We start from the raw sequence: 66,330 nt of genomic DNA on the forward strand, positions 1-66,330 counted from the left end.
GCAGATCTCCTGCAGATCAACATGAAGATAAACTTTCATGAATTAATGCTGTTTAGATGGATTGACGATTTTATAGAATTCCTGATTTGATTCAAATAATTTTAGGAAGAAAATTTTAAGAGATGATTTTAGTTGTTTTTCCAGAAAGATATAATAAAGTTAGGCTCAAGAATAGAATGTGCCTACTCATCATAGAATAGTAAGTAAAGACTGCATAATAGGGAATACGATGAGCTGTCACAATTACATTAAAAAGAAACATAGGGTTGGGACAAACTTGTGATAAAAAAAAATTCATGGGGAGAATAAAATCTGGAGCATAAAATAAATAAATAAATAAATAAAAGATTAAGTTAAAAAAATTATTCTAGATCCAAGGATGAAACTACAGATGTGTACTGTGATAAAGCAAGGCCATGTGAAACTGTTGCTTTGAACTTATACTGAGCTTATAGAATGAAGCACTGCTTTGAACTCACTATCAGCACTCTCTAACCCCCTTTTATGTAATAGTCACCTCTATGAGGTAATTTTCTAAAGAACTTTTGTCTATGAAGGTATAAAACGGCCAGGGAGGAGAAGAAATAAACTGGTGGCTTGGGGGTTTTTGCCCCATCCACCCAAATGTAAATATATATGTGTCGGTTTGTCTATATGTATGTGACTTAGTCAGGGTTTCTATTCCTGCACAAACATCATGACCAAGAAGCAAATTGGGGAGGAAAGGGTTTATTCAGCTTATACTTCCATACTGCTGTTCATCACCAAAGAAGTCAGGACTGGAACTCAACAGGTCAGAAAGCAGGAGCTGATGCAGAGGCCATGGAGGGATGTTCTTTACTGGCTTGCCTCCCCTGGTTGCTCAGCCTGCTCTCTTATAGAACCCAAGACTGCCAGCCCAGAGATGGTCCCACCCACAAGGGGCCTTTCCCCTTGATCACTATTTGAGAAAATACCCCACAGCTGGATCTCATGCAGGCACTTCCCCAACTGAAGCTCTTTCTCTGTGATAACCCCAGCCTGTGTCAAGTTGACACATAAAACCAGCCAGTACAGTATGTATATACATATGTGAGTAGATATATGTGTACATATGTAAGTATGCATGAACACATGTGGAGCTGATGAGACAGGTGATCAGGCTGGACCACGATGTGTTTGTGTATGAATGTATGAGTGTGTGTACATCTTGTGCATGTTGTCTGCGTAAATTAATTTTCTTTTTTTCTTTTCCTTTCTCTCTGGTTCATGAAGAGTTAACAAGTCCAAGTCTCTAGCCTGGCCAGCAAGAGTTCCTTAAGCATCAGAAAAAAAGAAACCAGCTTTAATTAGCACAAAATAGTAAGAGAGAGAGAGTAACAGAGAAAAGAAACCAGCACTTATTGGAACAGAACAGTAAGAAAGAGTTAAGTTTTGAGAGGCCATCAACTCCTGGTCCCCAAAACAATAAGAGAGAGTAACAATATCATCAGTTTTTGGCCTTTGTCCAACTCTGTGTCCTACCTCAGCACTTGTGATGCCAGGAAGGTCTCCTGCAAGAACTTGGTCTTGGGGGTCCCAAGCCAATACTTTCCCTTGCAGTGTGAGTCTCTGGACCACCACTTCAGATGTTGTGGATTGGTATCTAGAAGGCATCCTGCCAAGTTCCCACGCGCCCCCCCCCCTTGGTTATTTGAGACAGGGTTTCTTTGTGCAGCCCTGGCTGTCCTGGAACTTACTCTGTAGACCAGGTTGGCCTCGAACTCAGAAATCCTCCTACGTCTGCCTCCCAAGTGCTGGGATTAAAGGCATGTGTCACCACCACTGCCCACCCCCCAAGTTCCCACGTTCTTGTGTCTTAGAAGAACAACAACAGATAGAGCAGTGACACATGCATAATGGTAAAAAGGAGATAGTTTATTTTATGAAATTAAAACATTTTATTTATAGGTTAAGTATATGTCTACAAGTGTATATTCAGACATGTGTGCGGGTGCCCATAGAGGCCAGAAGAGGGCATCAGATCCCTCTGGAGCAGGAGTCAGAGGCAGTTTTGGGCCCCCGGATGTAGATGATGGGAACTGAACGCTGGTTCTCTGTAAGACCAACAAGTGCTTTTAACCAAGCCTCCATCCCAGCCCTGAGATCCTTTATCAGAGAAGAGGAAGACACTCTCAAGTGTGGAAGGGGCACAGAGTCATAGGAAAGGTTAGGGGTTCAAAAAGAGCACTGGTCCACTAGGGTCATGACTAGAGGTCACTTTCATAGCTCCCACTTTCTCCAGATGGAATTCCAGGTGGTTTGTTCGTTTTGTTTTGTGTCTCACATATGCTCTGTGTATTGTGGGAAGACAGTTTCTGATTTTTTTGTGTCACTCATAATCTTTCTACCTCCCTTTTTCCCTCTCCTCCTCCCTTCTCTCTCCTCCCTCTTTTCCCTCTCTGTCTCCCTCCCCCTCTCATGTTCTCCCCCTCCCTCTTTCTCTCTCCCCTTCCCTCCTTTCTGCCTTCCCATTCTGCTCCCCCTTCCTGCTCTTCTTGCTCTGTTTTCCTGCCACACAGATGTTCTACACAACAGACAATCTTTTCCTTTTTTTCACCTATCATGTTATGGAAATGAGAAATCTACATTTTTCCCTTTAGAAAAGCTTTTATGGGTGCACACTGCTCTTGGTGAACAAAAAGTGCTCAGCTTTTCTGATCTGCCCCAGAGAAAGGCTATGAAAATAGTGCCACAGATTCCAGAGAAATTAAGATACTTATACACACACTTGGACCACCGTTTTGAAATCTAGAAATAATGGATAATTTCCTGCCAAACCCATCTCAAAATCAACCTCAGAAATGAAACACTTGAAGAGCAGATTAAAGCGAGGAAAGAAGAAAGTTCTCAAGAGCCACTGCTCAGCAAGTAGCAGATGCCATCAGAGCTTAGACTCACTGAACATCCAGACCCCAGGAGAACAGCAATCTTCTGCTAGGTGGGTGCTTACTCTGATGGGCTCTCCACTCAATGGAAACCTTGATACATGGGGATCCCTTGAAACAGGCTGACCTGGAGATTAGCCCACATCTAATCCATCCAGAGCTTCTCAGGGGGAGGACAGCAGGATTCAGGAGAGGGAAGATTTGACTCTTTGGACACAGATCTGCCATCTTCACAAAGCTGGATTAGACCCTTCCAGGTCATACAAATGACACAGAAGGGCTGGGCTTTTTCATCCTTACTTCTCTGAGCCAACAGATGTTGTCTGTCCTGAGAAGGGGCACAGCTGTGTGCATGCCATGCCAATTCACTAAGAGGTGTTACACTGAGTGCCCTCCCCAGCCAGCCTCTCAGGAGCAGCAGAAGCGTCTGGGAACCATATTGTGCTATCTCTTGCAGGAGGGTTGTGTTCCTCTATGCTCTCTATTTCTGACACCTTTCTTGTTGCTGCAACAAAATTCCTGGAGACTCAAGGAAGCAATTTATGGAAAGGGTGGTTTTGCCTCATGCTGTACAGCTACAGTCCATCATGGTGGAGAAGACTTGGCAGCAGGAGCATGAGACAGCTGCTTACACAATCATCCATAGTGAGGATGCTGTGCTCAGCTTTCTTTCTCCTTTTTATGCAGTTCAGGACCCCAGGTCATTGGAGAGTGCTACCCTCAGATAGAGTGGGTCTTCCCAGTTCAACTAACTCGGTGAAGAAACCCCTTCCCTTGTAGAGCTGCCTAGAGATACATTTTCATGGTAAGTCTAAATCCTGTCAAGGTGATGATCAACAACAACCATCAGCATTTCCAGAGTCTATGACCTGTTGTTAGAATATCACAAGGGGCAGCAGATCTGCGAATGGTGGGGTTGACCCTCCCTACAACAGCAGCCAAAAGGCAACTTCCCACTTCCTCCTGTTCTTCCTGTCCAACACGTGGGGAGCATGACAGGCCTGAGTAGGCAGAGATAAGAGGAAGAGTGTCTCTAAAGAAGGACTGTTTGTGCAGGCAGCAAGTTCCTCCCACATTCTACTGTGTCACTCTCCTTGCCACTGGGTGCCTGGAGGGGAAATTACTGTGTGAGTTGAAGTCTTTAGAGAAAAACCCCAAAACCCAAAAAAACCAAAACCCTGCAAGCCTCTGGCACTGATCCTACAAGGCTGATTGGCTGCTTTCCTTGTTTTGTCCGATTTTGTGTGTTTTATTTTATCTTTATCCCTTAGATGCCTGTTTGTGTTCTAATGAGATGGAAAAGGAGGGGATCCTGATGGGAGAGAAGGCAGTTGCTTGTGAAGGGTTTAGAATACATCAAATCAAACCCTGTTATCTTGGATTATCTTTAGTCCTCCCTGATACTTGACCTAGTATCCTGTGACTCTCTAATGTGAAATCTTTTAACAGACCACTAGATTCTACTAAAAGTTACAGATAAGTCATCAGGCAGAACCTGAACCCTATTTGAGAGATTTCTTCTTTAGTATACCTACTTACAGGATGTTCCCACCATGCATTTAAAAAGTGTCTTGATTTATCGAACCTCTTTGTTCTGTTACTACGGAAGAAAAAAGTATGAAATTGTTACCATTGGAACATGACATTTGGAGTAACCTGAATCTGTGTTCCTGAGCCCTGGGCCCTCATATTTGACTCAAGAATAAAACCCCCTCTCAAAGCTGTATTTTTACATTGACACCTGTGTCTGTTTCCCTGACCACAACCCTGGGAGTGGTCTGATCAGAGCAGTCAATGAAGGGAAAATAGCAGATGAACCTCTCCTCCTGAGACCCCTTCCTCCACACCCCTTCTTCTCCAGACCATCTTTCTCCCTTGTCCATGAAAAACTTTGTATGTTTTTTTTTTTCTGTTGCTATAACAGAATGCCTGAGGCCGAGAAATGCATAAAGAAAGGTTTGTGTATCTCACAGTTGTAGAGTCTGGGAAGTCCAAATTGAGTACACACAACCCATGAAGGTTCATACTGTACCAACTGGCAGAAAGCAGAAGGGAAATAGAGTGCATCTGGGGGATGGGGTGCAGAGAGACAGATGTCTCTACATTTCATAACCAGCTGTTTCCAGAATAACTAATCTAGAACTTGCTCTCTGAAGGATCATTAACCCCTTTGATTGTTTTGGTGTCATCATTTTTTATTTGAATATTTTGGTTCTTGTTTTGAGACCTGTCAACTTCTGAGCCTTTTCTCTCCTCCTTCCCAACGTTAGGATTGCAGGTGTACACTCCACACTGTGCTGGGGGTGGAGTGTGCATGTTAACCTGTCTATGCCCTCCAACCTCACTAGTCCTGCTTAGCTTAATCACCTCTGAAAGGCTCCACCTCTCCATACTGATACAGTGACTGCGATCATCAACAGTAGTTTCTGAGGAGAAAAACTCTAGCCAACCATAGTCGTTGTGTACCCATTGTGACAGTGCAGCAGAGAACACAGAATTATAAGGCCAATAGCCCCGATGGAAGCAGAAGTGGGTTAGAGCTGAACTGGAGGCAGAAAGGAGAAAGCACTCCCTTTGGGAGTCCCCAGAAAGGCTCTTTGGCTGTGAGTTCCAGCCCTGGGCTGGGTCCTGCGGGGAACAGAGGGTGTAAGCAAGTGAGCTCCAGTGGCCTGGGTGTCCTTCCTTCACGATGACGTTCAGTGTGAGTCACTTGTTTATGCAAAGCCCCTGCCTTACACATGAACAGTTCTGGGAAGTGTTTGTTCAGCCTGAAGTGCTCACAGATCACAGTGATTTGCGTCCTTTGGAACTCAAATGTACTCATGAGGTTGAAGTATGGAGGCTCTTTGTTCAAGCAAAGGGAGTTGTCTAGAAAGGTAACTGACCACCCTATTTCTATGGAAATAGATGTGTTCAGCGGAGTACCGTGGTGTGGAGGAGTAATGGCATCTGCCACACACAGGCCTGCCCGACAGTCCTGATTGCACGGCTTCCCTGAGCTTAGAAGGAACATGTGAAGAAGATAGAAGGAGATGTCCTACAGATGTCCAGGGAGCTCAGCCTGGGTTTCAAGGTTTGAAGAGGACACAAAAACAGACAAGTCAAGGACAAAATGCTGTGGCGTGTTCTGGGGCAGGGAGAGCTGTGTTTGCAAATTTTACAGCAGTGAATGAGCTAATGTTTGGTAAGGAAAAGTCAAGGACAAAAGAAAATTAATATTTTCCTATTATATATGAAGCCAGCAAAATCCAGAAGTGGATAGTTTTTAAGAGTGGCTATGGGTCTCTTCCACAGGTGACTGTTTCTCCAGTCTATGGAGCAAGGAAGTGTATGGCAGATGAGCTGTAATCAGAACATAGAACACAGAGGGGCCACACAGCCCCAAGGGAGGTAGATGATAGGAAGACCCATAGGTGAGCCTTCCCTGTAGGACATGTCTGTGGCTGTCATCATTGCTAACATGACAGCCTGTGTTTTTATCTGGAGTGTCAGCTCCAAGTATGAAAATAACTCATTCACATGACCTCAAAGAGTCTGGTATGGCACCCCCAAGGGCAATCAAAAAGGAACTTGTCTCGACCTGGGAGGGTCTCTAGTGGTTGGCATAAGCATTGGGTTGAACCAGGCTTTATGTGATTCAATATGGGGCTGAAGCTCTTCCTTCTGAAAGAAAACCTTCCCATTTGAAGAAGGTGGGAGGCCACAACACCCGGGAAGGAAATAATACAAGCTCAGCAAGCTCCTAAAAATTACAGGACTCACGAGGCCCTGCCCAGGATTAGATGGACTGTAACAATGAGGAGAGGAGATTTGTTGGCTGGCAAAGCTGCCCCTAACTCATGCAGGGAATTCTGGGATGCAGCTTTTGTGAGTCATCACCCATGTTGCAGTAGGCTTTTTGGGATGGAGCTGCAACTGATTCACTCATGCTCTTGTCAGTGACCCCTGACTCATAGTCTTATAACCAAACAAAACAACAAAGCAAAACAAAACAAAACACAAGAGCAAAAACAAAAGCAAAACCCCACTTGTTTGTCCAGCTAGGCTTAGTGAGAAACCTCTAATTGGTCTCTCACTAATGCCCTCTCTGAGGTCACTTGTCCCAAAAAAGTCACACAACCAGGGCAGGTTTCACCTATTTTCACTTGAATGAGCTTTTTATACTTAGATATTGGCTTGATCAGTATAACAGGAGCGGGAAATCAAAAGAAAACAAAAAAATCAGGCTGAGACTCTAGCTCAATAGAACATGTGTTTAGCCTGTGGGAAGCCCTGAGTTTGATCCCTGTCAGTGCTGAACAAAATCAGTTAACTTGATGTATCTTTTCAGCTTCTCCACCTGTAAAGTGGGAGAACATATTTATTTTTTTCTAGAAAATCATTCAGGCACATATACATATACAAACTGTATATGTACACATGTATATGATATGAAAGTGTGCATGTTTGAATCTGTGTATACAGAGATGGACTTTTGTGTATGTATGTATGTATGTATGTATGTATGTATGTATGTATGTATTAAGTATGTATGTGTGTGTGTGTGTGTTCAGGTGCACATACAAGTGTGCATGTGCATGTGGAGGCCAGAAGCCAACCTCAGATATCTTTCCTCAGGATTCCATCCATGGTAGCCTTTTTTTTGTAAGTGAGACAGAGTCTCTCACTTTTACTTCTAACTTTCCAAGTAAGCTAGGCTGGCTGGCCAGGGAGCCCCAAGGATATATTGTCTCTGACTCTACAGCATGAGGATTAGAAGATGCATGGATTCTGGGGCTTGAACTCAGAGCCTTATGTTTTCATGGGAAGCACTTCACTGAGTGAGAACCAGCCCTAGGCATACAATTTGATATCTGTAAAATAAAGCATTTGAATGTGTGTGTATGTGTGTACGTGTGTGCACCTTTCCATGGTGCCAGATGCCTTTAATGCAAATATTCAGGAGGCCAAGGTAGGCAGATTTCTGTGATTTTGACTCTAGTCTGATCTACAGAGAGGATTTCAGGGTAGCCAGGGCTATCTAGAGAGACCTGGTCTTTCTATATAGTATATGCTTATAGATGTGATATATACATGGTATATACTCACACACGGCATCTACATATATACACATGATATCTATATATACATAAACAATATGCTGGCAGGCATGTTGGTGTCCCAGGTACCGAATCAATGACTCTTGGTGGTGGCTGTTTATCTGGGGTCAGCATCATCTCTCCCTTCAGGAAGTAGAGGCAGGAACTTATGTCAAGGGTGGGTGATGGTGGCGCCCAGGGCAACAATGTATGCAAATGTCAAGGACTTTATAAAAAGGGAAAATTTAAGGTTGAAGTCAGTCTAAAAGGAACTTATAAATCCTGAGCAGACTGGCTAAATGAGAATGGATTGCCTTGATGTGGCCAGAGGGAAATTTAGGAGTTAGTGAGGCAATTACAGCACTGCCAGAGTTATAGGGTGCACCAGAGAGTCTTTAGGCAAGCCCTGTAGTAAGAAGAGTAATTCACCAGGCTTGGCTGTACGTCTAAAGAGAAGACTGGTTCGAGACCAAGCAGGTTTATTTTTACCTCCCAAATTAAAAAGCAATTTATGTTCTTAAATCACAAGCAACTATGTTCTCTCTCACACTATGCAAACCTTACTCTAGAAGCAGTCTAACTGAGACAACAGTAAAAGGATCAAAAAGAAATCAGGCTGGAGAGATGCCTGAGTAAGTTAAAGCATTGTAAAGACTCTAAGGAAGAGCCTGGAAAGTTAGGGGAAGCTGGGGAATTCTAGAAATATATCTAGATGACCTATCAGCTGGCGATGACTCTCTTCATTGTGTGAGCAGCTAGCCTGCTTCTCAGCTTGCCTTGGCTCTGCTAGATAAAGGCTAGTGTGCTGGTTACTTTTAATGGTCAACTTTACATGACAGAATCACCTAGGAAGAGACTTTCAATGGTATAGATATTTGGCCTGTCGTTATGTCTGTGGGGGGTTGTCTTGACTGTTAATTGATGTTGGAAGTCCCAGCCCATTGTGAGAAGCACCATTCCCTAGGCAAGGATCCTTAGCATGTAAGAGAGTTTAGCTGAGAGCAAGCAGGCAATAGCCTATATGTATTTATCTCTGCTCTTGAGTGGGGATGTGCCATGACCAGCTGCTTGAGTTCCTGCCTTGGCTCCACTCAATGATCGGCTATAACCAGATCTTAAGAGCCAAGTAAACTCTTTCCCACCTAAGCTGCTTGTCATCACAGGGTGTTTATCACAGAAACAGAAAGGAAACTAAGACTAAGACCTACTGACTAAGACAACAGGGCCGCTGAGAGAGCCATGTGTCACAGGCATTGCCTTTGGCCTCCAGGCTATGTTATCAGTAAAACTCTTCTTTAGAGAGCCTAACTGTTTGTTACAGAAAACACATAGTTGGCTTGTTCTTGTCCACAAGCTACCTGTAGGTAATCATAAAGCTAAAGAAAGGCTTGGATAACCGAATCATGGGCCGGGAAAGATGGCACCGTCTGTGAAATGCCTGCCTTGCAATCATTAGCATCTATGTTTGATTCCTAAAACCCATGTTTAAAAGAAAAGAAGCAGGGCTCGAGAGATGGCTCAGCAGTTAAGAACACTGACCCCTCCATCAGAGGTCCTGAGTTCAATTCCCAGCAATCATATAGTGGCTCACAACCATTTGTTATGGGCTCTGATGCCCTCTTTTGGTGTGTCTGAAGACAGCGACAGTGTATTCACATACATAAAATCTTAAAAAAAAGTCCAAGCTGGCTATAGTGATGTACACTTAGTCTCAGTGCTGAGGAGGTTGCTTTTTACGGCTCACCGGCCAGCTGGATTAGCCTAGTTGGTCAGTCGCAGTCCAGGGAGAGACCCTGTCTCAAAAAGTAAGGAGGATGGTTCCTTTGAAATAACAGTTGTCCCCAGGTCTCTACATGCACATGCAGATGCGTGTTTCCTTGTCTGACGATTCTCAGTCTCCTTTCTTATCTTAATTCAGCCTGGGATTCCAACCCAGGGTATGGTGCCACCCACATTTAGGGTGAGTCTTCCCAGCTTAGTTAAACCTTTCTGGAAAGACCTCAAGGGCACACACAGAGGTGCATTTCCATGGTGATTCTACACCCAATAAGGTGTACTTGTCTGCAAGTACAAAATGCAGGCAAATGGGAGTAAGAAATCTCTTTCCTGTCATGTTAAATTCACCACTTGTAATTTTGAAGCATAAACAAGATAGCCTAGGGATGTGTTCTGAACTACCAGGCTGCAATAGCCACAACCCTAGAATAAGATAGCTGTCGATGTAGCCTGCACCCTAGCCTTCATGGGAAAGATTGGTGTGTTTGAGCAAGGAGACTTTGTCCTCTGCGGTTTATTGTAGGAAGCTCCAGGGACCCTAGTATCCCAGCATCCATCAGTGACAAGAACACACATCAGTTGAAAAGGTTCACTACTGGAGACCCAAATGTGCTAAGGAGGTAGGCGTGGAATACTTAGAGGTTTCCTGCAAAGGAGGTGGGGGCATCATCTGGTGCCAGCAGCAGATAGCACATGGGTAACGGATGCCTGCTACCACCCTTCATCACCTTTGGGTGTCACAGTCTTGAGACCCACACAGAAGCCATGAGGGAAGCCAGTGCACAAACCCCACCACAGTGGCCTATGCTCAAGGAGCCGAGAACAAGTCCTCTGGCCAGCTAGTGTCAGTCTCCCAAAGTCAATGCTTAGAAGTTTCTGAAGGCCCAGGTTCCTGCTCTCTGGGGAAGGAAAAGGCATGTTGGGTAGTGGTTGCCACCCCTCCCCACACCCACATCTGGAGCAGGTTCATCAGCCCTGAACCTGAGGCCTGGAGCATCTATGATTCTCTTAGATCTTGTGAATGGGACAGAGGTGAGTTACGGCAAGGGGAGAAACACGGACAGCAGCCTATGCCAACTCAGGAGCCCTCTCTAAACATCTCCGTAAGTCCTGTGAGGTCTTGGGTACCAGATGGGACTTTGGAGAATTTCAGGAAGGAACCCAGGACCCAATCTAGACCTCAGGACCCTGCTCAGGCAGCTCTAGGAATCCAGGTCTGCTTCTGTGCTCCAGGCTGGGTTTCAGTTGGGAACACAGACCTGCTGTGGATGGTAATGGCTGGCTCTCTCAGGCGAGCCATGAACTGCACGTGTCTTCAAGCCTTAGCACTCTGTGCAAGGGCAAGGCTTCTAATCTTAGAGGTACATCAGGAAGGACTAGGAATATTCTTAGACCCATGCTGGGGCCTCTGTGCTCAGGAGTATGTCACAAAAGAACAGCAAGGTCTTGGGAGTCGGCAGTCAGAGTCCAAATCCTAATTCCTTCACTTCCAAGTTGTATGAGATCAAGCAAGTTCATTGGGTCCCCTCCGTCGTGCTCAGGCGTCACAGGCTGTCACAAGTGCAGCAAGTTCAGGCCGGCGCGCTTCTGCTCCTTATTGGCTGTGTGACCTTCTATAAGGTACCTGGCCTTTCTGAACCTTCTCTTCTCCAGCTTTAATAACAGAACAGCACCCTGTACCAGAGTGTGACGCTAAGACAGAAGCAAATGTGTTCAATGCACAGCACAGTGTTGAGGATGCTGCAAGGAATTAACATTTCCCCTACTTTTGTGATGAAATTGGTGCATTATGTCCCCCTCCCCTTCCTCCCTCCAAGCCCTGCTGCATGACTACCCCCGACTTGCTTTCAAGTTCAAGACATCTTTTTTATTAACTGTTGTTACATATATATGTGTGTGTGTGTGCCTGTGCATATGTGATGTATATACATATATATTCCTAAATGTAACCTGAACAGTCTGTATAATGCTACTTCTATGTATATTTTCAGGACTAGCCATCTAGTATTGGATAAGTACTTGGTGTGCTCTTCCCTGGCGAGGACGATTTATCCCACTGTAAATATCACTCAGACACCTTAGATTCCTCAGCGAGGGGTTGAGGCTCTATGTACCCCTCCCCCTGCCATCCCCTTTGGCATGTCTATTGTCTTCCTTGTTCAGGTCATGTTTAGGCATAGACACTTTTGTTTGTTTGTTTGTTTTGTTTTGTTTTTTGAGACAGGGTTTCTCTGTATAACCCTGGCTGTCCTGGAACTCACTTTGTAGATCAGGCTGACCTCAAACTCAGAAATCCACCTCCCAAGTGCTGGGATTAAAGGCATGTGCCACCACGCCTGGCCATAGACACTTTTTAAAATGTTTCATGTATCACAGGCTGGCCCCCACACTCCATAAACTCCATGTACAGATGTGAATGACCTTTAATTCCTCATCCTCCTGCCTCCACCTCCCTGGGATTAGAGGTGTGCTCCATCACACCAGGCTTATGTGGTCCTAGACATGGAACACGGGGCTTTGTGGCTGCTGGGCAAGCACTGTACCCACTGAACCCCAAATCTTAAACCAAATCTTGGAAACTTTTCCCTCCTTCCCTTCTTTAACTGGTCCTGGGAAAGGAACCAGGGCTTCAGGCGTGCTAGGCCAGCACTCCACTGACTGATCCACTTCCCCTGCCCGTACTGTAGAGGAATATTGTGTGTATGTACGTAGAAGGGGTGGGGGAGAAGGAAGGAGAGAGGAAGGGAGGGAGAGAGATACAGCAAGTGTAGAGGTGGGGGACAACTTGTGGGAGTTGGTCCTCTCTTTCTACTCTATGTGAGACCCAGGAACTAAACTCAGATCTCTCCCTCTCCCCCTCCCCCTCCCCCTTCCTCTCCCCCTCCTTCGCTCTCTCTCCCTCTCAGAGCAGCAGCTCAGAATTCTCCATCCAGCTTTTGGCCGTCTCCCTTGTGGCTGCCTGCCTTCTCTCCTGCCCTGACAGCTCACACTCATCAATCCTTCCCGACATAACTGCTCCAGTCATATTAATCTTCTATGTTCCTTCTCGTCTTGGAGCCTTTGCTCCTGTCAGGTGCAACTGAAGGGTTCCCCCTCCTTGCTGCCAAAGCAGGATGAGCACCCTCTTCACGAGCCTTTGTCAAATGAGAACGCTATTCTTCATGGTGAAAGGAAGCAGAAAGGAAAGCAAGGGACAAAGCCAGGGACGAGTTTACATATTCATATCCATGCCATCGGAAGATTGCTGGGGGTTGGGGAGGGGGTTCAGAAATTAGTAAAGAAGAAGAATAAGTCAATTTAGAATCAATTGGAAATTAATACAGCCCGGGACGGTGGGGGTGAGGGTTGGGGCAGTCAATAAACATATGAAAAGAGGCTCATTCCAGTTCACCAGAAGACACAACTCCATGGAGAGATGGAGAGATTCATTTTCCATACGTTTATTGGCAAAATAATGATGAGCGTGTTCAGTGTGGGTCAGGGGAGCGGGAGGAAACACTGTGGGGCGCTGTTAATGGGCTGTCAGTCAAGTGAGCCTCTCTGGTGGTGCACTGTGGCAATATTTACCAAATAGCACTTTATTTTTAGTTTGTTTTTTTTTTTTTAGATTTTATTTTGTTTATCTTTTGCAGTACTGGGAATTGAACACAAGGCTTTGCACAAGCTAAATAAGTCCCTTCCACTGGACTACATGCACAGCCAGCCTGCGGCCTTCATCCTTTTCTCTCTTTCTTTGTTTCCCTCTGTCTGTCTGCCTGCCTGCCTGTCTGTCTGTCTGTCTGTCTCTGTCTTTGTCCCTGTCTCTCTTTCTCTCTCTCAATGTGTGTGTGTGTGTGTGTTGAGACAGGTTCTCACTTGGTAGCCCAGGCTAGCCTGAAATTTAGGGTTCTTAGGTTGTTTCTGTCTCAGCCTCTGAGTGCTGGGATACAGCCTCATCACCACACCCTTTTCTGAGGTGTCCTGTTTCTGCCTCCACAGGGCTGAGATTAGAAACTCCTGCCACCAGCCAGGCTCATTTTTACAAGAACTCTGACTTTCATGCTTTTGAGGCAAACGCTTTACCAATTAAGCCATCTCCCAGCCCCCAAAGGCCTGCTCATTACTGATGGACAGTAAGTTTGCTGTGATACATCCATTGGCCGGAATGTCAGGTACAGGGGCATGCAGTCTATGCCTCTACCCTAGGCACTGTCCTAAGTGGTAAACTAGCTCTCTGAGGAAGAACTCTGAGCTGATGACCGTGTGGAAAGTTAGGTATCTGCGCCTTCATGTGAGCAGCACACAGCTGGAACGACTTATTGCAACTTTTGGTGGAGCCTGAACTCGTGAAAGGAGCCAGCGAGCAGGGCAAGGACAGCCATTCTCAGTACCTCTCAGTACAGCTTTTGTTCTCTCCCTGTGTGAGAATCACTTTTTCAGTATAGACACTTGGCCTTCTGAACCCTCCATGTGGCCCCTCTGTATTCACCGTTTGTCATATTGATGTGACAAAATCCCTGACAAAAGGCAACCTAAGGGGGTGCAGCTCATCCTGGTACCTCCTGGGTACCTTCACGGTGAGGAAGGGATGACCACAGGGGAAGAAGGCAGGTGATCACATGGCAGCCACAGTGGGTAAGCAGAGAGTAATGAATACTGGTGCCAGCTTGCTTTCTCCAGGACCCCAGCCGGTGGGATGGTGCTGCCCACCTTCAGGGAGAGTCTTCCCACCTTAGTTAACTTGATCTAGAGACTCTCCCACAGACGTGCCTGAAGATTCTGTCCCATCAGGTTGGTAATTAATCACAGCCACCACACCTAAAGACCCTGTTTAGATTCTCTTCTGCCTGCATCTCCCCTCTGAGGTGCCCAAGAGTTAGGTATCCACTCATCTGCTCAATAAACCCAGGCAGGCAGCAGTGATGGGCAGGTTCTAGGAGTCTCTGGAGTGCTGGAAAACACTTATTGAAGCCCATGTCTCTTACATCACACCCAGGCCTGTTCAACCCATAGTCATACACACCCCAGCGCATCTACGGATGTATCCCAATGCAAGGGGTTGCACTGAGGGCTCAGAAGGCAAAGTGCCTATACTGAAAAAGTGATTCTCACACAGGGAGAACACTGTACAATGGGATCTACTGAGAAAGGTTGACCTTGCCCTGCTCAATTGCTCATAACACATTATGAGATTTCTTCTTACAATCTGGTTTTGTAATCTGATTGCATGGTCCTTCAGTGAGACCCCTTCAGATGACAGTGTTAAACGGTCAATGTCCAAAGGTTAAACACACTTGGCTGAATCACCTGGTAACAGAGACTTAATCATCTAGATTTGGGTGTCCTGTCAGCTTGTCATGGTGGGATTGTCATGAATGTTAACTGAGGTAGGATGACACTCTGAGTGTGGAAGCCACCATTTCCTGGGCTGGGCCCTGGACTTCATGCGTTTAGAAATCTAGCTGGGTGCAGAGAATGGTGCGGGCAGGTGGCATGGGTTCATTTGCTTCTCTCTGCTGGTGACAGTGGCTCTAGTGTGAGCAGCTGTCTCAAGCAGCTGCCTCTGTGGCATCCCTGCAACCATGAACTGTAAGCCCCAAATCCTGTTCTTAAGTTGTATTTGGTCAGGGTGTTCTTGCCACAGCCACAGAAATGAAGCTATGACAGCCTTCAAAACGCAGGCTTTACTTAAGAAGAAAACAAGCTGTTTATTTTCCTTCCATCCTCTCTCTCCTGTCTTCCAGGGTAAACAAAGCCTGGGGGGAAACACCCACCCTCCCCTTGGCACCATCCCTGCTGGGCAACAGTGGGGATGGGGGGTTGGGGGGCAGGGGGTGGGGACAGTGAAAAGAGAGGGGCTGAACTAAGAGGAAGGAGCCAAAGTGGAAGCTGGGAGCAGGAAGCAAATGAAATCCTTCAAGGCAGGGTCAGGAAATCAAGGAGAAAGATCGTTTCAGAAGGCATTTCGAATTTGCTGGAGGTGGGGTTGGGGGAGATGGGGACTACAGTTGTTAAAGTGCATGCTGCACAGAGCACGAAGACCTGCCCATGTAAAAACAGCAGGCGTGGTGGCACATGCCTAAACGCCCTGTGCTGGGAAGTGAAGGCAGGTGGATCTTCGGGGCTAGCTGGCCAACTCTCCTATCAAATGTCAAGCTCCAGTTTCAGTGAGAGGCTCTGACTCAGAATCATTTTCTTTCAAAGCCCAGTCTAATGGCTTAGCGGGTAAAGGCACAAGTCTGATGAATGGGTTCAATGCCCCAAATCCATAGAAACCGGAAAGCAGAGAACAGACTCCTCAAAGTTGCCCTTTGACCCATATGCGCAGCGCATGGCCTGTGTACTCCCCTGCATCATAAACATGCATACATTAATAAATAGAATAAAGAAAGAAGCTGAGCTTGATTGAAGAAGCCTGATGGCAGCCTCTGGTTTTCACATACGTGTGTACACACATGCCACCTGTATTCACTATGCTGGTTAGCTTTTTTTGTTTTGTTTTGTTTTTTGTCAACTTGACATAAGCTAGAGTCATCTGGGAAGAAGGATCCTCAACTGAGAACATGACTCTATTAGATGGGGGTGCAGACAAGTCTGCAGTGCATTTTCTTGATTAATGACTAGTTGTGGGAAAGCCCCACCCACTGGGGGCATACCACTCTTGGGGCATGTTTTCCTGGGTTGTAAAGGAAAGCAATCAGAGTGAGCCATGGCGTTGGGAACGGGGAGAGGTTGGCTGGGTGGGGGGAGGGTAGGAGGGACAAGGCAATAAATGGTGTCTCTTCATGGTTCTTGCCTGCAGGCTCCTGTGGGGTAGGGTGGGAGGGTGGAGGGGGTAGGGGGTACAAGCCTGCCTGCCGGCTCTTTTGATCATAGTGTTTATCACAGCAGCAGAAAACAAACCAGGACGCCCAGGCACATATATGTGCACACATACCAACTCACAAACGCTCCTTGTGCTTTGAAAGGGGCAGCAGTCAAGTGTGTCAGTCACTTCCTCCGTGTTCCTCTCCATCCCCTTACTCACCTACCCATCAGTCTACAGACTGATACTGTTGCTACAATAATTTACCCATCAAGCTGGCTACCCACCTACGTGTAGTTCATGTACTGATCTGTTTATCTATTGATCTATTGATGTGTATGTCATCATCTATTGATCCCTTGTGTCTATCATCTATTATCTCCCTGTCTACCATCAATCCTGCCAGTCTCCATTTGAAGGCAGGCTTGACAAGCATATGGCCTTGTGTTTGAACCAGAAGCCAATACTCGAGCAACTTAAACATTTTATTCCAGTGAAAACTGAAATGATGCCATAAAATATTTAAGCAACAGCTTAACCCTGGAGCCACAGTGGGAAAGAATGATACATTTTCACTAAAAGAGGTAAAAGCTGCAGTAAAGCTGGGGAGAGAGCTTGGGGACAGAGAGTGACAGTGTGCATAAGACAAACAAAAGGCCGATGTCTTTAATTTGTGTTGAAGGAGTCCTTGAGACAAAGACTCTGGATGAGCAGATGTGAACAGGAAGCTCTCACTGATGAGAGCTGCTAGGGAAACATCCTGAGCTCGACACATAAGTGGGGACATGTTCTTAACTGCAGTGACACTTTCTTAGTCGCCTCTGATGGGCAGAGATGAGCCATCTGGGTCTTACCTTACACACCAAGGCATGGGGACATGGCCCCTTTGCTGTGGGAGCCAGTGAAACATACCATCTTTGTCATTATTTTAGACAGGGCCTTGCTCTCTAGCTGTGGCTGTCCTGGGTCTCACTATATAGACCAGCTGGACTCGAACTTAAGGAGATCCACCCACCTGTTGCTGCCTGGGAATGCTGGGATTAAAGACATGTGTCACCATGCCCAGCAATGCCATCTTTTCAGAAGGTAATTTGGGAACAGGTTAGCCCTTCAAATCCATACTCCACTCAACCCAGCAACAATTCTATCCCCAGCAGGGAACCCCGAAGTGTGTCAGCACACACACGTCTGTGCAAGGACAGTCACAACAGCACAGCTGCAACTTCAATGAACGCACCATCCCAGTACCTCTGACCAGGGGTTCAGGGGTGACTCTGCCACATCTGTATTTCAGAGTGTTATGTGACCACTGTGGACCACAGCTTTTCTGAGCACCACAAGCTTAGTGTGATACATGTATGTTCATCTTAAGGAAAAGCTGCTATCCTGTCTGGATTATCCCAAGGCATTTTGGGCAAATGTAATGCTCCTGGCAGGAGTAAAGCTAGTCTAAAGAGACATTTGTGCCTCTCCTTTTGACTATCAGGTGATTGAGACAATATACCCTAAGAATATAGAATTTCCTTCTCCACAAGAGACCGGTGCTGAAAGAAGGAATGTCTGAAGCTCGGTTCCAGCCAGAGGGGGTGTTTGCAGCAGACTGATGGTGGGGCCACACCCTGACCAGGTCTGGTTGTCCTCTATGTAATTTTAAAATTTTATTTTATTGTATATATATGAATGCTATGCTTGCATGTGTGTCTGTGCATCATATGTTTTCCTGGTGACCTATGAGGTCAGAAGAGGTTGCTGGATTCTATGGAACTGGAGTTATGGACTTTATAAGACTCTATTATGGGTGATGGGAATCAAACCTGGGTCCTCTGCAAGAACAAGTGCTCTTAACCCCCAAGTCATCTCTCCAACCCAGCTCTTGCCCTCTGTTTTAACCTAAGTATCATGTCAGGACTCAGAATATGCACTTGGGTCCCTTTGCTCCTCTTCCCAGTATGGCCACAGTGAGTCATTCTCTTCTGCTTTTCACTATCACACATATGTTTAATTGGCCTGCGGAGGATGGTTGCTCCTCCTGGCTTGGTAGGGCTTCAGGGCCCACACGCTGTGACCCTGACGGTTCTGGTAACTGCAGGATGAATGTGAAGCTAATGAGCATTGTGGTAGGGGTATATAGAGAAAGGGTTGGTCCATCAAGGGTGATGGGAAACACAGACACAAGTATTTGGGTTAAAATGTGCCTCTGTTGGTTTGTTTTATTTTGAGGCAGAGTCTCGTGTGGCTCAGGCTGACCTCGAAGTCGCTGTATATCGAGGATTAGCTTGAACTTCTGATACGCTTGCCTCCAGCTCCAGAGTGCTGGATCACAGGCATGCACTGATACGCCTCGTTTCCGTGGTGCTGGGGATTGAACCGTGCTTCGTGCATCCTAGGCAAGGGTCCTGCTAGTGTTATGCCAACTTGACACACGTTGGAGTCATCTGAAAGAAGGAGACCTCAACGGAGAAAATGCTTCCGTAAGATCCAGCTCTAAGGCATTTCGTAACTAGTGACCGATGGGAACGGCCCCGCCCATGGTAGGTGGTGTCATCCCTGGGCTGGTGGGTCTGGGTTCTGTAAGAAAGCAAGCTGAGTAGGAAAGCCATGTGAGCAAGCCGGTAAGCAGCACCCCTTCATGGTCCCTGCATCAGCTCCTGCCTCTGGGACCCCGCCCTGTTTGAATGACTGTAACTGACTTCCTCCAATGAAGAACAGAGCTGTGGAAGTGTAAGCAGAGTAAACCCTTTCCTTCCCACCTTGCCTTGGCCATGGTGTTTCATCCCAGCAATAGTGACCCAAACCAAGAGAGCAGGTGCTCCAGCAAGAGTCACACCCCAGTCTGCCTTCTGGTGGAGCAGAGCTGCTCTCGAGGGTATGGAGGGGGGTGAGGAGGCTATCTAGGAAACTGAGGAAAGCAGTGGCCCTTGTGTCCCCTTGTCCAGTGGGAACTGTGTCTCGGGGCTACTACAGCATCCACGAAGCCCTGGAGACCAGCAACTCTATCCACCCAGCAGATAAAGACCATCGAAGGCAGAGCTGGAAGCACCTGTAAATGGAGCTCAGAGGGAGGAAACTAGTTTTTAATTAATTGCAACCTCTTTTTATTAACGACAGCAGTTGGGCACAATGAGTGCTTGTGGAATCCTGGAGTCCTTGCTTTCTTTGCCTCTGAGAGCTTGCCACACTTCAGGCTGCCTGGAAGAACCTCTCCAGTGGGTTCAGGAGCCTGAAAGGGTCCCTCCATGCTCTGCAGTTGGATAGCTCCTCTCAGATCCATTGCTTTGTGTGGCTTTTCCTGGGGTGACATGAACAACCATATAGACAATTAAGCTAGGACACCCCACCACCACCAGAAACAAAAGACAAAACCCACCAGCAGCACCAAAGTCCAGTTTACTGAGCCAGTGAGTTTAATGGGGGTCCTTGGAGGAGTATGAGAAGTTAATCACAGAAACAAAGCTCCAACCACATCACGAGTGACACTGTAAAAGCCGTGTCCCCGGGGGCTTCCTGCACAGCTTGCTTGGCTAGTGGGAGAGCCTCCTCTCCCCAGCACCAGACTCTGGTCAGTTTGAACTGAGATGCACAAGTCTTGCTTACCTGTTCATGTTTCTCTGCTGTGCTTCCCCTCTATCCCTGCAGGAGAGAACTCCTTACTTCTTCGCTGGAAACTGCTGCCTAACAAGGTCCCACAGGTGAAACCCAAGCCAATCTCTTCAGCCTGCCCCTGCGGGGAATTCTCCGGTTTGTGATCCACACAGCTGTGTTCCTGGGCCACCAGCCAGGATGTCATCAATCAGTCCTGACCCCTCCCTGCATTCGGGACACCCGGAGAGGAGAGCCTCCATCCCATGCCCCTTCCTTTGTCTCAGCCCCTGTTCTGCCTTAGCTTGGCCAACTCTAAGACCAGTGCACTTGCCTGGGTCAGGCATCTCTCTCAAGGTCTTAGGTCTGACCTTTATTCCCCTCTGACCTTTCCTTTTTCTCCCTGTTCAGTAACCTCTGGGGTCGGTTCAGAGAGAAGATGTGTGTGACTTGTATGTGTGACTGCCAGCCCTAGAGGGTTTCCCTGGACAACACCATACTGGATTGAACAAACCTTTCAAGCCAGTTAGATCACAAGCCCTTTGAAGATCTGGATGGCTCAAGTCATACTACCCTTCTCTATGGCATGGTCTGGTACCTAGAATGTGCTAGGTACAATTTGTTGAAACACATACTGGAAACACAAGAGAATTTGAGGAGACAAGTTGAGGAAAGGCAGGCTTGCAGAGCTGGGAGTCTCCTCATGACAGAGGCTATGAGGATGGCAAGGGCACTTACACTTCCTCTTCTCAGGGCAGTTGCTCCCTCTAGCAGCTGAGGCAAAGGCAGGGCGCTTCTACACTTCCTGTCCTCTGGGCACCACAACTCCATTTCCAGATGCAGTTGCCTCACGAAGGCCCCTCCTGGCTCTCTTCCATCCTTCCTGGTCAGCATTTCACAGGAGGTCCATCTAGGCCCATCCTCCATGCACAGCCCATGAATTTACAGATGTGAGGGTCTTGGCCAAGGTTTCTCCTCTCCTTGTCTACCTCTGGGGTCATCTGGTATAGTCTTGTTTTTGAAACAAGCAAAGGCAGCCTTTGAAGTCTTTCAAGCCCACAGTTCAGTGTTTTACAGTTAGATGCATTATATACAAGAGTATGCAGAAACAGGCTGGGGCTGTAGTTCAGTCTGTAGAGTATAGAGTTCCTGCCCAGTATGTGCAAAACCCTGAGCTCCATCCCCGGGTCTACATAAACTGGTCATGATGGAGCATGCCTGGAATCTCAACACTTGTGATCAGAAATGCAAGCTTGCCGGTTGGGTTAGAGATCTTATCTCAGATAAACAAACAAACAAACAAATTTTCCTATGTGTAAAGGTGCAACTTACCCATAAAGTTGAGACGTGTGCAAGAGGAAAGGACAATGGTGTCTCGCATCTGTTTCTCAAGGGGTCTTCAAGAGAGCCAGCTGGAGCCCTTGCTCTACTGCTTTGCTGAGAGCCTCTTTCTCCCTTTTATCTGGGCAGCCTGGCTGTCTCCTATGTAGCTAGTTGGAATCCCTCCTGTTTATCCACTCCTCCTGATCCATGATGCCCTGACTTCTCCACATTAACCGTAAGATTTGTTTTTAACTTAATGAAAGGACCTAGTTCAACCCTTTGTCATTAGTAGGAGGAAACTGTCTGGGAAGGGCAAGGGCAGCCCGGCTACCACCGGGAGCCAGTGTTTGAGCAGTTGGGATCTGAGTCCAGCCCTGACTGGCTGGAGTTGACCACGACAGATCTTTCAGGCTCTCATCAGTCACCTGGAGAAGTCATGTCTTCCTGCCCTAAATTCTTATCTGAAACAAAGACATGAGAAGTGGGTGGGCCAAAGCGGGAGCAGAACTTGAAGTTCAGAATCAGCCTTGGTTTCAGACTGGCTTTAGCCAGATTAGCTGCTCACTGTGTGGTGGTGGACCGACAACCTCACTTTTCGGAGCTTCAGTTTTGTGCTTGGGACTGTAGAATCCCATAGGATGATTCTGAGGAATTCATGTGTGCACAGAAGCGCGTTCATGGTGCTTAGTATCAGTAATGGGAGTTTCCCTTGCTGCCTTTTTTTTTTTTTTTTAATGCCATCTGTCTCAGTAACTATGGAACCAGGAGGGGAAGGTTAAGGAGGGAGTTTGTGGAAAGCCCAGCTTGAATGCAGGTGCCCCGGCGTCTTTCTTCCTAGATGGAAGATCTACAGCCCAGTAGTGCCTCCAGAAGAGGCTTTGTGGGAACCTTGCCTGTCCTCTCCAGGTTGGATGCCTGAGGGTGAGCCGCAGGGAGAGACCCAGGCCAGTGCCTGGAGGCCGAGTGCGGCCTGCAGCGCCCCCTCGTGCTCGGAAAGTGAAGGCGACCTTTGTTAGCTCCCTGCAGCTGGGACTGCGGAAGCGAGGACTTCATCCAGGAAGAGAACAGCAGGCTCCCCGTGATGTTTCAGGAAGCCATAGCCTGTAACTACACTCCCCTGGACTTTTCACGGTTAACAGTCAGAGATCAGTAAATTCTCACTCTACACACACACACACACACACACACACCACTCAAACACACACACACACACACACACACACACACACTGGAGAGTAGGCACAGGTAAACTCATCGGGAGATGCAAATGTGATATAGCCAGGTAGGGAAGCCACTGAAGAGATGAAAGCAAATAGAAATAAGATTGTGGTTAAATTCATTGAGGAGCCCTTGGGATAGACACTGTACTGATGTATCAGGGCTCAGGATCTGAAGTTTGATTGAGCAGTGAATGGCCTGGCTAGGTACCGGAGAGGCAACGAGAACAGGTAGGACATGAAGATGCAGCCAGGACACACATCACCGTGGCAACCATGTGAGTTCACACCCTGCCTCTTCCACTCCCTAGCTGTTGGGCTTGATATGACTCCTGATCTGTACAATGACACACCTCCACGTCTTCCTTACAGGTTACTCTGTACACTGAAGGGGACAGCATGAGTCTGACTACTGACGTTTCCAATCAAGTCAGCAGAGAATGTGCCCTCTCATCAACACCTGTCCCTCCCCAGTCTGCGGGGCTGCTGCCTTGTCTCTTGCCCTTTGAGAGCACACACCACAATCAGAGAGCTCTCTGCTCCCAGCACCAGATCTCCCAGAAACTGCATCTTTATTCATGTTTTTGCCCTTGTTCTCACCAATTGCCAAGAACCCTTTGCCTTTTAGTTCTTTCTCATAAGGACTCTACTTCTAAGAACTGGTGTCCTTTCTCCTTAGTAATTGATCCCCTCTTACTCACCGACACACAAGCAAACCTACTGTATCTTGCTGTAAAATGCCAAGCCCTCCCCACACCCCACCTAAAGTCCCTCTCTGCTCCTCATCCAAGGGCTTTCAAGACCTTGTCCTGAACTCTTCCATCCTCCGAGGGGCCTCTCAGAAGTCACACACAGCAGACCCAGAGAAACCAGGACTGAGAATCGGTGCTTAGGAGGGGCAGGACTCTGGCCTTTCTGATGGTCCATACTATATTGTTAAGAGTTTTCTTGAACTAACTATTTTTCTACATATAAATACATATCTTTCTATTTATAGACATATATATTCTGCTCATAAATATCAGAGCAGCCAACTACAAAACCATAAAAAAAAATTAGTTTAAAATGGAAAAGGACTCGATTTGGTGGTGACATCTTTAATCCCAGCACTAGAAAGGCAGAGACAGGTAGGTCTCTGAGTTTAAAGCAAGACTGGTCTACATAGCAAGTTCCAGGCTAGCTAGGGCTTTGTACTTCATCTAAAACAACAACAAACTCCAAACATTAAACACGCACCAATAGAGAAAAGCAATCATAGTCCTAATACTAAAGACCTGTATATGTGTGTGTGTGTGTGTATGTGTGTGTGTACACATGTGCATGTGTGTGCAGATGTGTGCCTGCATGTAAGTATGAGAGTGTGTGCCTGCATGTGTGTGTTAAAAGCACATGCATACATGTGTGTGCAGGGTCACTTTCCTGTGCTGATATGTGCTATCTGTGAGGTCTGAGGTTGATACGAGAATGCTGTTCCTCAGTCAGTCTCCATGTTATTTGTTTTGAGACGGGGTCTGTCAATGACCCAGAACCTCCTTGTCCCCTCTAAGCTGCTGGCTGCTAGACTGATGACCATGGAACCTTAGAGATCTCCTGACTCAGTCTCTCCCCCACCCCAGCTCCAGGGTGCAGGTTCACACTGCCATACTTTTCTTTTTGACATCTATCTCCCCCTATACATGTAGCTATTGTAAATAATTCATTCACACACATGCACATACTCATATGTGTGTACACACATAACACACATGTGTGGGTATACACACCCATAGACACACACATACCTGTGTATACACACATAGAGACACATATTCTCGTGCATACACAGAGGCACAGAGTACATGGGTACATGCTCACATGTAGACACATGCACAAAGGGATGGATAGATACATATGCACATGCACACACATAAACACAAACACACAAAGGGGTGGACAGATGCATGTGTACAGACACACATATAGACACACACAGACAGACAAAGGGGTGGACAGATGCATGTGCACAGACACACATATAGACACACACACACACAGACAAAGGGGTGGACAGATGTATGTGCACAGGCACACATATAGACACACACACAGACAAAGGGGTGGACAGATATATGTGCACAGGCACACATATAGACACACACACAAAGGGGTGGACAGATGCATGTGCATCTGCTGGGCACTAAGTGTGTATCATGCTGGGCACTAAGAAAAGGGTGCATTAAGACACTGTAGTTTCTGCTTTCAGAGCCCCAAGGCAATGACTAGTCTATCCCAAGGTTGTCCAACTGTGGGAAGCCACTTGTTTCCAGTTCAGAGGAAAGGGGAGCCCTGAAGATTAGTCCTGGTGGCTACACCCAACAACACAGAAGGGAGTTCCTCAGACTGGAAAGTAAGCTCTAATTCAGGAGAAGTAGCAATTCAAATGTGAAAAGATCAACAGGGGTCTGTAAAACACAACCACATTGTGCTTTTCTTGTAATGGTAGTTGGTAGTCTTTGAAGAGACTTTGTTTTCACAACACAGGGCCTTCTCTATCACAGGCTAGCTTTGAACTTACTCTATAGCCAAGGAGGACTTTGGAGGTCTGGCCCTCCTGTCTCTACCTTCAGAGTGCTGAGATCACAGTCAAGTCCCACCAAGTACAGGATTTACATGCAGTATTATATGCAGTATTGTGCATAAATTTATGCAGTATTGGGGATTGAACCCAGGACCTTGTGCATGCTAGCCAAACATTCTACCAATTGATCCACAACCCCAGCCTTCCATCTAGATTTCTAGACCACAGGTAATACCTGCTCCCTCCTCCAAACTCAGCACCAAAGACGTGTTTCCGTGACAATTTGACATGTATGTATATATTGTCTTATTAGCAGTTCTTTTACAGTAAAGGATGAACACACATGCATACATGTGTGTATATAATTGCTAGCCTATAAGCTTTTTGAAAAAAGACTTGCTCACTTTTATTTTATGTATATGGCCTGTGTTTTACAGACTCCCTTTAATCTTTTCACACTTAAATCACCAGTTTCCCTGAATTTGAACTTGCTTTTCAGCCTGAGGAAGTTTCTTTCTGTCTTTGTTGGATGTAGCCACCAGGTTTGAGCCTTAGGGCTACCCTATATACACAAATATACACACTACATATATTTGCCTGCATATGTCTGTGTATCACATGCATGCAGTACACGTAGAGTCTAGAAGAGGGCATTGGGTCTCCTGGAAGTGGAATTAAAAGTAGTTGTGAACCACAACATGGGAGTTTAGGAGCTAGGAGCTGGGAACTAGGAGCTAGGAAGAGAACAGCAAGTTCTCAAAACCACTGAGGCATCGACCCAGCCTCCAGGCTCTTTTTAGTGTGTGAATTGACGATTCGTATTCTTGGAACATGTCCTCTTGCCCCTCTGACTACTCCATTACAAAGGGAACTGGAAAGTGTTTGAACAGACCCATGCATATTATCACCTGCCTGTTGCCACAGCAGGTGAGTTCTGTCTGTGTGTGCTATTAACAAAGATCTCTGAGCACTGTTTCTCTCATTAGCAGCAACGCACATCTCCCGAATGCTTCTGGAGTCTTAATGTACAAGTGAAAAGGCATTCCGAATTTTCAGTATGGGAGCTGGGTCTAGGAGACTGAGATATGGGTGCCTGGGTCACATCTGTGAGATGGAGGTGTTGGTGGCATGAAAGAACACAGCATTACTGCTGTCCTGTGTCCTGTGCAAGCACAGCACAACTTGCCTGGGCAAACCTCACAAGCACACTGACCCTCAGACCCCGTGTTTTCCTTCTTTGTGTAAGTGGGTTATGGAAATGGGAGTGGAAACCACTCCTTGGAGTGAGGGCATGTTCATAATTTTCTAAAGGAGGTACAATACCAACAATGTCTTAATATTTTCTAAAAATTGAGATACAGTCTGATGTAACCCAGGCTAGGCTGTTCACACACTGGGTAGTAGAAGATGACCTTGAACTCCTGCCCTTGTATACTACACTGTGTTTATGTGGTGCTCGGGATGGAACCTAGAGGTTTGTGAATACTAAGCAGACATCCTAGTAAACGAACAAGCGTAATTTAAAATAACACTTTCTTTTCATTTATCATCTTACGTTATTCTCATGAGAGGGGAGGAAGCATTAGTAACATTTCTCAGACTGGGACACTGGGACCCAGTGACTTATTGAGTAGATGGCAGCTGTGTGTGTGTGTGTGTGTGTGTGTGTGTGCATGTATGTGTGTATTTGCAGTTGAGTATAGGTGCCTGAAGAGGCCAGAAGAGAGCGTCAGATTCCCTAGAACAGGAGTTAGGAATGGTTGCAAGTTGCTTGATGTGTGTCCTTTCGCAAGAGCAGTGTATGCTCTTAACTGCTGAGCCACTTGCCCCACTTCTGATGATGTCTGTGGAGGCCCGAGGGATATCAAAGCCACTGGCACTGGCGTTGCAGGCTGTTGTGAGCTGCCTGACATGGGTGCTGGGCACAGAACTTCTGTATGAGCAGTAAGTGCTTTGATCATTGAGCCATCTCTCCAGGTCTGGTTTCACACTCAGACCCTCACACTAGTGCAGTAAAGGCTTTTATTCACGGAGCCATCTTCTTTGTCCTCAGTAAGTTTTTCCTGAGTTCCTACTCTGGCATCCATCAGGGTGGGGTGGGCTGGGGTGGGATAGGGGCTGGACAAAGGTCCTCACAGCTATGGAGCTCAGAGTACCCTCAGATAGAAAGGGACAGTTCACATGTATCCTGTGACCTGGCACCATCTGCAAGCTCACCTCTAGGCAGCAGATAGCCAGAGATAGGGCAATGCACTGGTGATAGACAGAGGGAATGAGGGAGGAACCCTGAAAGGTGATGAGTGACTGAAGGCCACAGTAACTTTGACACACTTCAGACTGATCTCCCCCGACCCCCAGCTTATGAGGTCAAGGGCATATTTATAAGCCTAGCTCGTGCATGCTGCCTAGCCATGGCTGGAGAGCACAGGGGCGCTAGCTCAGGGACATTCAACCACATCAGATCCCCACTTGAGCTTTATTAACTTCCCCTCAACAGAGTTAGCAAGCCCACAGATTTCCAAAGACGCCTGGGGACACACTGATGACCTCTCGGGCTCCCAAGTCAGGCACATTCCACACCCGCATCTTCATTATGTACGCAATTGTGAGCGCCCCAGGAATTCTTACTGCAGTCCCACAAACTGTTCTCTGTGCCCTGACAATTCACATTGTCCAGCCAGATGTTCCCAGTGCCTGAGATAGAGAAGCGGGAGAGAGAAGGGAAGGGTGTTAAGGTAGAAGTTCAGGGTGGCAGGCCAGTGCCCAGGATCTCCCAACTGGTGTGGGAGGTTAGGTGAGCTCTTATAACATCTTGTATAATATCTCTGGTTCCTCTCTGACCTCAACCACACAGTGAAAGCCTCATGCAAATATTTACCACTTAATCCACACAGTATGCGTGCACACACAGCCTTCTACCAGTTCCTTCATAGCCCAGCTTCCTCCTGCTGTATCTATATTTCTGCAGGACCTAACAGCCTCTGTCAGCCCCCTTCCTTCTGATAAGATTGAAGACAGAGCACTGGATGGCAGTCAGGTGTGCTCTAATGTGACTGACTATTCAAAGAGTTTTACGGCCCAGCTAGTTCTATGGAGAGGCAAGTACAAAACCAGGGAAATGACTCAGTGGGTAAGAATGCTTGTTGTAAAATCAAGAGAACCTGAGTTCAGATCTCCAGGACCCACGTAAAAGCCTAGCTCTGGGTTCAGTGAGAGACCTTGTCTCAAGGGAATAGGCAGAGAATGGCCTCTGCAAGACCTGCAGGTAGGTGCTTTGGGGTGGGGTAAAGCAGAGGACACCCAGGGAAAGGAGCAAGGAGAGATGGCCTTATGCCTTGTCTAGCCAGCATCTTTGCCAGGGCAGGCGTAGTGGGTGTATAAACTGATTTCTAGTGCTCTGTGGCAGCTTCCCCAAAATTGAACATAGTAAATCTTGCCTTTATTTTTCTTTCTTCTCATTCTTTGCTTTTATTTTTCTCGAGACAGAGCTCAACTATGTAGTCTAGAATGGCCTTAATGCTCCATTGTTGTTTTAGCCACCCAAGAGCTGGAGTGACAGGTACCTGCCACCATGCCTAACTTCCCGTGCACTCTTTAAAAGATCCTCACAGGGGCTGGGAAGATGGCTCAGTGGGCAAAGTGCTTCCCACTCAAGCAAGAAGCCTTGAGTTTGATTCCAGAATCCATGTCAAAAAAACAAAAAGAGGGCATGGCAGTGTGTGCCTGTAATCTCTGTGCTTACACTGGAGACGGGTAGCTCCCTGGTGCTCACTGACCAGGTAGCACAATCAAGCCAGCAGTTCCAGGCCAGTGAGAGATCCTGTCTCATGAAAGCAAGGATTGAGAAGCATGAGGCTGTCCTCTGTCCTCTGTAAACCTGTGCACACACATGCATGCTCACCCACACGAACAGGCATGGATAGGTATGTGCATGTACACATGCATGTACACACATACACAGAGGTGGGGCTATACCTTCATGGCTAAGACTTCTTGCAGCTACTAATTTGGGTTTCCAGATGTGGAAACAAACATCTGCCTTTGCCATGGTTCTGTCTCCTCCCTCTGTTCTCAATAGCCACACTTGTCCCCACTCCATAAATAATGCTGGCCACATGACATCCTGACTCGAAGACCAGATAGACAGTGACCCATAGCAGTGACCCAGAGCCTTTTTATAGCCTTTGCTGTCACTCCTGGAAATGTGACAATGTCCTTCAGACAGGTGGCTAAACTGGAAAGAGGTTAGTCCAGAGCCCAGAGTGCTGTAGCTGTACTCTACCCATACCAAGGTGCAGGACTTTCCAGTTCCTTGAACAAATGATATTCTTTAGCCACAGCCATAGTCCATCACTTCACCAAAGACTGTCACTGTACCGCTTGGGCATGTGTAGGAAAAAAGTCCCCAGCTGTGGAGTCACTTACCACCTCCATAGCTGCTAAGTGCTCTCCCTCTGGAGTAACCGAGCATGCGACAGAAGACAGTCGCATCATTATTATCCCAATCATCATCACAAATTGTTCCCCATGCACTGTTATAGTAAACTTCAGCTCGGCCTCTGTTGGTGCCACCCATGATCCGGACGCTTTGGAAGGATTCGCCTGGACAAGAATATATGTGTGTTAAGGTGAGGCAAGTGCTGGCTGAGTTTTTCTGCTGCTCTTAGAAATTCTACATTTAGGAGGATAAGCAGGATCATGTTGCCAGAGCTTTTGAGAATCTTCCCTTCAGCACCAACACTTGTATACTCACTCTCCTGCACTCTGCCTTAGGAGTAACAAGGCATGTCTTGCTGTGTGTGTGTGGGGGGGGGGGAGGAAAAAATGGTAAAGGGAACAAAAGGAGGGAGTAGAGGGGGAGATGAGGTAGTGAGAAAGATGGAGAAATGATAAGAAAAAGAAGGAATGAGGAATGATGGAGGTAAATGTGGGGAGAAGGGAGAGATGGAACAGGGAGGAGGGAGAGATAGGATGGGGAAGAGGGAGAGATGGAAGGGGAGGAAGCAGGAAGGAAGGTGATATGAACAAGGAGGGGGAGAGAGGGAAAAGATAGAGTGGAAAGGGAGGGTGAGATGCTGCCTGGACCTCTGGCCACACACTGGATCCGGCAAGATGTGAAGAATGTTCTAGAGAAATAAGCCCCACCCTCTAGCACTCGATTTGGCAACACTGGATTGACTCTAAAAGATTAGTAAAAGACAATGAAAGCATCAATTACCTTTTTGACCCTTTTCTCCCTTTTGTCCTTGCTGGCCAGAAGACCCTGTCATGAAGAGAAAACCCACGCACTGTGAGCCAAGTTCTTTCTCAGCCCCTTTTTTCCCACCGCAGAACACATAGAGGAATGAGGTGTAGGTTTCTCTCCTCCAGCTCTGTCTTTGACCTGGGATCTCTGAGGATAGCTATCTATGCACACTGGAGCTGGGTAAGAGAAAGCAGGCCTCAGATGTATTGAAACGATGGGAGTTAGGCTAGTGAGAGAGACTCAGTAAGCAACAAGGCTTAGGGAAAGACCTATTTGGTTGTGGTGCTGCCTGAGGTGGTTGGAGCAGAAAAGGGAAGACTATATGCATCCTGGGGAAACTTGATTATGCTTTTCCAATATAATTCTTCGCATGTAACTTGGCAACTCCATAAAGATACCTCCAGCAGCCTGGGTTTTCAAGACTCATAACCTTTAGGTCCATGTCAAAAGCAGCACCTACCTTTCATCCCAGGGTCTCCCTTCTGACCGACTCGTCCAGGTTCTCCTTTGTGACCTGCCAGCCCAGGGCTTCCAATGTCTCCTTTTCTGCCTACAGGACCTGAGAGAAGAGAGTTAGCCACATAGATGCCCAACTCTGTTCCTTGGGAGGACACAAGGGCCTTTCTGATTAGTGGATGTGTGATCCTGGACTCTCAGATCCCCCAGTGATGGGCTGTGTGAGCATGTGGCCAAAGCTTTGGTCCAGCTGGGGACTGTTCTGGTTATCTGGTCTCCCACCTTAATGCCATTGAGAACGCACAGGAGGAGATGGCTGGTAGAGTTCTTAGAAGATGAGATGATTACATAGAAGTTTTAGTCTTTCTGTGATAACTTCTTAGGATGTTTCTAGACCCCCATGTCTTATTAGTTGATTAAGACTGTAATAGAATATGTAGCTCCCATTGAAGAAAAACACTCCAGAAGTCTGCCTGCACTCTGTTTTAGCACTTGCTTTGGCATAGGTATGGTTTGAGCACACCCCACTAAAGTTCTTGTGTTGGGTGACTAAGCCTTAGGCAAGGGGTGTTAAGAGGACATGGTCATGGTGGGTAGTCCTCCAGGCCATGTGGGGGTGCTATCTGCAGAAGAGAGCCTGGGATCCTGCTTCTCTGGCTTCCTGTCCTAAGCTCTTACTGATAGATGGTTCAGATGGATAGACTCAGCTTGCTGGCTGGATGAATAAACTTCAGTCTGCTTAAAGATTCAGTTACAGCACTTGGGGGCAGGGACAGAAGCAGGAAGATCTCTATATGAGTTTGAGGTCAATCTGCTCTACATAGCAACCAAACCAACCAACAAACCAAAAACCAACCAACTAAAACCAAACCAAACAAACAGGACTATCTTTGCTCATTGGAGTTAGTGGTATTTGGGGCTATGCCTCCATTATGACAACACCTACCACAAGGCTGAGAGTAAGCCAGCACCATGTCCTTGATCTTACACTTACTTACTTGTTTCTTTATAAAGTAGACTGCTTTGGATGTGATGGGAATGGTGATCGTGAAGGAGGAGAAGAAAGAAGAGGGAGAAGAATAAAAATAAGAATAGGAAGAGGAAGAGGAAGAGGAAGGGGAAACACTAATGAGAAATAGGGAAAAGGAGGGACTTGGGAAGCTAGGAAGGGTAAGACAGAGCAAGGCAGATGGATAAGCCTTGATCCCTAAGGGGACACAGGGTCCACCCAGTACCTTTGGTGGTAGCATGGCCGGACACCACTGCATGCACTGCCCACCCTCCTCGGGTTCTGACCCACTGTCTCTCCATTTTGGGATACTGTGGCCCTGCCATTTAACCCAGGTCTTCTAGGGAAGGAATAAAGGCTTGGACGATAAACCTCAGTCTCTGCCTCAACTCTGAGGGTAAGGTCACAGTGATCAAAGCTAATGAGGCTTATTTCCACACACACAGGCCTCCCAGTCATCATCCGGAGAAATTAAAATGAAGCCAGCCCTTTACCTGGGACTCCTGATTCTCCTTTTGTGCCTTTCTGTCCTTGAATTCCTAAGATGGAAACACAGGAAAGGGGGAGAGGATAATAAAACTTAGATATTAGACACTTTTAATCTTAGACAGCCTCTACCTTTGTCTGATTAATGCAGATGGAAGGGTACACTGGTTCTCTGTGATTGCTTCAAGCCTCATGATGGGGTGGAAGGGGAGACAGGCTGCAGACAGATGAAGATATGGGCGTGTTTTGATGAAATGGTGACAACGTGCTAGGTGAAGGTCTGAGGTACGCAGATTCCGGATGCCCTGGCCAGCCTTCCCCGTCTGGATACCAGTGACCTGATTTGACCTTGAATCCAGCCCATGTCCTCATTATTTCATGAGAATTTCAGAAGATAGGTCAGAAGTATTTTATAAATGAACATTTTGGATCCAAAGACTATGCAGTTTCCACCCAGATCACTTGTAGTAGATGGGCTAATAATAATTTTTGTGTTTGTGTGGTAGTGTAGAGGACAGGGGACAACCTTCAGTGTCCTTCTGCTGGCTCTGTCCATCTTGTCCTTGGAGACAGGGTCTTTCACTGGGGCCTAGAACTCTCAAAGCAGCTTAGGCTGGCTGGACAATGAACCCCCCAGGGATCCTCTGTTTCTACCTCTCCAGCTCTAGGATTGCAGGAGCACAAGACCATGCCTGGCTAAGGTTTCAGTGTGGATTCCAGTGGATCAAACTCAGCCCTTATGATAAGGCCAGCACCTATTAACTAGCTATTTGTTGGATTCTTTGCCATATCTCCAGGATGTGTAAAGGGCCACATGGCACAGGGGTCTTATGTTCAGAAACGGAAAAATAAGAAAGCAACTCTTGGTGCTTATTCCCTATGAGGTTAATAGAGGAGGTCCTTGCTCCTGCTCCTCTGTCTCTGGGGCTGGGGGTGGGGGTGGGGTGGGGGGTAGGACAAAGGACAACTTTCAAGAGTCAGTTCTCTCTTTTCATCTTGTGGAGCCTGAGTATAAAACTCAGGATGTCTGGCCTGGCTGCAAACTAAGTCACCCATGAACCATCTCACAGACTCCTCCTTCCCTGCTCTCATTCCTTCTTTCATTCATTCCTTTATGAATACTAACTTTTCATAGAAGACCCACTATCGCCAGCACCCTTCCGGCATCCCCATGATGGGTCATGATCTGTTCCTTTAGCATTTTAAGGGCTCATCCTGGTTTCAGATCAGTGGGACTTCCTCAGACAGTTCTTTGAGCATGAGGGAGTGCAAGCTTATTGTGGGCTACTGAGAAATAGTAGATGATAAAGCAGTCACATTGGTGACATGGGTCAGTCTTACCACAGACCCACCCTATGAGATCACCAGAAACCATGTTGAGCTGTCACCTTGCCATGGCCTGAGCAGATTTCCTTCCTGACCTTCCCACCACTCTCTTCTCAGAGTTTCCAGACCTCACACAGTGCCAGCAAGGGGAGCAGAGGGGCCTTGGTGGCCTCTTGAAGATCCTTCTTGCAGTAAGGAATGAGAGAAGTGCTGGTCAGCTGCAATCCCTGACTGACCAGAGTGCAGGGATTCAGCTCCTTACTAACTCAGGCTGGCCACTGAGCCCCAGGTATCTTCAGTCTCCACCTTCCCGGTGTTGAGATCACAAATGGATGCCACCAAGCCCAGCTTGTTTTCACACATGCTTTGGCGATTGAACTCAGACCCTCAAGTACTTTACCAACAGAGCTGTCTGTGCAGCCTAGTCCTGCCTTCTTGCATTATCCACAGCCCTGAGGATTCCTGCTGGTTCCCTGCCACAGAGAGGAAGTGTACTGATGACTCTCAGGGACACAAGGGGATCTATCCATGGTCCTAAAGGAGTAAACTAAAAGCACAGCCTGGCTGTTTCCAGATTTCTGCTCCTAAGCTATGTTTGCCCTGCTTGCTTCTTCCTGAAGTCTTGCTTAGCTTGGTCTGAACAACCTCTCAGGGGCTCTCTAGGTGCCCATGAATGACGTCATTGTCTAACTTCAACATGTCTCAGAATGTCCTGCCTGTGGCTTGTGTGGGGCTAGGAGGTGGTTCACTGGATCAGAACAATTTCTGTGAAAGCATCAGGACATGACTAGGAATCCACAACACCCATGTAAAAATCATACTGGCTGTGCATGGCTGTGCATGGCTGTGCATGGCTGTGCATGGCTGTGCATGGCTGTGCATGGCTGTGCGTGGCTGTGCATGGCTGTGCATGGCTGTGCATGGCTATGTGTGGCTATGTGTGGCTGTGCGTGACTGTAACCTTGTAGCAAACTTCTTGCTCAATGACTGACTCTGTCTCAAAAAATAAGGCAGGAACTGATAGGGGAGTTATCTGACAAGCTCCTCTGGTGGCATCTGCACACACACACACACACACACACACACACACACACACACACACACATGCTTATACAGAAACCAGGTCCACTTAGAGATTCTGATTAAGTGGGATTGGGGTGGGGACCCTATGAATACACGTTTCTAGCAATTAGTGGTCTAGGGCCCCACTAAGGCAGCCCTAAGTAAGGGCAGCTTTGATTTCTCTTGGATTACAGCCTGTGTTGTAATAACAACATATAACAAATTCAGGAAAAGCATATCTTTGGTTTCAGACAGTGGGATGAACTCTCAGACTCACTGTGCATTAGCAGCAGTTGTCAAATAATTTAGCATCTCTGAGCCTTTGCAATATGTTGCAATGTGCATTTGCATATGGGCACATATGTATGTGTGAGTGCTCACATGAAGCCCAAAGTTGATGTCAAATGTTTTCCTTAATGACCTCCTCTTTATCAAGGCAGAGTCTCTGACCAAACCCAGAGCTCACCAGAGCTCACCAGTGTAGCTAGCCAGCATACCCTGGTGATCGACCCCCTTTCTCTGTTTCCTGAGGGCTGGAACTACAGGTGGTCTCTATGCTTTTACGTGGATGATGAGGATGTGAACTCAGGTCCTCATGCACTTTACAGATGGAGACATTTCCCAGCCCCATCTCTGTTTCCTGACTTCCAGGCATGGAAGATAAAACTCAAGTAGGGGTTGATAGATCAAGAGTGTGGTGGTAAAGTTCAGAGCATAGGGCATAGCCCAGAGGCCTATTTAACAGCAAACAGACCTCTCCTTGCTTATAATTAACCCATAATAATGAAACCCAGGCCAAGCCAGTGAAATGTCATTTCTCTGTCTTCATCTGATCCAGCTAGTTGTTCTATTGAGAGATTCATGGTTTTATTTACAAAATGGGAAACCCATGGGTTGGAAACCTGGATTGCTTTATCAAAACTGGATAAGTGCCATAGAAGCTCTGACTTGGGGATTACCAGCCTCCTGACAGTGAGCATAGCAAGGGAGCTGTCTTCAAACATGAGGATGATATTCAGATCCCATCTGCCACCAACCCCTCTGGATATTCCATTCTGGTAATCACCAAATCTAATCTGTGTGGCCACTCATTAACCCACAGAATTCTGGGAAGTCCCTTCCATGGGAAGTCCACATAAGCCAGCAGATGTTGCACCAAGGCAAGTTTTGGCCTTGGATGAGCCACCAACCTAAATGGTGATTATGATGCATCATAAATAGAATATATAATCCACCATATACAGTATTAGACTGATGGTATTTACCATCTGGATGATTAGTAGGATATACACACACTGACACCACATAAAGATGCTCACCAGCTATAACAATATGAGACACTGCTTATGATGTCTGTAATAAAATTGGCATGGGGTCGTGTGTGTGTGTGTGTGTGTGTGTGTGTGTGTGTGCAGGTGCATGAATGTTAGAGTTGGTGTGGGGTCTTGTGTGTGTGTATGTGTACATGTAAACATATGCATATGTACATGGCAGCTGGAGTTGGTGTGGGATCTTGTGTGTGTGTGTACACATGTGTACATATGCATATGTACAAGGCAGCTAGAGGACATCCTCAACTCTTTTTTTCTGATGCTTCCCACCTTGTGTACTGAGATAGCATCTCCCATGCTTCTGAAACTTGCTGAGTAGGCTAGGCTGTCTGACCAGTGAGCCCCAGGGATCTACCCATCTCCACCTCCATCAAATTGGGATTAAAAGCAAGTCCACTGGTTTATTTTGACATGAGTTCTGGGGATTGGTTTTTAGGTCCTCATGCTTGCTAGACAAGCATTTAATCCAATGAGCTATCTCTCCAGCCCTGGTGAGGGGTTGTAAGGGATTGTGAACCTTGAGGGAATCAAAGAATGGAGAAAATGCAGCCAATACCTAACTATGGCTCCTAATTGCCTCCAGGAAAGAAACAAAGATCATCATGTACTCAGAGTTCAAGGCCTGCTGGGAGGTACTAATGCATGAATGAGTGAATGAGTGAGTGAGTGAGTGAGTGAGTGAGTGAGTGAGTGAGTGAGTGAGTGAATGAGTCAGCCAACCTCTTCACCAGTTGAAACTGGGATGGGCCAGCCTTTATGTGTATTCATAGCCCTGCCAAAGGCTAGGGCACTCAAGTTCTTTGACCTTGCTCAACCTTATTCTCTGGCAGAGGAACGGGTCAAGGCAGAGGATCTTTTGACATTCTTGAAGGCAGGAGCCTAATCTTATGGCTCTGCCCTTCATCCTTACAGCACTCTCAACTGGCAATCCCAACTGCATAGGGCTTTCCAAATGCCATTTAGAGTGTCCACACTTGGAACATGCTTGTAGCCTGTCTATGTCATCTGCCCATGAACTATGGCAATCTGCCCATCTCTACAGTGCCCAATGCAGTGGCCTGAACCTTCTAGACCAGGTGAACACAATGCAGAAGCTTGGATTCATATATCAGACAGATTAGCTCAGGGTCTTATCAAGTGACCCACACTGATGAGAGGCCATGTGACACAGACAAATCTGGCAAATTGTTTATAACTCAGACAACAAGATAGAATGACTCTGCTTGTCTACAGGACAGGATAGAATGAGTCTGTTAGTTTATAGAACAGAATGGAGTAACTCTGTTAGCCTATATGATAGGATAGAATGACTCTATGTTAGTCTATGTGACAGAATCTGGAAAAGAGCATCTGACTTTTGGACACCACACCCCCTAATCCACTGTGTACAGAGAGCTACTGCTAGGCTTGTAAACTAGTTTCCATGAGGTCCCTGGGTTGGACCAGTGTTCTCCTAAGAGAATGCAAAGGAAGAGTTTTCACCCTCTGTTCTAATCCTAGGTGCTGAGGTCACCATAAGTGAGCCCAGCCTGGCTGAGGATTCAGTTTCCCTCTGTGATGCTCCAGGTTTGGTCATAGCATTCAAGGCTCTCTGGGAACTATGGACAGAAAAGAACAACCCAGGAAGCTTGTGCTCAAGGGGTTATAATGGAAGAAACTACTTTCCTTTATCAGGAGCCTCCAGGGCTAGAAGACAGGAGAATCTCTGCCTCTTGTGGGATGCTGAGAGGCAATCCTCCTTCCTGTCTACCCATAGAACTCAGCAACCCCACCTCCCACCCCCTGAAGACTCACTCACCTGTGTCACCCTTGCTTCCTTTCACACCTGCAATCCCTGGATTCCCAGCAATCCCTGGGGGTCCTAGAAGACAGACACCACATGGGCATAAGGATTGGAATGAACAGATGCAGGGATACCATTCCCAGGGCAGGGATAAAGGACCTCACCTGTTGGCCCAGGAAGACCAGTGCGTCCTGGCTCACCCTTGGCACCTGAAAGTCCTGGTGCACCTGGAGGGCCTGGAACACCCTGCACTCCAGGTTTTCCTGAAAGGTGATGGCAGGGTTAGGGGTCAGTGGTACAAGGAAGGCTCCCCATCCTCCATGAAATACACCTCCTAACACCAGCCCTCCATCATCTTTAGGATTCAATTACTGCCTATAGGAAGAGAAAAACAATGCCACAAGCTCTCTCTCCTCCATCACAGCTGTGGAATTCAAGATGGTGGACAGATTGAGAATTTCAGGCTGGGACCACCCAGTTCTGCATCTCAGCAGCCCAGGAGGTAGACATGTAAAGATGGTTTTCACTAGAGTCTGCCTCTTCTACCAATTGACCATTTGTTTAAAGAAACAGTCAGCTTCCTCATCCCTTAGAGTGCTCTGGGTTAACGCCATGATGAGTTGAAACCTGGCATGGTGGTTCAGTACTGAGATTCTAGCATTTGGGAGCTGGAGGCAGAAAAATCAGATGTTCAAAGTCATCTTTAGCTAAATAGTGAGGTTAAGACTACCCTGAGCTACATGAGAAAAAAAAGAAGTGGAAGGAAAGAAGGAAGGAAGGAAGGGAGGAAGGAAGGAAGGAAGGAAGGAAGGAAGGAAGGAAGGAAGGAAGGAAGGAAGGAANAAGGAAGGAAGGAAGGAAGGAAGGAAGGAAGGAAGGAAGGAAGGAAGGAAGGAAGGAAGGAAGGAAGAAAGGAAGAAAGGAAGGAAGGAAGAAGAGAGGGATGGAGAGAGGGAGGAAGGGAAGGAGGGAGTGATATAATTGGCAACTTTCCCCACTTGATTCTTTCTGGGGACCACAACCAATCTGCCCAGATGCCCACAGCTCCTACCTTGGTCACCTTTGACTCCAGGAGATCCAGCCAAACCTACAATGGATGCGACTCATAAGAATGTTGTCAACTCTTACTGGCTCTGCTACCAGAAAAAAAGGGCAATGCCTTCAGGTCTGTGGCTCAGCAGTGCAACATCTTACCTGGTAGGCCTGGTTTTCCAGCATCACCTTTACCTCCCTGAGCTCCAGGGGACCCCACAGGCCCTGTGTCTCCCTTCATGCCCATATCCCCTTTGTTTCCTGTAACAAACAAACAAAAAAGAAATCAAGGTTGGACATGTGGGGAGGATAAGACAGCCCCACTTAGGCATTTCCTGTCTCACCCAAATCCCAAAATAGAATGCCCTGTGCCCACCGGGGAAGATCTAGTCACAGCCCTCCAGGAAGGATCCCCTTCCCCGAGACAGGACACATACTTATGACAGATTGGCCAGATAACCAAACACCAGTAATGGTTGGGTTCCCAGGACTCCAGTCAGAACTCTTACCAAGAGGAGAAGAGTCATAGCCTGGGGTCATCCAGTACTTTGGGGGCTCATTTTACTGTCTACATTATGGGGATTATCTTTTGTAGCCTCTCAGACTGAAATCTGAATGTTCTAGAAAGCATCTCCCGGATGCCAAGAACAGCAAAGGTCATTGGGAGAGAGAAGAACAATGCAGTAATTTCTGTGCCTGCCGGTGGTGCAGACACGGGCTTCCCTGGCACCCAAGATTTCAAATTTTCCACTTGTCATCAGCATTCCAAACTCATCCAGCCAGTCCTCTCCTGAGTCCTCTGTCTCTTCCTCCTCCTTTCCTTTAGTACCTGGTGCATATCAATTGAGGGCAGCCTCTTTCCTGAAGGGCAGGCCAGCTGGGGAGGGGGCTGCACAGCGGGCTTGCTTGGTATTAGCTACTCCAAGAGACACTAAGGTCACACTGTCAACTGGGTGTGGACACTCGGCTCTGTTCCCAGTGGGACCAACATAGGGGTGAAGGTTTTAGAGAGGACTGTCACCCCAAAGCAACACTTTCTGCTTTCTACTAGAAAGCTAGCAGAAATTTTACTAAAAGGAATTTATGTCTCTGCTCTCTAATATTGGAGTGTACTTTTTTTTTTTGTATGTGCATACCTGTTTATGCTCAAGTGTGTGGGTGACCATTTGTGTGTGGGCATTCATGGATGAATTTGCAAGTCAGGGGACCTCAGGTGTTGTTCCTCAGTTGCCACCCTGTTTTGTTTTTGAGGTGGGGAACTTGCTTTGAAACTCAGCAGACAGGCTGTCCAGCCTTTCTCAGGTATCTTCCTGTCTCTGCCTCCCTGGCACTGAGATTACAAGCAAGTGTGACCTCTCCTAGCCTTTTCACATAGGTTCTAGAATCAACCTTGTGTTGTACTCAAGTACATCACCAAGTGAGCCAAATCTCCAACTTTCTATTCTGTTATTTTTTTGACAAGGGCCTGGGAGGGGACTAAGGTACCATGCCAGGTTCCTTCCAGGTCCCTTTAGAATGGGGACATGATTAATTAGTGAATGACTCTGAAGAGGACAGAAAGAGCAAGAACCAGCCTTCATGGGTCTGAGTGAGTTAAGCTAGTTCTAATTCAAGGCTTGGGAGAGAAGCTAGCCAATTCAAGATCTAAAGAATGAATGCTTCCTGGGACCAGGGAGGTGTCTCAGTGGGTAAAGTACCTGCTAAATAAGCCTGAGGTACCCCGTTTGGATTCTAGCACTCTTATTAAAAAAAAACAAAAAACAAAACAAAACAACTCCCCCCCAAAAAAACCAAAAACCAAACCAAACAAACAAACAAAAAAAACAGGCAAGGTGACACATGCTTGCAATCCTAGAGCACAAAAGGACAAGGTAAGAGAATCTCTGTGGCTTGCTGGTCATCCAGTAAGTGAGCTCCAGGTTCAGTGAAAGACCCTACCACAAGAAACAAACCATAATGAGAATACATTGTATGAAAAAGCCCACTTTAAATAAAATTAAACCAGCAATGCATGTGCAATTGTGTGTGCATGCCTACACACCATATACCACACACACATCTAAAAAGGGTGGCTACTTCCTGCCAGGACACCAAGTGCTAACAGAGGTTTGAATTCCATGGCACAAAGACCCCAGCAGGGAGCAGGAGCTCACTCTGGTGTCCTCATCAGAGATCAAACAGTTCATGAAACCCGTCTGGAAAGCTCTCGTAAAAAAAAAAAAATCTTTGTATAATGTGTATATGCATAGCACCCTGTAACGCACAAACATGAATGATTATGTATCAACTGAGATCAATTAATTCATTTCAAAAGAACTGGAGTACAGTTGAGGCTTCTCTTAAACAGCTGGACATGCAATTTTTGACCCAAGCCCTGTTTTCAGCTAGAACGAACAGACTTTCTGCTCCCTTGGGCTTCACCATGAATGCCAACACCCAACACAACCCTTACCTGGAAGGCCTAGGTCCCCTTTGTCTCCCTTGGTGCCATGTTCCCCCTTGGGGCCAGTGAGACCTATGTCACCTTTGATGCCCTTCTCTCCTCGAGGTCCTGGAGCACCTGTGATGAGAACAGAGGTGAGTGCCACTGTCCTAGTGAGGACGGGTTCCTCAGAGTGGAAGGGAAGGGGTCTCCAGGGAAAGCCTAGGGCACACGTCCATTAGCTCATCTCTTTGGTGGTCTTGGTGAGCTCTTTGAAAACTTGTGGGGGCAAAGGAGAGTAGGAAGGCATTCACCCTCAGGGCCAGGGCGGGGCTATAGAGAGAGCTCATGGGGACAGCTGCCCCATGGGCATTGGTAGTGCATTGGTTGTCCCAGGAGAGGAAACCCAAGTTACCAGTTGCTCCTTGCTTCCCTGGTGCACCTGTGAATCCCTGGAGGCCTGTGAGATGAGAAGGACTCAGTCACTGGTTGGTTTCTTTAGTTAGCTGACATTCTGCCCGCCCCCACCACCATGGTACCCAATCATAAGATCCCGCAGCCCTATACACAAATGCACAAGCAAGCATGTGCAGCAGAGTCCCAGGCAGGCCCAGACAGAAGAGACTTCTCCCAAAGGCTTGGACCAGTGTGTAATCGTGGAAGAAGGCTAGAGAACAAAGCAAGTGGGTTTGAACCATGACTGCCTCTCCAAGCATGGTAGATGACCTTGGAAAAGACACCTCAGTATTCCTTGCCACAATGCTCTCATCTGTAAAATGAGGCTGGTGAAGGCTGGGCCCTCTGCAGGTGCCTCACTAGCGCTCCTGTGCCCAGGACATAAGTGGAATTGGCAAACAATGGCTCCCTCCTGGGACACCAGGCCACCTGGAAGGACACACATGCACGTTATATCCTGAAGTGCAGGCTGTTCTTAGTGGGAAGAGGACCTGGGCAGCATAGTGAGGATGAGGAGAAGTGGGGCAGTCCCAGAGGGTGGGTGAGGAAGGGAAGGGGAAGAGAGGCTGCCAGGCAAGCTGTGGAGAAAGGCTTGCTGGTATGCCTGAGCTCCAGCCTTTCCTGGGGATGCCAGCTGCTCTGGGCTTATGGTCTCCATCACAGATACTTCTCCCTCCCATTAGGTTTGTGGGTTCCAGAAGCATGAGCAGAGTGTTGGGGGGTTAGTAAGATTGCCCAGCTTTCTCCTGTCCTCTGCGGGTGCCTGTTGGAGCCACAAGAAGTGAAACCTCAGACTGTGCCTCTGGGAATGGGCTGAGCCTGCCCTTCCAGGTGGCCTGGTTGGCTGCCGTCTCTGGCATCTTGGGAACCTACTTCAAGTTTCTCTCTCTCTCTCTCTCTCTCTCTCTCTCTCTCTCTCTCTCTCTCTCTCTCTCTCTCTCTCTCTCTCTCTCTCTCTCCCACATCTCTCTCTGTTGCAAGAAGGGAGACTAGATCCCCTCTGAGTGGCCTGCCTGCTGTGTGAGTGTGAGGCTGTTTGTGCATAGGCCATATGAGTATCTGCAGGTGCACACGCATGAGTATGACTATGCAGAGTGTAAGTATGAGCACTGGGGCATGGGCAGAAGCCTATGTGTGTGCATGATGAGTGTGTGAGCACCTGAGAGCGAGGCTGCATGTGGACATAAATGTGTGCTCACGCATGTGCATGAATATACGAGTGTGTATTTCCATGATTGCGTATTGTGAGCATGTATGTGTGCCAAAAATGTGTGTTCATACATGCACAGGAGTGCATGAGTATATGGTGTGAGTATTCGTATTCATGTGTGCATATACATGTGTCCATACATGTGCATGAGTGGCTCTGTGTGTGGTGTTAGTATAAGAATGCATACATGTGAAGGCACCAGTGTTCATATGTGTGCATGAGTGAGTGTAGGGCTCTGTGTGCGTGTATATAGCATGAGTGTGAATACACAATGATGTGTGCAGACATGAGCTTGTAAATAAGTGTGTATGTGTGTATGAGAGAGAGAGAGCATGTGGTGATACAGTGGGTGAGAGTGTAAGTGTCTACAGATACTCCTCACCACACTATAATCTTCCTTGTTAAAGTCTTTTGGAAGAAGCCCTGTCTTGATGTAGAACAATGGGTTCCAGGGGATCTTATTAACTGCCTTCCTAATGGAGCCAGTTCCTAGAAGTAGCTTTCTCAGCTCACCAGACCTCTTGTGGTTGCTGGAGCTTTCTGGAGGGGCAAGCCTGCTGGTTTGTTTTAATTCCCCTTTTATCGAGACTAGCTGGCTCTGCTCCTGGCTGTTAAAAGGTCTTAGGATTCTGCATCATTCCACTGCAGCAGACTCAACCATAGGGTACCAAGGGAGCTCTGTGAAGACTGATGGTCACTATCCTAGGCTTTGGAAAAAAGAGAGAGGAGGGAGAGAGAGAGAGAGAGAGAGAGAGAGAGAGAGAGAGAGAGAGAGAGAGAGGAGGGCAATGTATATCCTGAGCATCCCGCAGAAGTCTCAGCTTCATTTTATATATCAAGCAATGAGGTCCATGATGGTGAGGGAGTCACGATCAGAAAGGCAGGTTCAGCCACCGCTGGATCATGGAGCTGAGCTTTTCCCTGCGGGTTCATAGGTTTGCAGTCCTTGGCAGCGAAGGCTCAACTGTGATGCCCACACCCTATCACCTATCCAGGCTGAGGCACCACTGAGCAATACTCCCATTTGTGGAACCCCCCTTACCTATGAGCCCACCCCAGGTCTCATACAAGCTGCCTCCCCTTGGGCAGGCCCATTCCACAGGGTTTAGACTCTGGTGTACGTCCTTGTCCCTGGTGTGTTCCTGTGACATCTACTCACCTGCCTCTCCCTTGCTGCCTGGTGGGCCCTGGGGTCCTTGGACACCTGGAGATGTTAGGGTTAAAATGTGAGGTTAGGAATCCATGGGAAGATAGTAAGAGAACTTGCAGCTGGCTGGGTATGAGACAGACAAGTTTAACAGTTAAGAGGAAGGTCAGGACTGGGAAAACCAAAGCCAACTCAGCTGGTCTCAGCAGGACCTGGGTCACCTTCCCCAAATATTTCCTTAAAGTTCACATGCAAGGCACCATTGCCCTTTCCCCTAATGAACTTCTCAACTCTGCAAGTAAGTACATCTTTCAATGTATTTCTGCAGCTAACCATAACAGAGTGCATTGTGGGTACACATCCACCCCCAGCGCTGGGAGATGGCTCAGCAGTTAAGATGCTCTTGCCCGGGACCTGAGTTCAGTTCCTAGCATCTGTGTCAGGCACAAATGCCTGTAGCCACAGCTCCAAGGGATTTATCTGGCTTCTTTCAGCACTGCCCTGACATCCATTCCCAGGCACTCTTACGCGCCATCAGAAAACAGAACTTAACAGACCAATAAAAACTGTTCTCAAAGGTAAGCCTCTACCTAGCTCGGAGGTGGAGGAGGAGGGGAAGGAATGCCCTGAAGCATCCTGGGAGACAAAGGGAGAAGTGATGGAGAGGAGATAAGTCCAGACATAGGAGTGGGCCATAGCTGGGAAGCTGCTCTACTCTTGGGGGTGTATTCCATTTTCTCCCTTGAAACATACTGTTTATGTGTGTTTGTATGTGAGAGGGTGTATATGTCATGTGTGGGGGCTGCTGAGTCTCCTGGATCTGACTACAGATGGTTATGAGCCACTCGCCATGGATGCTGTGAGCCAATCCTGGGTCCTCTGGCCATTCTGCTGAGCCTTCAGTCCAGACCCCCTCTCTCTCCTTTCTTGCTTGATAAAAATAACGTTTGGCTCCTCCACTCTACCTGTGTCTCAGTGTGATTTCCTTTTCCTGCCATGTCTTGGGTCAGAGGGAATTCAGAAGGAGACATCTCTCCATTCATGAGAAAGGGAAGAAAGGATTCAGAGTGTACCTTAGGGGAGAAAGGGAAAGAACAGAGGGTTCGAAGACAGTACCTGGGGTTCCATCACGACCCGCAGCCCCCTTCTCTCCCTTCTCAGCAGCTGGCCCAGGCAGCCCTGGGATTCCGGGAGTACCCGGGGCCCCTTTTGGACCTGGAGGATAAAGAAGAGCAGAGACAGCAGCTAGTCAAACAACAGTGGATGATAATACAGTCACCCAGCCTCCAAGGGCAGGCTAGCCCATGGGCCTCCAAGGGTAGGCTAGCCCATGAAGGAAACGAATGATCCAGGGTGATACCAAGAAGCACATGGTTGGGGAGACATGGAAGAAAGGGAAAAAAGAATTGTATAGATGGTGTCTGAGTGGGGCTCAGCCACAAAGATGTGGCTTCAGGTACCAGTTCAAGTTTGGCCTTGTGGCTGTGTCCCCTATCCGTGTCAGGAAGCCTGTGGCTCTGGGCAGCCATGCTTGCTGCTGGTACAGCTGCCTATACCTGAGGCAAAGCCAGGACTTTTGAACTCTATGCTTTTCCCAGCCCTGAGTAGCCATCAAATGAGCCTTTGTGGGCTTTGACCAAGCTAGGCAAACCATAAAGTAAGGGAGCAAGATAGTAGCCTAATGAATGGGAGTCTGGACTTCTCAGTGCTGGCTCCCAGCAGCACTGCTTAGGTCTTGTAAATGGGAGCTGCAGTTCCCAGATACGAGCCACACTAGGGTAAGATTCTACCAGGCTGATGAACAATTAAAGTGTGCATGATTGTGAAGAGTTGGAATGTTGCAGGTCCAGAGCCAAATTATCCTGGATTTTCTTTAGCCCCTTAATAGCCAGTTATTAACTATCTCTGTGTTTTGTCTAACATCCTCTTGACCATTAGGTAAAATCTGTCTGGAATGGACTAATAGACCCCTTAGCATCTGTCAACCCAAAGGCGAAGAACGTCATCAGATAGCATCTAAGGCCTAATGTGGTAGTTTTCCATACCTGTTTGATGTTCCAACCAATGTACTTTTTAAAGTACCTTAATTTATGATTTTCTTTTGTTCTGTTACTACCAAAATTTCAGGAAACCTATCACACCAAAACAGGCTTTGTAAGATAACCTGAGTCCATGTATCTGGGCTACCACCATTTATATTTGGTTTCAGAATAAACAGTCTTTTATTCCCTTTGAGATGAGAGTTGTGTCAACAGCACACAGCACTGCTGTCATTACGGCCCTCTGGGAGAGCCAAGCCTAACACATGAGACATGAGACCTGTACCAACACCAAGCTAATCAAAGACACTAGATAGGAGTGCTTCTGGGAGAGAAGGAACGTTCTGGAAGCCTGGGACATTTGGGCAAGATGTGAGGAGGAGATAGGAAATAGGTATGGTCACATACTATCCTAGGAAGATGACAACATTTGTAGGTTGGAGGGAGAAGGCAATCGTTTGGTTCAGGGGAAGGCAGAGGTCCTGAGCTGGGTATCCTCACTCTGTCATGGGTAGAGAGGGGTCCTATGAAGCATATGGACTGACCAGATCCATTGGAAAGTGAGCTGCATTTAGAAAAAACATAGAAAGCTCGAAGCTAAGGAGCCTTCCAGAGAAAGTTCTAGGGAAGGGCAGAGTGGGTTAGACTGGAGGTGAACCTACCTGGAGAGCCTCGTTCACCTTTAATCCGGAACAACTCTGTAAGGGAAGGAGAGAAGGTTGCAGACTGAGCCAGAGTGCAGAGGGAAGCTTGATTTTGCTCCTGTGCCCCAACAAGAGCTCAAGGACTCTGCATTGGAAGCCTGGGACCCCATGGGTCTTTTAGCCTTGGGGGCTTGAACAATAACACCTGAATTTGTTCAGAAAAGTAAGCTTAGACGAACCAGGAATGGGACCCTCTGGAAGTTGAGGAAATAGAGAAATACTCAGATTGCTGGTCTACATCAGCCTTACCCTTGACCAATCTGTGTTGGTCAAAATGGCTGTTCTGCAAGGGTGGGAATGTAGCTAAGTTGGTAGGATGCTCATCCAGCATGCATGGTAACCCTGGTTTCATCCTCAGCACCGCAGACACTGGGTGTGGTGGTACCTGGATTTTGAGTGAGGTTGTTGAACTGCTGAAGGAGTTGCTCCTGGCTGGTGTGGACCCAGCTGAGCTGGGCCTGCAAGGCTTGCAGCCCCTGTGCTCTAGGTACCAGGTGTGTTTTGGGTGCCCACTGCAGCGAGAAGAGGGGCTTGTCCTCGGCAGCTAGTGATCCGTTGCCACAGCACATCTCTAGCATCTGGAGCTGCTCCTGCAGATTGAGAACTGGAACCCACAGCATCAGTTAGGGGTCTCAGTGAAGCCTGAGATGTTGGGGAGGGTTTCTGATAGTCTGTGTAACATGTCCATGTTTTCTATAGGACACGGAGTTCAAACACAAATTCTGTGCATTGTGGGTAAAGGAAACAGGATCGACTTCCCACAGCAGATCCCTAGGACCTGTTGACCAGCCAATCTAGCCATTTGGTGAAGTCCAGACCAGAAAGAGACTCTGTCTCAAAATGGACAATGCATCTGAAATGGCTTTCATATGCATAACACACACACACACACACACACACACACACACACACACTCATCATTCCTCCATTACCTTGGTGCATCTAACCACTGTGTCTTAGCATAGGGCAGCAGTATTCTCAGAATGCCTCTAGGCAGCCTGAACCTTATACCAGAGGAGCTTAGGTGGCCACTCCAGGAGGAACCACACAGGACCAGAACTAGGAGCAGCTCACCTTGAATCAGCAGCAGTGCAGTACCTGCCGTGAGCAGGATCAGGTGGATGGCCATGACTGCCATGCAGAAGGTCCCCCCATTTCTCTTCTTGGGCACTGGATCTGGAATACAAGAAGAAAAAGGATGGCTTCAGAGGCACAGAAAAGGAGCCAGTCTGTGCCAGGTCACATATAGGGGTGCAGGAGACTCCCTGGAAAGTAGGAAAGGCAACCAGATCTTTCTTGTTCCTGTTTTTGCAAGGCAAGAAGTTCCATGTTTAGTCCTTTATTATGTGTGGCTGGAGAAGAGGAGACAAGGATCCCCAGGGCTTGCTGGCCAGTCAGACTAGCCCTCTTGGTGAGCTCAGCCTAGTAAGAGATGCTTCCTTCAAAGAAAAGTAGAAGAAAGAAGGAGGAGGAAGTGAAGAGGAGGAGGAGGAAGAGGAGGAACAAGGGGATGGAAGGGGAGAGAATCGAGAGGAAGGGAAGGGCAGAGGAAGGAAGGGCAGAGGAGGGAAGGGAAAGGGAGAAGGGGAAGAGAGGAAAAGGGGAAAAGGGGAAAGGGGAGAAGGGGAAAAGGGGGAAAGGGGAGGGAATAGGAAGGGAAGGGAAGGGAATGGGAGGGGAGGGGAGAGAAGGGGAGGGAAGGTGGTGAGCACCTACAAAATGACACCTGAGATTAACTGCTGTATAGATGTGTAGATCTTGCTCAGTCTTGAACACCAATGTGATGCCTGGTCTGTGTTGGAGTCACCAATCACTAAACAAATCACAAAAGCTACAGGTTGCATTTACACAGTCTGGGAGGTCGAAGAGGTTTGTTCTTGTTTCCTAAACCCTCTACGAGGCTCAGAGAACTGAGTAACTCACTAGAATGTAAGATGCAGAAGTGAAGTTCGTGTGTGTCTTTACTTCCTTGGTCTTTGGTTTTGTGTGTGTGTGTGTGTGTGTGTGTGTGTGTGTGTGTGTGTGCATATGCATGCATATGTGTGATTGTCTGCCTCTCTCTCTCTCTCTCTGTGTAAGTATGCATGTGAACATGTGTATATATACGTACATGAAGCTGTGTGTGCATGCAAAATGTCTGGCACAAGCTATTAAACAGAGCAACAGGGATGACAGGGGACCATGACCTTGCCTCAGCTCTACAAGGTCCCAGCCAGCTGGGGTGTGCACTGTGAGCATTCAGGGTGTGCCTTTGCTCTCATCCCTTCTGTGCCCACCGACACAGATGTATACAGTGGTTGCTTGCTGCCTGTTTAGGAAATCTCCAGAGCCACATAAAGGCATCAAAAATACAAAGTTGATTGTGTTCTTTATACACTATGTGGTATTTGCATAGAAGTCACACACACTGTGTGGGAGGTGATATGCAATGGCATAGGAAGGGGATCCATGCCAGAGTCCCAAGCATCAGAGGTCAAGGTGGGGCAGTAAGAACAAGCATGAAAAATGATATAAATGTAAGAGCGCAGAGGAAAGCCTTGGGGGAACGATGAAGAGAAGAGAAGGTCCCACTGTGGGTATAGTTGTGGGTGTTCGCTCTGACTCTGAATGCTTTCAGAACTGGCTTGGGGACATAGCTTAGTGAATAAAGTCCTGCAAATGTGGGGACCAGAATCTGGATCCTGAGAACCCACATAAATGTTGGCTGGGTGTGGTTACCCCCATCTACTATGTCAGCAGCTGCATCAGTGAGCTCCCCATTGTGTGAAGACCCTGTCTCAGTAAATAAAGTATAGATCAGTGAAGGAAATGTCAGTATAGTGTCCACATACACTGTGACATGCACCCACACATATGTGAATGTGCATAAACTCATGTACACACCCCACACATACTGACATAGGCCAAAAGGAATTCAGAGTTCCCATCTGACCCAAGACAGGTGTTTAGGAACTGGGGACTTGTACTTTGCAGGTATATCTCACTCACTGTATAGACAGAAGAGGGGCTGACAAAGTACTTATGTTCACATTTGCTAGTTCATCTCTTTGAAGGTGGAAGACATACAAAGAAAATGTCTCTTCTAAGTAGTTTGGATCCTGAGGAAGAACTTCCCTGGTTAAGAGCCCAAAAAGCCTCTGGTAGGTTGCCTTAGTTAGGGTTTCCAGTGCTGTGAAGAGACATCATGACCAAAGCAACCCTTAAAAAAGTCATTATTTAATTGGGGCTGGCTTACAGGTTCAGAGATTCAATCCATTATCATCAAGGGAAGAGTATGGCAGTGTTCAGGCAGACATGAGGCTGGAGGAACCAAAAGTTCTACATCTTGATCCAAAGGCAGACAAGAGAAGACTGGCTCCCACGTGATTAGGAGGAGGATCTCAAGGCCCATCCCCATAGTGACATTCTTGCTCCAACAAGGAAAAACCTCCTAATAGTGCCACTCCCTGGGCAAGTGTATACAAACCATCGCATAGGTTCTCAGAGACTTCCCTGGGATAAAAGAGGGAGACTGGACAGAAAGACATTTCACACTGTGACAGCCTACTTTGTGGGTTCTGATGAAGCGAGGGACCCTGTTTTTAAAAGAAAAGGTGATTAGTGCCCAAGGATTGACACTCCCAGGAGCTGTCCTTTGATATCGCCACACATTCATTCACACAGGAACTGTACATGCAAATACTGTACATGCAAATGTAAGAAGTTAAAGACAGAGAACATTCAAATACTAAAGAAAAAAGTACCAAAAACAGTTAGAAAGGTCACATTATCTGCAAAGACATACTACCTGAATGACATCTGATTCTCTATCTGAAACCATGGAGATCGGGTACAAGTGGCACATTGTGTTCTGTGTGCTGAAAGGAAAGAATTACTGATCACGAATTCTCTTGTGAATGAAAAGAGCCTTCAGGAGTGATTAGAAAATATGGGCATTCTCAGAAAAAGGGAGACCAAGAGAATTTGAAGGAACTTCTCCAAACAGGAAATGCGAATAGAAGACCTACAGTTTCAAAACAGAAAAAGAATAATGGAATGGTTAGAAATAGGCACACACACACACACACACACACACACACACACACACACACCTCTTTGGGTTTCTAAAATTTCACTTCATGCTTGAAAACAAAAACACTCTCTTTTTATACTGTACATAATTTATGGTGAGGAAATTCTTAAGATAATTGTATTTTCAAAGTGACAAATTGAAGTAAGTTTTCTATATTTGACCTGACATGGAAAAAAAAAAACACGAATTCCAACAGACGGTGGCCTATTGTGTAAGTGTGTTAAAATGCTGGGAGAAATTTCTAAGGAAGCTGCTGTGGTTTCTATGGCTCACATGTGTGGCCTGGTCTCCAGCTGGTGATGCTCTTTGACAATGCTATGGAACCTTTAGGAGGTTGAACCTTGCTGAAGGAAGTGAGTCTCCGAGGAGAGCCTTGAGGGTTTACAGCAGGGCTCCATTTCGTGTTAACGAAATGCTTCCTGAGTGGGTGAGCCACCTTGCTCTCCCACTGCTGTGCCTTCCCCGCCCACTGCCCTGTCTTCCCAGCTGTGAGGACTCTATACCTCTGAAGCCTGAGCCAAACTATAAACTCTTTCACTCTTAAGTTGATTTTTGTCAAGGAATTTTGTCATAGCAAGGAAGGAACCTCCAAGACAAAAGGCCCTCCACGTGACACATTCTAAGGAAATTCCAAAATGTGTTCAAATAATACATTGGAAAACAAGAGAAAAAAATAGATATTGTGCAATAAGATGATCTTTTAAAGTCCTAACATATTGATAATTGATATATCTGTAAGCTATCCCTGACTACTGATCTGTACAGATGTTGGCAAGCTGATGTAACACAACTACATATTACCTAGAAGAAACCAGAACTTCAAAATAAAGAAACAAAAATTGGTTCAAAGAAACAAAAATCTGAAAGGAGAAAGATACAAATCGATAAATATAATGAGATATTTCAATTTTAATACCTTGTTCTCAACAACTGATAAAAAGCAGCACAGACAAAAAAGATCAAATACCATCAATAAACACCTGATGAACTGTAACAGGACACTTGATCAAATATCAGGCACATGCTTTTCCATCATACCCAGAACATTTAGCAAAGCTGATCATATCTTGGGTCATAAAACAGGTCTTAGTAACACATGGAGAGAACAAGGTTGAGGCTGGGGAGATGGCTTGGTCAGTAAAATACTTGATACACAACATGACCACCTGAATTCAGACCACAAGGACCCACGTAAAATGCCATGTGAAGGAATGCTCCTCTGTAATCCCAGTGTAAATGTCAAACACTGGGGCCTGGAGAGCTGTCTCAACAGTGAAGAGCCCTTGTTCCAGAAGACCCAAGTTCATGCCAGTTCATTCTCACAACAACCTGTAACTCCAACTTCAGGGTATCTGATGCCCTTTTCTGGATGGATGCTATGGGCATAGATGTGTGCATACTTACACAGGAACACACACACACACATATTAAATAAAGTAAATAATTTAAAATAAACCAGTACTAATAAAGGCAAACATTTAAAGCTAGTGTCATATAGTTGTGAGAGACACAATAGTTTTCCTTAAGTCTTGGACCAAGGGAAGGACGTTCATCCCTGTCCTCTTATTTAATACAGTCATGAATAAACAGCATAGAGGAAATAAGAGATGTAGCTTTGAAAGGAGGAACAAATCTATTTCTGTTTGCAGAAGCACATGTCTAGTTAACAAGTCCCTCATAATCTTCAAAAGGAATCCACAGAACTAATAAGTAGATCATCAGAGCTGTAGGATCCATGATCAACATATAAAATTCAATGGCATTGTTCTATCCTAATAAAGAGCAATTGGTAACCAAAATTGGACACAGTAGTACTGGGCTGAGATGATGGTCAGTGGTTAAGAGCACTGGTTACTCTTCCAGAAGACCAGAGCTCAGAACCAGGCACCCACACCAGGAGGCTCACAATCACTGATGACTCAAGCTCTGGACATCCAGCGGCCTCTTACAGCCTTCGTAGGTACCCACAAGCACGTACACATGCACGCATGTATGCACACACAGGCACAAATGAAAAATAATAAATCAACATCCCATGGTAATATTTCAGTCCAAAGGAAATAAAATATTCAGGTATAAAACTAATGAAACTGATCTAGGATCTGTATACTGGAAATTATAAAATTCAACTTTAGGAAAATAAAGTGGAGAAGTGAAGAGCTACACTATGTTCACAGACTAAACCTGTATGGAGTAAAGATGTTAAACATTCATACATTTATTTATAGGGGTAACATGACTCCTACCAATTCTCTAGCATGATTTTATGTAATAATAGACAGAGAAGCTAATATTAAAATGTATGTGTGAAAGTTAGGCTATAGAATAACTAAAGCAAGCTGGTAAATAAGGGTGAAATGTGAGAAAGAACTCTATATGATGCAGTAATCGAGACAATGTGGAGTTGGGAGAGAGCTCGTCATGGAACATGTGAGCCATTGTTAAGTCACCCTTGCATGCCTAGAATAAAGCCTGCTTTGTGGTCCTATGGAATTCTCTTTATAGATTGCTTGATACATTTTGTGAATATTTTTCCAAAGACTTTCGTGTCAAAGGTTATGAAATATATTGGTTTTAAATTTGTGGACTATATGACCCTATTAAATGTCGGGAGCAGGAAAAAATATCAACATCAGCAAAAGGTCTCTCAGTGCTCAGTGACCAAGACTTATCCACAGGGTTTTGCTGAAATCTTGGTCACATGACAGAGCACTATTTCCTGAGTGTGCTCTCATGTCACGCAATGCTGCCAAGGACTACCTGAAGCTCCTGCTGTGAATCTGTATGCTGTGTTCCATTTTGACTGTGCACGTGAAGTGCTCTGCTCTTACCAAACGGTTAGATGGTGGGAAACACTGAACAGTCTATCTCCAGATGCTGCAGAAATAAAAACGTATATTTCCATTATGATTTCACATATATCTATGGCAACATTAGCTCCAAAGATGGAAGGGTCCTAATGTCCCTCGGAAGATGAGCATGCATTCGTACTGTGGGGCACTCACTACCCATTTAATAAGAACCAACTTCTGGGATCCCTGTCTGAGCGACTCTCAGGAGAATTACACTAGGTGATAAAATTGAAAGCCCTGGTTGGGGAAATGGCTCAGGGGATAAAGCCCTTGCTATAAAATTGTGAGGATCTGAGTTAGAACCCCCAGAAACCATCCAATATTGGCTGCAGGAGCACACAGTTGTGACCCCGTGATTTTGGCAAGGGTCAGGGGAGAATACGGAAGATCCCTGAGAAGCTGGACGTCAGCAGCAAAATTAGAGGCCCTGTCTCAATCCAGGCAGAAGCTGAGACCTGACACCTGAGGTTGTCCTTGTCCTTTGACATCTGCTTGCAAATCATGGCATGTGTGCATGCATGTATACACATACACTAGTGCACACACGTGTGTCATACACATTATACATATAAAAAAGAGAAAAAATAAAAGCAAATTTTTAATTACATTGTATGTGTGCGCGTGTGTGTGTGTGTGTTTGACACACATGTGAAGGTCAGACGATAGCTTGTGGGACAGTTCTCTCCGTCCACCATGTGGGTCCTGGAAGCTTGGCTGCAACTACCTTTGTTCACTGAACCATCTTTCTGGTCTCAAAACCAATCAGTCGACAGTTACATACGATGTGATTTATGTAACACTCCCTAAATAGCACAAGTGTGGAGAGAAGGAACTGAGAAGCCTTGCAGGCTGAGTGATTGCTTGTGAGGAACTGAGGACTAGCTGCGGCTCTGATGCCTGTTGTAGGACGGAAAATACACATAGGTGAGTGTACTCACAGCTGGTGGGGTGGATCAGTGTCTGATTGGGGAGTTTTAGCAAAACTGCAAGAAGCTCTGCCTGAAAGAACCTTAGTGAAAGGTCACAAAAGGCCTTCTTGGACCATTTCCTTACTTTCTCTGTGTCTCTACATGATTATTTGACAACAAAAAGGGTTTTTTTAAAAGCCACTATGCTAACATCAGAAGATTTAGAGATGTTGAAGGCAGAAAAGCCAGGCATAGTGGCTCATTCATGCCTTTAGTCCCAGTACTTGGGAGGCAGAGGCAGGAGGATCTCTGTGAGTTTGAGGGTAGCCTTGTCTACATAGTTTGAGGACAGTCAATACTACATAGTGAGAAAGAGAAGGAGAGGGTTGGGGAGAGAGAGAAAAGGAAAGAGGGATGGAGGGAGAAAGGGAGGGAGGGAGAGAGAGAAAGAGAGGGGGGGACTTTGGGGTGAAGATGTCAGGAGAAGTCTTCAAATTAACTTTGATTATCTTTATAGCAAGAAGAAGGGACACCTGGGGGGGGCGGTTACTGGAGGTCAAAGGAGAGCATTATGACAAACAATGACAAGGCCTTAACCTTTCTATTATCATTTGGGTGGTGGTGCTGGAGACTAGGGAGGTGGCTTGGCTGGTAAAGCACTTGCTGTGCAAGTCTGAGGACATGAGTTCAGATCCCAACCTAAAACAGGATAGTGTAACAGATGCCTGTAATCCCACAATTCTGTAATCCCAGAAACCTCTAAAAGTCTCTTACCAGCCAGTGTGGGGAACACAGTGGAAAACAAAAATCCTGTCTCAAATAGAACAGAAGGCAGGGGACCAAAACCTGAGGTTTAGTGGTCACACTCAAAACAGACAGTATTTTAAAGTGTGTGTGTGTGTGTTCCTGTTTGTAGGATATATGCATGCATAAGGATGCAAATGTATGTGGAGTCAGGAGCTGACATCAAGTATCTTCCTCAATTGATCTCTGTCTTATTTCCTGACATAAGGTCTCTCACTGAACACAGAACTTACCAGTTAACTAGATAAGCTCTCCACAACTCTCATTTTGCTTCTTTACAGCTAGCTACTGCCTTGGTCGTCTCTTGCTGCGGAGCACCCTGGCTCTCACCTACTCTCTCCACCAGTTTCTCTACCTACCAGAGTGAGCAACCTCAGCTACAGACCAGAGCACTCAACCTCCAGCCTCCCCACTAACCTCAGGATGGGGTTCAAAACCTTCATCCCACCCTCAATTCTACTGATTATTCCATTATTCCTCCCAGTTCTGAAGGACAGCATGAGTTACATCCTTGTGTGTGTGTGTGTGTGTGTGTGTGCGCGCGCGCGTGCGTGAGACCAGGACATGTGTCACCCCTCCCCTCCATCCACTGTCTCATTTTTGTTCCTAGCTCAGCTCCTTCCATCCTATCAACATTAGAAGGAGCATAACTTCTGACCTCAGGCTCCACCCCTGGTTACATCCATGATGTCCTGTGAAATTTTCAGCCTCAGCCAGTGATACCTTGTTTAGTTTGAGTTTGATCTCCAGAACTCATGTGAAAAAGCCAGGCACAGAGGCGGCAGACATGCCTTCGTGGTTAACAGCATTGACTGCACTATCAGAAGTCCGGAATTTGTATTCCAGCACCCACATTGGGTGGCTCAACTCCCTCTAACTCCAGCTGATCACTGCAAAAGATGATTCCCATAGATGGTTCTAGAAAGGGAAATCGGAGCTCTCCAGTGGCGAACAAGTCCACCCCTGACTTTAAATGCTACAAATTCCTGAAGATGCAAAAGATACATCACTTATACAATACTAAGAGAGTAAGAAACGGTTTTCCAGGGCCAGTGAAATAGCTCAGTGGATAGAAGCACAGTCCATCAAGTCTGGCCAGCTGGGAATTCAATCCCAGAATTTCACAGGGTAGAAAGAGAGGACTGATTCCTAAAGTTGTTCTGCCTTCCACTCATGCACCGTCACATGCATGTGCGCGTGCACACACACACACACACACACACACACACACACACACACAATTGTAATCCATTTTTTAAAAATATTTGAAGGTTGTGCTCCATCTGAGTCAGACTGATAAAGAAGCCAGAGAAACTAGAGCCTATCTTAGCTGACATCCCTGGCCATCGGTTTAGCCAGTCAGCGAGCCCCAGGTGCAATGAGAGAGAAAAAGAGAGAGAGAAAGAAGAGTGACACAGAGAGACAAAGAGACAATGAGAGAGACAGAGACACTGAGACAGAGACAGAGAAAGACAGAGACAGAGAAAGACAGAGAGAACAAGACGAAGAGTGTGCTCTCAGGTCAACAGGGCTTCTATCCAAATATATAGACAGCTTTGGTTTCAGTGCTGTGGACTTTCCTTTTGAAACAGAACTGTACAGAGCCCAGGTGAGCCCCTGAGTTGCCGAATAGCCAAAGATGGCTTGGCACTCCTCATCCCTCCTCCCCTGCCTCCCCACAGCTGAGGTCACAGGCATGTATCACCTGTTTATGCTCTGCCACAGACTGAACCCTGCATGCTCCAAAGCCCTCTACCGTGTGAACTGGCTCTCAGGCCCTCAGAGACTTCTTCACAGTGTTTGCTTTGTATTTTCATCTCAATACACACTGCATTGTGGACTCATAAGATGTTCATTAATGAAGGGTCATTCCTTAACAAGCACCAGACAATGGAAAGTGTTTCAAAAGGACCAGATCGTAAGCAAAAATTGACTCCATACCAAGAGCAGAGCATCTGTGGTCAGCTTTCCAGAAAGTCCAGATGGACAGAGTTTAGTGAGTGAGAGCCAGGGAGAAAATGCTCCAGGGTCCCAGCCTACCCCTCCTTTGCTCTTGTCTCTTCTTGCTTCCCACCAACAGACTAAGTTTCTGGGCACCTGCATTACAAGGGAGTCATACTTTACCATTGATTTCGAAGGTCTCCATCACAGGGAACATGGCTTGGTCAAAATCAGCTCTGTCTTCTGTGTTGCCCAAGAAGTCTTCCTCTTTGAGGGGTTCTTTACTTCCCATTGCTAAGCTTTATAGGTGGCCAAAGCCCTGGAGCCAGCAGAAATGCTCCCTCAGGAGGAAGCAGGGCTCCCATTTAACTGCGGCGGCTAGCTGGAGATGCACACAACTTCCCTTTGGCAATGATTCTTCAATTTGCACAATGTTTCCTGACTGTGGGGACCAGGCTGCTCCTTAGTGTAGAATTGATTTTTGCTTAAATATCAGGCTGTTCACATGTAAAGCTGTTGTGTGGGGAAGCTCCCTGTTATGGGGAATTGAAGAAGTTTGGGAAAGACCCTCCGTGTCCCCAGGCCCTTAGATAACACTGAAATGGACCTTTTGTCTTCCTTCTTGATGTTTTCTCAATCCCTGCATCCATCCAGATCCACCTAGCTATCCGAGGACTTCACCAGCCCACACAAAAATCTTCCTCTGACCCACTTCAGGCTGAGTTCATCTCTAGACTTAGTGGGGCCCTTGGATCAGCATCTGTAACATGACCTGGAAGCCCAGGTCCCATCCACACAGACCAAATCCAAACCTCTAGTTTAATAAGGTCCCTTTGTGATTTAGAGCATATTAAAGCTTAGGAAGTAGGCTGGGAAGATTAAAGTGCTCATTGGGCAAGCATAATGACATGGGTTCAAAACTCCAGACCCTACTGAAAAACAATGGCAGCAATGAAAACCAGGTGTCATTGTAACATCTGCCACTGAAGAAATGATGGGACAGGAACAGGTATCCCTGAAGCTCCCATTGGTCTAGCCACATCAATGAGCCCCAGGTGCAATGGGGGGGGCAGAGGGAGGGAGAGGGAGAGAGAGACAGACAGAGTGACAGAGAAAGAGAGAGAGAGAGAGAGAGAGAGAGAGAGAGAGAGAGAAAGAGAGAGAGATCCTACTTTAAACAGTATGATGGAAGATGGAAGGCCAGAGAGATGGCTCAGTAGGTAAAGGCCCTTGTAGCCAAACCTGGCAGTTTGAACTTGATTTCTATGATCCAGATGGTGAGAAGAGAAAACTGACTCCCACAGTTATCCTCTAGCATCCACATACAGGTATGCACACCATCACATGTGCACATACATATACAGCAAACACAATTAAAATTCAAACACTTTCACAATTACTCTGGAGGTGCCTTTTTGCAGCACACCAGTAAGCTTTCCAAACAACACTCTGTGTGTGTGTGTGTGTGTGTGTGTGTGTGTGTATGCACATGTATGTGTGTGTGCCATGTATACATCTCTCTCTCTCTCTCTCTCTCTCTCTCTCTCTCTCTCTCTCTCTTTGTGTGTGTGTGTGTGTGTGTGTGTGTGTGTATGTGTGTGCATGCATGTTCACTGCATCCCAGTGAGACCTAAGCTCATTTCTCTTGTCTCTGTTGAACCTGTGGCAGGTCATGATGATTAAGATGCAGATAGAGGGGGTACAAAGTTTGCTGCAACTCATATCTGGTCCTCATGGCAGCTGTACAATGGCAGAACAGTCATTCAAGCTGTGCTTACCTCCCCTTATGCATTTGCATAAGGGAGATACTGATGACTGTTGTATTACTGAATATGGTCACACGAGCTCAGAGCTGGGCACTAAGGATGGTCTCTTGCTATCAGGAACAGCTGATCTGCTGAAGATGTTGGCTACTTTGCTCAGAGTGCCTTGTTCTTCACTACCTTGCAAGTATCAGGACCTAAGTTCAATCCCCAGACCCCATATAAAAAGGCTGGGTGTTCTGGAGTGTCCTCAAATCCCAGCGCTGGGAGATACAGGTGGATGATGCTCATTAGCCAGTCAGCCTGCCACGTCCCCCACCCTATCCCAAGTGAGCAGCAGGTCAGGTAGAGAGCCTGTATCAAAGAACAAGATGGATGATGTCGAGAGCTAATGGCTGAGGTTGTGCTCTGGTCTCTGAACATGCGTATATAGGCTTGAGTTATGTAGAACAGCTAGCTGGCAGCTCCAAACAGAACCCAAGGGTAGTCAGTGTGGGTGGCAGAGGCTGCGGCTTCTCCCACAGGAAGGAAGTTCCCCAAGCAAAAGAGTCTGCTCCTGGCCTGCCCTGAGCCTCCCACCTTTCCCTGGCTCAGTGCTGTCTTTCAGCAGTGGGGATGGTGCTCACTGAAGAATGCTGGGTAAACTAGCAAGTCCCATGCTTAAAGGAATCATTTAAAGAATGTCACCTGTTCCCACGTCGGCTGTGCCTATGGAACCAGGCAGACCCAAGTCTCAGAGCCAGCACCATGAACCAGGAAAATGGCTGAAGGGGAAGTGTTGTGGCACAAGCATGAGAACATGAGTTTGGGTCCCCAGTGCCCATGCAGAGAACTGGGCATGGTAATGTAGCTGTAATTCCATGTCTGGCAAATAGAGACCAGGATTCCTGGGGCTTGTGGGCCGACTAGCTTAACCTACTTGGTGAGTCCCAGGTTCAGTGAGAGATCCTGGCTGAAAAACAGTGGAGAGGGCAGACGAGATGGCTTAGCAGGAAAAAGATACTTTCAGCCAAGCTTGATAACCCACATTCGGTTTCCAGGACACATGTGGTAGAGAGAGCTGACTCCTGAAAGTTGCAACCTCTTCTGTCACACCACACACACACACACACACACACACACACACACACACACACACACAAATCTTCATATAACTTACACAAAATAAAACTAAATTCACGGAACAGCTCTCTTATGAATTTGCTGTGCAATTGCAAACAATCTGCTAAACTTCTCTGAGCCCAGAAAAAAGCTGCAGTTCCTTGAATATTTTAGCTAGGATTCATTATCGAGACAGGACTCACCACCCACAGCATATAAGCTGTCTGGTGTACAAGAACCAAGAACTTGTCAGGTTTCAAACCCAGAACATGGCTTCTATCGCTGCTGTAAGCCAGTACCTACCTGAGGTTCCCAGGGAGGAGTGTTGTGGAACCAGGGATGCCAGTTCCCTGAGCCTTCAGCCCTGGTGCCTAAGGAGCAGGAAGTTGAGGCCTAATGAGCAGTATCCCGGAGTGATCACATGTAGAGGGAAGGTGTGGAATTCTACCACCATCCTGTGAGAACTCCCTAGTTGATGGGATTCACTGTCAAACTCTCATGTCTCTTTAGACTGACTGTATGAGTGTGTGTGTGTGTGTGTCCCTACCTGTGTGAGTGTGTGCATGCCTGTGTAAGCCAGAGGACAACCTTGACTGTCATTCCTCAGGTACCATCCACCTCCTTAGAGACAGGATCTCCTCTAATCTACTAGTCATCAGGTAGGTCCAGCCTACTGGCCAGTGAGCCTCAGAGAGACCTATCTGTCTCCACCTCCTCAGCACTGGGATTAAGTACATGCCACCATGTCTGATTTTTCATAGTGGGTTCTACAGATAGAACTCATGTCCTTATGCCTGTAAGGCAAATACTTTGTCAACTGAACTCTCTCCGACCCCAAGATGAATACTCTTCTTATAAGGGTTTATTTGATCACTTGTGTGTGTTTATGTCCATCTGTTGTGAGTGTAGGTGGGCACATGTGGACATATGACTGGAGGCCAGAAGAATACATTGGGTGTCCTTTGAAATCACTTGTCTGACTATTACTTTAGGTGAGGTCTCTCCCTGAACCCGGAGCTCATCTGGAATCCAGGAACACTTGGCGACCCTTCTGGCTCCACTCCCTGCACTCCTGCAGGCACGTACCTAGCTGAGCTCCAGGTTCATGTCCTCATCACTGTGCAGCAAGTGCTCTTAACCACTGAGCCATGGCTCCAGCCCAAATTATGCAATATTTAAAACACCCAACAGTGCTTACCACCAGCAAACTATCGACATTTAAATAATGGCAGCTTCCCCCAGTACTGAGCAATTCAGCTCTTGTGATCCCTGGTCCCAGCCCATTATAACATCTCCATTACAGGAGACTCCAAAAGTTGCCCTGTGTGCCTACACCCTGGGGCCAGGATCAGTGGGGTCGATAAGTGCGTGGCACATCTGTAAAAGAAGCACTCCGCAGATAGCTATGAAGCCAGGCTGTAAGGAGCACTTCATGTCTTGTCAGATGTAGCCTTCACAATCCTTTAAATCTCCCGTTAGGCACAAAGCACACTATTCCAGGGGTAGGCTACAATCTCTTCCTAAGCTCCACTCAAACACTTTTATGTCCAGGAACACAGATCTGGCTGTTTCTTCCCTCGATGGAGTGGCCCATTTCTATCTGGGAACTGACTTGTTCAAGATATCCAGGGTTGGGTTTCACTTTCCAGGCAGAGTGCGTCTGATTGGATTGGAGTGTCGAGATGCATTCCAAGAGTCCCCAGTGGCGTTTTGTCCAGTTTTCTGATGTCCTCAGAAGTGACAGCTAAGGGCTCATGTTGCTTCGGTATGATAGGAGGAATGAGGATGAGGGACCCCAGGCAGGTATGAGGACCCCATCTTGGAGTCCTCCGAAGAGCTCAACATCACATCGCTTAGTGGGTCCCGCATTTGTTCACTGGTGAGCTGCCTGTGTGTCCAACAAAAAGAGCTCTGGGGTGACCTTATTCTAGCCTGAAAAGTGGAGCAGTGGTGTGGTGTTGAAGTGACTAAGACAATTCCATCTTGTGCTATGATTCCATTTTGTGTCTGCCTAGGCACTTCTCAGCCCTCTCCTTCCCAACAGCCACAATTGCCTTGGCAACACATCTGGGATTTCCATGACCCTGTGTATTAGCCAAAATAAGTAATATTTATACAAACTAACCATAACTGAAAAATACGAATCAGAAATAATTGTTGGGACTGGAGAGATGGCTCAGCAGTTAAGAGCACTGGCTGCCCTTCCAGAGGTCCTGAATTCAATTCTCAGCACCCACATGGTGGCTCACAACCATCTGTAATGAGATCTGATGCCGCCTTCTGGTGTGCATGAAGACAGCATTTTTTTTTGTCTTAATTAGGGTTTTATTACTGTGAAGAGACACTATGACCAAGGCAACTCTTATAAAGGACATTTAGTTGGGGCTGGCTTACAGTTTTAGAGGTTTAGTCCAATATCATCATGGTGGGAAGCATGGTAGCACGCAGGCAGAAAAGGTGATGGAGCTGAGAGCTCTACATCTTGATTCAGAGGCAGCAAGGAGGGACTGTGTCACTGACCTTAGCTTGACCATAGGAAACCTCAAAGACCTTGAAAGTTAATTCAAGCAGAGGTTAAAAAGAAAGATGCTGGAGTTATTCTTGCTACACTAGTACAAACAGAAGTTTGTCTTAAACCACTGAGATGGGAAGTGTTGGGGGACCTTGGCATCCCAGGACATCCTGCCTGTTGTCTCAAGTTACAGCTCATTAGGTAGGGAAGTGAAAGTCCCACATACACAGGGGTAGCAGGGTCGGACCGAAAGTTTGCTCTAAGACCAGAAGAAAGGACAGAGAAGTGACTGCCCAGTTCTACCACTCCTGGTCTCTGCCAGGAGCACTCTAAGTCAACAATCACAGGGAACGTCAATATTCACTGCAGTACCACTCCCAACAGCTAAGTTACAGGACTGACCTGAGTGTGCAACAACAGAGGGATGGGTGAAGAAAGTGTGGCTTGCTTTTATACAATGGAGTTTGTGCAGCCAAAAAGTAGAGCCATGCCTTTGTCAGGAAAACGGATGCGACTAGAGACAATTATATTAAGTGAAGTAAGCCAGCCTCAGGAAGTCCAATATACGGTGTTCGTTTCTTATTTGTGGCTCCCAGATTTTATAGTGATATACAAAATTATATATTTATGTATGCATGACATGAACAGAGACCATGGGAGCCTCCAAGGGAGCTAAAGGGGTTTAAAGGAGGGGGAAGGTCTAAGAAAGGGAAGAGAAGGGACACCAGAGGAATATGCTCAACACTCAATTAAACTGGTCTCCAACCAGGCCTACACTGGGCAAGGCCAGTGTGATGGTTCTATTAACTCGACATGACCTGCAGTCACCACAGAAGGGAATTTTGATGGGGGATCATCTAGATCTGGTTGGTCTATGGGCAAATCTGTGGGTGATCATTTAGATAGTTGATGCGGAATGACTCAGTCCACTGTGGGTGGCACCATTCTCTAGGCAGGGATCCTGGACTGTGTAAATGCAGAGGTGGCTGATCACAAGCCAACGTGTGTGTTCATTATTTCTCTGTTCTTGACTGTGGATGTGATGTGACTTTTCTACAATGATGCACTGTAACCTGAAACTGCAAGTCAAACTCCTTTTCCCTTAGGTTGCTTTTTGTCAGAGCATTTTATCACAGCAAAAGAAATGAAGCTAGAATTGCCAGGAAGACAGCTGCCCCCACCCCTCTGATTTCTAAAACACAAGATCTCCTGAGCCCACACACCACACACCCTGCATTCCTTGAACCCTTGATGTCTTCATGGATAACCAAACTTTTCATTGTACCACTCAGAAAAGAAGATGTCAAAAAACACATTCTTGTCTAAGAGAGAGCAAAATGAGATGCTGGAATGTAATTCCATGAGCAATGTTGACCCTTCCTCAGAGCAGATTTGGGAAATTGTAGCAAACACGGAGTGGGAAACAGTAGCCACCAGTCCCATGCTCATAGGGTCTCAGAACCCCTCCTCTCTCTTTCTTCTCTCTCACTCTCTCTGTGTGACATGTGTGCATTTGTGTGTGTGCGTGCATCTCTGTCTCTGTGTGTGTGTGCACATAAGTGTATGCATCTCTCCCTCCCTCCCTCTTGCCCCCTCTCTCTGTGCATCTTTCCCTCCCTGTGTGCATGCACGCATGTGTGCATCTCTCTCTCTCCCTATTTCTTTTATCCCTCTCTGTGTGTCTGTGTATGTGAGCTTGTGTGAATCTATCTCTCTGTGTCTCTCTGTGTGTTTATGCATGTGTGCATCTCTCTCTGTCTGTGTCTCTGTGTGTGTGTATCTCTATGTGTGTGCATGCACATGTGTGCATTTCTCTGTCTATCTGTCTGTTTCTCTCTGTCTGCACTCAAGTGTGTGCATATTTCCCTCCCTCCCTCCCTCCCTCCCTCTCTCTCTCTTTCTGCATCTCTCCACCCAACCATGTGTACGTGTGCACAAGTGTGTGCATCTCTCCCTCCCTCTGTGTGTGTGTGTGTGTTCACATGCTCATGTGTGTGCATGAGGGAGCCAGATGACAACTTTGGGCTGTTCCTCCCTTATTCTCCACCTTATTTATGAGATAGCCTCTCTCTGTGGCCTGGAACTCATCAAGCAGACAAGGCTGGCTGAACATCAGCCCAACAAGCCTGTCTCCATCACCCCAGTATTAGGATCACTGCACGTACCACCATGCCTGTCATATTGTTTGTTTGTTTATATATGTGCATGTGTGGTATATGTGTATGTGCATCTGTGTAGAGGCTAGAGGTTGACACCATATGTTTTCTGCTATTGCTATTTACCTTTTGAGACAGGATCTCTCACTGGACCTAGAACTCACCAACTACCTACCTACCCCAGCTGACCAGTGAGCAGTGGATATCTACCTGTCTTCCCTCCCCATCAGTACTAAGGGCAGAGCATGCAGACATGCTGACAGGGAGGACTACATCATGTGAGTATTTTATGTGAGTGCTGGGGACCCAAACTCAGGTCCTCATGCTCGAACAGCAGGCTCTTCACCAGTTGAACCATCTCACCAGTCCCTGGCTTTAAAAAGCAAACGTGAGTTCTGGGAATCAAATGGAAGTCCCCATACTTACAAGACAAGCCAACTGAGTCATCTCCCCTACATCTCCCTTGTCGTTTTCAATAACTGTCATTTCCAGATGTTCCCCTGTCCACTCCAAGGCCACTCTGCCACAGGTTGACTATTCCTTGACTCCTCTGACATCTTAATTCCAACAACCCCTAGTCTTAGGACTTCTGACCTCTGATTCTGCTATTCTCCCTTGGTCCACTGCCCACTGTCCACTTCACGTTCTGTCTCACGCCTCATCTGCTTGTGTTCTTATGGTGCTTGTAATCGGCCTCCTGTTCACAGCTTCCTCTGCCATATCCCTTAGTCTTCATTGCTCTTGACAAAACCTGTGACCCTGGTTAGACCCAGTCTTCCAACAATTGGATGTAAATGGGGGGAAAATGAAACTAATGTGATTACACAGACGGTCTGATGGTCTCGTTTAATTACATGACATGAACTGCAAAGGAGCCTTAAGCCTTTCTGGTAATTGTAGAGCAATTTCGTATTCCGCTCACTCTCTCAAGCAACTCTTTCAGACCAGACTTCATTAAACTCCTCTTCTTCACTCTCACCAGAAAATGCCGCCCTCCTCCTCATGTGTCCCAGGATGGGGGGCAGATACACATACATGTGTATTGTGAGGACTCAAGGACAAGCTGGAGTGTTATTCCTCTGGCAACATTCACTTCTTTTGAGACAGGTTCCTTCACTGGCCTGGAAGGTAGACTGGCTAGCCACTGAGCTCTGGGGATCCTTATGCTGCCTCTTCTCCAGCACACACCACACACATGTCTTCTTCTTCTTCTTCTTCTTCTTCTTCTTCTTCTTCTTCTTCTTCTTCTTCTTCTTCTTCTTCTTCTTCTTCTTCTTCTTCTTCTTCTTCTTC

The 66,330-nt window shown here is 46.8% G+C and overlaps 1 protein-coding gene across 1 annotated transcript; it reads right to left on the reverse strand.

Annotated features, from left to right (window-relative positions):
* Nucleotides 1-27,677: 27,677 nt before the first annotated feature.
* On the reverse strand, nucleotides 27,678-58,044 carry Marco (macrophage receptor with collagenous structure). The gene is made up of 17 exons (XM_029481907.1): nucleotides 57,689-58,044; nucleotides 48,003-48,104; nucleotides 47,314-47,532; nucleotides 46,887-46,922; nucleotides 45,302-45,400; nucleotides 44,198-44,242; nucleotides 41,788-41,832; nucleotides 41,403-41,510; nucleotides 39,113-39,211; nucleotides 38,970-39,005; nucleotides 38,083-38,181; nucleotides 37,934-37,996; nucleotides 32,425-32,469; nucleotides 30,926-31,024; nucleotides 30,439-30,483; nucleotides 29,646-29,822; nucleotides 27,678-27,914 (listed from the first exon to the last, which is right to left on the reverse strand). The coding sequence occupies exons 1-17, from the start codon at nucleotides 57,795-57,797 to the stop codon at nucleotides 27,784-27,786; spliced, it is 1,557 nt and encodes a 518-aa protein (XP_029337767.1). The 5' UTR covers nucleotides 57,798-58,044; the 3' UTR covers nucleotides 27,678-27,783.
* Between the last annotated feature and the right edge of the window lie 8,286 nt (nucleotides 58,045-66,330).

Source organism: Mus caroli, chromosome 1, assembly GCF_900094665.2.
Source record: "Mus caroli chromosome 1, CAROLI_EIJ_v1.1, whole genome shotgun sequence".
In the NCBI taxonomy this organism is placed as follows: Eukaryota; Metazoa; Chordata; class Mammalia; order Rodentia; family Muridae; genus Mus; species Mus caroli.

What these genes read in the sequence shown, in the direction of transcription:
- Marco (XM_029481907.1), bottom strand. Translation starts at nt 57,797, where the DNA reads ATGGGAAGTAAAGAACCCCTCAAAGAGGAAGACTTCTTGGGCAACACA. An exon ending in TGGAGTCAAAGGTGACCAAG is followed by an intron (nt 38,182 to 38,969) that starts GTAGGAGCTGTG and finishes ATCACCTTTCAG; the next exon opens with GAAAACCTGGAGTGCAGGGT. An exon ending in AGGAGAATCAGGAGTCCCAG is followed by an intron (nt 31,025 to 32,424) that starts GTAAAGGGCTGG and finishes CTCTTCTCTCAG; the next exon opens with GTCCTGTAGGCAGAAAAGGA.